This window comes from Ruditapes philippinarum, unplaced genomic scaffold, assembly GCF_026571515.1.
Source record: "Ruditapes philippinarum isolate M1 unplaced genomic scaffold, ASM2657151v2 ctg3525_1_1_1_1, whole genome shotgun sequence".
NCBI lineage: Eukaryota > Metazoa > Mollusca > Bivalvia > Venerida > Veneridae > Ruditapes > Ruditapes philippinarum.
The window spans coordinates 1,295-73,383 of record NW_026860043.1 but is presented as its reverse complement, the minus strand read 5'-3'; the positions used below and the strand labels follow the sequence as shown (position 1 = coordinate 73,383).

General features: G+C 34.1%; 6 protein-coding genes across 6 annotated transcripts; 1 reads left to right on the top strand and 5 right to left on the bottom strand.

Annotated features, from left to right (window-relative positions):
- Window positions 1-1,610: 1,610 nt before the first annotated feature.
- LOC132758693 (cell division cycle protein 20 homolog) lies at window positions 1,611-4,617 on the bottom strand. Its single transcript, XM_060750384.1, has 3 exons — window positions 4,533-4,617; window positions 4,081-4,267; window positions 1,611-2,284 (listed from the first exon to the last, which is right to left on the bottom strand). Exons 1-3 carry the CDS (start codon window positions 4,587-4,589, stop codon window positions 2,235-2,237), a joined length of 294 nt encoding a protein of 97 aa, XP_060606367.1. The 5' UTR covers window positions 4,590-4,617; the 3' UTR covers window positions 1,611-2,234.
- A 2,162-nt stretch (window positions 4,618-6,779) lies between these two features.
- On the bottom strand, window positions 6,780-10,107 carry LOC132758692 (cell division cycle protein 20 homolog). Its single transcript, XM_060750383.1, has 4 exons — window positions 9,751-10,107; window positions 7,878-8,018; window positions 7,320-7,519; window positions 6,780-6,839 (listed from the first exon to the last, which is right to left on the bottom strand). The coding sequence occupies exons 1-4, from the start codon at window positions 9,989-9,991 to the stop codon at window positions 6,810-6,812; spliced, it is 612 nt and encodes a 203-aa protein (XP_060606366.1). The 5' UTR covers window positions 9,992-10,107; the 3' UTR covers window positions 6,780-6,809.
- A 2,345-nt stretch (window positions 10,108-12,452) lies between these two features.
- On the bottom strand, window positions 12,453-14,190 carry LOC132758689 (uncharacterized). The gene is made up of 3 exons (XM_060750377.1): window positions 14,034-14,190; window positions 13,502-13,636; window positions 12,453-12,658 (listed from the first exon to the last, which is right to left on the bottom strand). Exons 1-3 carry the CDS (start codon window positions 14,098-14,100, stop codon window positions 12,510-12,512), a joined length of 351 nt encoding a protein of 116 aa, XP_060606360.1. The 5' UTR covers window positions 14,101-14,190; the 3' UTR covers window positions 12,453-12,509.
- Window positions 14,191-16,410: 2,220 nt separating this feature from the next.
- LOC132758688 (uncharacterized) lies at window positions 16,411-18,463 on the bottom strand. The gene is made up of 3 exons (XM_060750376.1): window positions 18,306-18,463; window positions 17,891-18,031; window positions 16,411-16,727 (listed from the first exon to the last, which is right to left on the bottom strand). Exons 1-3 carry the CDS (start codon window positions 18,370-18,372, stop codon window positions 16,528-16,530), a joined length of 408 nt encoding a protein of 135 aa, XP_060606359.1. The 5' UTR covers window positions 18,373-18,463; the 3' UTR covers window positions 16,411-16,527.
- Window positions 18,464-23,323: 4,860 nt separating this feature from the next.
- Window positions 23,324-35,016, bottom strand: LOC132758687 (microsomal glutathione S-transferase 1-like). The gene is made up of 3 exons (XM_060750375.1): window positions 34,829-35,016; window positions 32,386-32,465; window positions 23,324-23,719 (listed from the first exon to the last, which is right to left on the bottom strand). The coding sequence occupies exons 1-3, from the start codon at window positions 34,952-34,954 to the stop codon at window positions 23,476-23,478; spliced, it is 450 nt and encodes a 149-aa protein (XP_060606358.1). The 5' UTR covers window positions 34,955-35,016; the 3' UTR covers window positions 23,324-23,475.
- Window positions 35,017-66,775: 31,759 nt separating this feature from the next.
- LOC132758691 (CDGSH iron-sulfur domain-containing protein 3, mitochondrial-like) lies at window positions 66,776-71,255 on the top strand. Its single transcript, XM_060750381.1, has 4 exons — window positions 66,776-66,905; window positions 68,443-68,513; window positions 70,062-70,152; window positions 70,875-71,255. Exons 2-4 carry the CDS (start codon window positions 68,472-68,474, stop codon window positions 71,102-71,104), a joined length of 363 nt encoding a protein of 120 aa, XP_060606364.1. The 5' UTR covers window positions 66,776-66,905; window positions 68,443-68,471; the 3' UTR covers window positions 71,105-71,255.
- The last annotated feature ends 834 nt before the right edge of the window (window positions 71,256-72,089 follow it).

The window sequence follows — 72,089 nt, the reverse complement described above, 5'->3', positions numbered from 1 at the left end:
TTATTGTGATTTTTTTTTCCTGATAATTATGATCATGTAAGATGACAACGTTATTTATAACCATCTACATGACGGGGAAATTTATTCGTCTAAGCACTAATTAGAGATAAGATGTACACTTTTCAAAGCTATACAACACTTGCATTCAGACGGTAATTCTATACTGTAAGAATCCTCTGAGGTTTCCCCTGAAAAGGATCCCTTTACATTGATCCTTTACATACTTCACTCACTTAATACTATTTCGCCATGAGTAATGATTGAAACACCTCCATTAAAAAAAATATATATATATTTTTTTTAATGTGAAGCCTGACCGAGACTCAAACCTGGGACCCTCGGAATACCGTACTGCGGCTCTACTGACTAAGCTATGTGGCCGCCTACAAACTACCTCCCCTCCCCAAATTCATGTAATTAGAGAACAACTCAATAAGGTGACATAATCATTTTCGGAATAATTTGGGATTCGAACACAACACATTTTAACTTTGGGTCTCCTGAAGAGTTTTTCAACATCATTTTTACGCATCTTACTACTATGTTTACCTTTTAGCCCTAATTGTTCTGGAATTTCATTCATTACATCCATTATCAGGAGATAATTTGCTTATCTGTTACTTGTCATTGTGGGAGGTCTGTAAAAATCGGTACGACAAGATTTTCAAAATAGAACATGTCCTATCCCATACATCTCGACATAAGGTTTCCGAAATCAAGAAATAGTAGCCTTCACACATTAAGATTTGTCTGTACATCTTAGTTTTAATTGGTGTTGTACTTCAAAATCCTACCGTCTGTTGAGGCCTTAAGCAAGGCATTAATGGATGGATGTTGTGTTGACTTAACAACTATAGCTGTATGCGTTACAGCGCCACTGATAACAGCTATCCAGAGAGCTATACCATGCAGCATATAACAATGCTTTTTTCTTCTATCATTCCAACTTTTGTTTTGCCTTGATAGCAAAACAAACTGGTAATGGTGTTTTTCTGTTGATAGAAAACATAATAATTTAAATGGACATGTACTGGCCATTGTACAAACATACATGATATGTGAAATCTTTGCATTTTTATTCGGAAAGTGAAGTTATGCTAATGGTTTTACCATATTTACATTCATTTTAAATACAAAACAACAAGAGACAACGGTAAGAAATATGAACAATTCACTCTAATTTCTAATCTCATGTTTCATAGTCAACCATTTGTAAACAACATAAATTAACATAGTATTTTAACAAAGATTAGGCAAAAAGTGTAAATAAAGTGTAAATATAAATATTTCCATGAGATCTTTTCAGAGATACATCATTTTAAGTATAAATGTAAAGTACATGTATAATGTAAGGTACATATACAATGTAAAGTACATGTATAATGTAAGGTACATAAATAATGTAAAGTACATGTAAAGTGAAAAGTACATGTAAAGTGTAAAGTACATGTTTAATGTAAAGTACATGTATAATGTAAAGTTCGTGTACATGTATAATGTAAAGTACATGTATAATGTAAAGTACACGTATAATGTAAAGTTCATGTACAATGTAAACACATATAAAGTGTAAAGAACATGTAAAGTGTAAAGTACATGTATAATGAAAGTACATGTATAGTGAAATAATGTGCACGCAATATTGATATATAGAATCTTACCGAAGTAGTCATTTCACCTGTCCAATATTAAACGGATTTTGAAAAAATCTTGAAATTTAATTGTAAATTTATATGAAATGACACCGAATATAAGTTTTTTTATCAAATCAATTGAACGTTGGACACAGGAAATAAAGGTACAAGGAACATCATAATAAAACGACAAAAATATTTACATTTTCAAAATTCTATATTTAAGTAGCAGTAATATTTTTTCGTTAGCAACGCACAGTATTCCATTATGCAATAGATACTCGAGAAGTGTAGAAAAGAAAAAAAATCAACATAAATTGTGTGTATATTCGTGTATAATATAAAATTGACAGGAAAAAAACAAAAAAGAAAAATAAATGAAAATGTAAACTTCTAGAAAAATATATATAAAAAAATCACTGAAAATAGTATTTTACTCAGCCAGAAGCACAATAGAGAATTCCTTTTCAAATGTGACAGGTCACTTGATGTATTGTAGAAGAAACAGTATGGTATATTTAGGAAACAAATTATCTGATGTATTTAAACATGTTCAGTGGAGATTTGTCCCAGGGTGACCACTGTGGACGTCTTGAACGCCTAGGAAACGTGTTCCACAAACAAAATGCCGGGGTCAGCACCCGCGGAAGCTGAAGGTAAAGAAAAATATTACAAAATTAAACTTTATTTCTGGATAGTGAAAAACTTGTAGCAGCACCAATTATAAACATAGTAAAAAATATTATGCATTAAGGTAGTAAAGGTTACTAGCACATTTTTTTTCTATTCTGAGCATGATAAATAATTTTAGAAACACGTGAGCTAGTTTACAGCAGAAATAATCAGCGTCTGTTTGGTGTGACAAGGTACACTACTCTCTGTAACAAGAGCTGCCAGACGAGACAATCATGCTCGACTTATTAGATACTGGACGCTGTAAAGAAAGAAATCAAAGCACAGAAGGCGCTGAATTTGTTTGGGTCTCAGAATGTCACCAAGGTGAAGGTTGTGAGATTATAAAACAATTTGTTTTTGTATAGTGCCACCAATGCTTTCCAACGTTTTTATTGTAGTAGATTGGCTATAAGACTAATTGCAACACTGATATTCAATCCGATGTTTATTTGACTTAAACAATTTGAAAAAAAAAAAAAGTTGCCTTTGAACTCCAGACCTCTCGCTTCCTAAGCGAGCGCGCAAACCCCTCGGCCACGGTGAATTAATATGCTAATGGCCTCAAGAAAAGCATATTATTCTAAATTAGGGTTTGTAACGACGCTAACTGTTGTTTAACACGTGTGTAAATAATCATGGCGCTTACTATAAGCATGTATATCTACAAAGAATAAAACAATATTGGAAATCTTCGACCATTCGGGAATTATTTTGCTTGAAAATTAATGGCCTGTCATGTGACCATATTTACGCAGTGATCTCCCGTGAATTTTCGGCCTTAGTGTTACATATAAAGGGAAGTAACCGCTTCAAAAAAGCGGACTACTTTCGGCATTTGCAATTAACAGCATTAGAGTCTGAAATTTCGCTACCATTATTTGTTTGGTCTAACGACCCAATCAAATAAAAACTATGAAAAAGACAGTTATGACACAATGTATCAGTTTCAAGAAAGCACGCAAGTCTTCAACATTTTTTTTGCCGACACAACATGCACCTGACTATGTCAATAACAAACATTTCTATTCTCTTTAGGAAAAAGAAAACAATTTGAAACCTAATGTCAATCGTTTCAAAATGTGTTAATGTATAATGTAAAATGTATTATTTCTGAAAATAGAGGTTCTAGACTTATAAATTTAGTTCATATATGATGAAGGTGTTTGAAAACAAACATATATTTGCAGTTTGAAGTAAATTCCTGAAGAAATAAATAAATAAGTTACATGAGGAAAGCTATAAAAAGAGTTGAAAGGAAGATTATTTTGGAAATATTAACGCTAGAGTTATATAAACCTTGAATAAATTAATTATTATGAATATGAGGAGTTGATGTAAAACATAAATTTCGAGTTTTGACGTAAATCTTTTTTTTTTTAAATAAAGTTGATAGTAAAATAATATTTTTTTTTTTTTAAGGGGGAAATTTTTCTAAGTTAAGGTGAGATAATTCTATTAATTTTAGTGCTAAAATTATAAACCTTGTCAACTATTGTTTCATTCATCATGTTGATTATAAGGTACATATGTGTTAAGTTTGAATAGATGCTTTAAGAAATAAAGAATTTATAATAGAAATTATTTTATTGCACACAAAAACTTTATTAATAAATCTTGACGTGGACAAGAACGCCGACGCCTGGGTTAGGAGGACAGCTTTCCTAATGCTTTGTACAGTCGAGCTAAAAACTCAAATACAATATTCTAAATTGCCTAATGTAACATATATCTATACTTTTGTTGTTTAATTGTGGCAAGTTTAGAACAGTACCTATGGTTGTTTTATCCGGACTGAGTGCTATATGTAACGGACGTGCCGTATGATGACGTAGTTTAGCCAAGGCTTCGAACTCAAACTTTTTCATATTCCAGACAATAAGATCGTTCTTATCGGGACTGGAAGATCCTAGAGCAGATACCAGCTCGTTGTATTCCTCTGACCACAACAAACCACAAACCTGTAATAAAGGCGTGTATAAATAAACCGTACAAACAAATACGATTCAAAACTGACCTGAAAATAAAGTCGTCATGTATTTTCATACAAATATCTAACACTTATAGGTGTTTCTATCTCACCATCAGTACTCGGATATAACCAGAGACCACACATATACACTCCCACTATGTATGACAAGACAAGTGAGGCTCTCGGAATATTTTAACAAATCAACCTCTAAGGTCTTAAAATAATTTTCAAAATAATCTTGTTATTTCTATAACCTGTGAATTTGTGACGATTTCTCCCAATCTTTCCCTGTGTGTGCGCGCCACAAACATATGTGACCGTCTTTTAAACCCGCCTCCTGTCGCTTAAACCCCCTTGTCTCCATGGACCCCAACCCAATGCCTGGAAAAAAATATAAAAAAAAGTAACAACGGGTAAAGAACAAAAATTTTTTATACAAAACAGGGGCTCGGCTTTAAAAATCCCATGTCCCCTTAAAAATGGGGAGTGAATGACAAAAGTTTTTTAAAATTTAGGTTTTTGATTTCGAAAAAAAGATTTTTGAAACCTTTTTTAGCAAGCCAAAAGCAAAAATATGACTTTATAACACAAAAAAATAAAAGGTTAATGAACCCATTTGTTTAGAGTTTATTTTACCATCTCTGTCTTGGAAATTTAAGTGTGAAATAAACTTCCCCTAAATTGAATCGGGCCAATAAATGCGGGGGGGAAAGGTGATTAAAAATTTTTGCAATTTCGTTAAGATATAAAAAGTCCCCAACGTAATGTTAACACCCAACTGGTTTTCAAATTAAAATCAACATAACAAGTTCAATGAAGTTTAAAAGACCGATAAATTATAGCAATTAGGAAATGTGTTTATACAACTTACACTGTGTTCCAATGTTAAGTATTTAGAAAATACAGGATAAGTTGCATTAATTTCTAAACACTATTGAATAACTAGTTGACTACGTTTAAATACAAAGTCGCTTAATATGATTGGTAGCTAGTCTTATATAAGATAACTAATATAGTTAAATAAACCTTAACACATTGCTGTATGGGCTTTGATATTCTGCAGCTTTTCATCATTCGAAGATCCCAAATATTAACATGGCCGTCATCACCACCGCTTGCAAGGTAAGAGGTTCCAGGAAAGCGAGTCTCAAACCGCAAACCTCTTTTAAATGATGTCCGCTCATGCATTTCAACACGGAACTGTTCTCAGATCTATCATCGTGAAGGGTTATCTCCCCCTTCTTATTTCCACTGAAAAACGCGTTTTGAAACATAAATAAAATACTAAAATGACAAACTTTTTTAAATGGTAATCAAACAATCTTAACCATCCGGGCACGGGGCGCCCTTGCTGAATGTCTTGCAGGATGTTGTGCTAGCACGGGATTTGGTAAAGTTTTCATTGTCCTCTTGTTTGTCCTGCTTCATGTCACAGTCGGTACAATTTCAAGGCCTTGTCGAATGTCACACTGTCCTGCCAAATGTCACATTGTCCTGCCGAATGTCACCATTGTCCTGCCGAATGTCACATTGTCCTGCCAAATGTCACATTGTCCTGCCAAATGTCACATTGTCCTGCCGAATGTCACATTGTCCGCAGGACAAATGTCACATTGTCCTGCCGACTGTCACATTGTCCTGCCGAATGTCACATGTCACATTGTCCTGCCAAATGCCACATTTGTCCTGCAAAATGTCACATTGTCCTGCGAATGTCACATTGTCCGCAGGACAAATGTCACATTGTCCTGCCGACTGTCACATTGTCCTGCCGACTGTCACATTGTCCTGCCGAATGTCACACTGTCCTACCGAATGTCACATTGTCCTGCCGAATGTCACATTGTCCTGCCGAATGTCACATTGTCCTGCCAAATGTCACACTGTCCTACCGAATGTCACACTGTCCTGCCGAATGTCACACTGTCCTACCCCAAATGTCACACTGTCCTGCCAAATGTCACATTGTCCTGCCGAATGTCACATTGTCCTGCCGAATGTCACATTGTCCGCAGGACAAATGTCACATTGTCCTGCCGAATGTCACACTATCCTACCGAATGTGACACTGTCCTGCCGAATGTCACATTGTCCTGCCGAATGTCACATTGTCCTGCCGAATGCCACATTGTCCTGCCAAATGTCACACTGTTCCTACCGAATGTCACACTGTCCTACCGAATGTCACACTGTCCTACCGAATGTCACATTGTCCTGCCGAATGTCACAGTCGGTACAATTTCAAGGTCCTGCTGAATGTCTAATGTCGAACTTTGTGCAAATTCACACAAATTATTAAATGTTGATTTTGAATATGTACTGACGAACACTAAGATAATACTTCCGTTGATCTATCGCAACTATTTAAAAAATATAACAGTTAAATATTATTCGTTAATTAAATGGGCAAACTTCCCAACATAGGCATTATTAAAACATTATTATGACTTACCTTATGATTCCCATAATTTTAGTCCACTCAAGGGTACCAACCGAAACATTTTTGGTCTCAGTGGAACAAATTTTTACTCTTAGATTGGCATCTTTTCTACATCACAAATCTGACAAATTAAGAAAACATCCAAATAGTTTTATGACTGAATATCTGTTGATACATTTCAATATTTGGGATATATTAAAAAAATAAAATAATGGGATCGACATGTGTGCATTACTGAATATTCTGGGATAAAATATATTTGCAATATTCTGGATACAACTTATTAATGATAATGGATATTAAGTGTTATAATTTACATATATTGATAATATCTGGATGTGATTAATAAATGTTGAATATTTGATATATTGATAAAAGCAAGAGAATTTGAAGTCTTTTGTAAACCATTTCAGGTGAGACAAAAGTCTGAAGTAAAAAGTTGTTCAATAAAGTCGTGAGTATAGAAATGTGAATATACATTCATTTCTAGACATTTGGATCACTTAATTAGTAACGGAATTTTTTTATGATTTTAATAAGGTTAAGTTTTTTTTGTGTGTTAACATCTTTATCATTAAAACTTAATTAGTGATATATTTACCGTTATCTCGCCGTCGTTATCACAGATTGCCAATACTTGGTCTCTTGGACTCCAGGATAATGCCGGTATATAGCTGTTTGATTCGGCAAAATGTAATTCCATTCTTTCACAGTCTTTCGAGCTGGCGTTCCATATGTATACTGATTGGAACAACGCAAGGGCAATTAAATTCTTGTCGCTCCAATCTAACACATTTGTATCTGGAATATCAATAAATACTTAGTACAGAGAGAGAGACTGATTACCAAAGCATTAAAAATGTTAGTATTTGATGAAATAAATAACCAAGTACATTGGATCAGTAGAACAACTACACGTTCAATACATCCGAGACATAGAAGAGAAATATGGAACACCGGAATGTTCGTATATTGCTCAATGGTCTTGTCTTGTTTTTTTCTTTCTCAGACCAGATTCATTTAGAAAGGTTTAAAAGAGAAAATATGCCTAGCACATTAGGTTCGAGCAACACGATTATAAAAATGAACACGTTAAGACTGTCTGATTAAAATTCATAAGTATATGAGTATATCAATTATATATAATACTAAGTATTACAAAAATCGTCCCGGAGTAGTGACATGTCCATAACACATTCTGGTGATGTCGGAATTCTTCGGAGTTTTCCGATTGATGGAGAACCGTAACCTTCGTCTGGACTTGTAGGAAATAGTTGTGTCAGTCGCTTTTTGAAAGGACCTGCAATGAAAGTGTATCACGGAGTAGCACACTTTTAAAAACGAATGACTCATACGTTACAAAATGATTTCTTGACTTCTACAAGTAATGTCACATACAAATTGCGTTCTAAATTTTAGAGTTTTACAGGTAAATGTCACATGTGTTGCAACCTTAATTTAAGAGTTTCACAGGAAATGTCACATGTTTTACCATCTGAGTTGTAGGATTTGTAGTAAATGTCACATGTGTTACAACCTATTTTTTTGAGAATTTTAGCACAAAGTCTAATGTAAATAATAAAAAATATTATGTCCGTAACATCCGGAAAGTTGTAGAACCGTTTTGAATAAGGCGTGACCTGTTGTCTTTATAAGGAATATACGAAATGTTGGTTTAATCTGTGAATACATTTTACTAAGAAAATAATATGCTGAGGGTAATTTTTATTTGTTTTTAGGCAGTCAAAAAGTTCTCAAGTTATATAAACTTGTTTCAATGCTGTATTTTACAATAAAGAAGCAGAAGTAAAGCTGTCTAGTCAGGTGTGTCATTTTTTATAAGTGAAGAAATGTTGTCGTATTGTAAGTTAGGTCATTTTTCATGACCATAATAATATTTATGGAGGGCATGAGACTGCTATCTTCGGAGGTATATGATTGGTTTATAATGAACCTTCGGTGACTCCAAGACAATGGCCGGTAGGCTGTGTCGCCAGAAAAGAAGAGGAAGGAATAGAAGAGGTGTTAGAGGAAATAGATGTAGAGGATCTTGTGGTTATTGATGTCATAGGAGAGGTAGAGGAGTCCGCTGATAGCGTATTTGACAATCTCAAGATCTGTGTCGACCATGAGGGTAGTATAGTGTAGATGCACATTTTCATGTAGACCGTCTAGCTAGACAGCTTGGAGTTAGTCCTCTCATCGGTGTTTACAGTTTTATGTAAATTGGCTAACTTGTTATCCAATCGCTACAGTGAGATAATACATAGTCACTGGTTGACCTGGTTTGCACAAAAGAACACGTGCTTATGTTTGTGATACTGTTTGTGAGCAGTTGACCTAGCAATGAATGGAGAAAGGTGTGGCTAAATGTTCCGCTACGAAAAAACCGGAACGGTCCGATCAACATTGCACAGCCTAAAGGTAGTAACCTAATAGTGACAGAAGTTTGCTCTGGAGTGGATCCTGTGAGCTATTTCCTTTACAGAAGATATTGTAGCATTAAGTGCCTAGGGTTGTTTCGTGACTGTGGGGATTCATCCCACCAAAGTACCAGGTAAATGACATATATCTCATGACCTGACCTCTGGGAATGTACAGGTAAATGCCACAGTTGGTATTAACCGATCTCTAGACTTGTACAGAAAAATGACACATGTGTTAGTATACCTGATCAGAAATATGCCATATACCGCATTATCCAATCACTAGACTTGTACAGAAAAAACAACGACTCCATATCTGTTTTCACTAAGTATCTAGCCTTGAGCAGGAAAATGCCACATATTTTCGCTCTTTTTACATATTTATATATTATGAATTTGTCCAGAAAAGTATCTGACATTTATGTCCTACACAATATAAGAACGGAATCACTTATCACGGTATGATGGTATCATTTGTTGAGATCATTTTAAATTGTATCATCTTTTTATGATGTTTGCGATCGCATGAAGTAGATTTGTTTTTATGCATTAAATATTAATTATTAAATACGTAACAAATTAAAACAAATGAAATCAATGCCCTACTTGTAACCGGTGTCCTGCATATTGGCAATATTTTACCATCTCCTCCATTCATTGATTCTGAGAAAAGCCGAGTGTAATGTCTTCCGACTGGACTCTTAATCTGACCGAGTTCCTTTTCCGTACGGTCTGGTGAACGCGACATGAGTCTAGCGTTTGACTTTTCAACATCCAAGTCCGGTCGGAAGGGTATGAATCTGTCAAATGCCGACCGATGAAAACCTGGATATATTCGTTCAGCCATATTGAAATTGCTTTATATTTGACAAAATAATCCTTCACACCTTTTTACTCCATAATTTATAACTGTTTGTATAAATAAATACCGATTCACGATATGCACGGGGTTTCACACGAACTTTTCAGTAAACAGTTAAATCTATTTTTACAACATACTTCACAAAACGTGTGTATAATGCTTTTGAAAGTAAAGATATAAAATATGGCTTAAATTTAAAACGGCTTTTTATGTTAAAATTAAGTTTTTTAACGATACAGATGCTGTCCAAGTATAAAACTGTTTCGACATTATCTCATTTTGTATATTACATGCACCAATATTTCATACTGACTACAGATTTTAAATGACAAACGATTTTGCATCCATCCATTTTAGGTGTGTTTTAAATATCAGGTCTCTTACGATTTGTCTTCTACTCGGGCTCATAATAAATATGTGGTCTTCTATGTTTGTATACTGTGTACTGGTGTTGATAACATGATAGCCGACTGTCCCATGTGACACAGAGACTCACAGTAATCGCGTTGTCGAATACAGGAAACAAGAGCCCGGTTGAACCTGGCCCGGTCTGAACCTGGTTATGTTCCCCGAATAGGTTTTGACAAAGGAAAGTACACCTCTTGAAGTTTCAGAGTTGTGTCCCTGGACAAAGTTTAAAGTGCAATAATTCCAGAATAAGGCAAGGCAGAGTAACTGTTCTTTACACTGGACTTCTAATAAATGAACACATGTTTCTTGTTTGAGACCTGTTATGGTTTCCGAGTTATGTCCTTGACAAAGTTTAAAATGTAAAAACGAACAAAGGGCAAAAACTCCAAAAATAAGGCAAGACAGAGTTACGTTTCTTGTGCACTGCACATTTACCTATTGAGACCTATCTACCTACAAAGTTTCATGTTGAAATCTCTTATAATTATATAGAGTTATGTCTCGGACAAGATTTTTCTAAAAGGGGAGATAATTCAATAACAGGGATATCCAGAGTTATGATTCTTTTGCAATGCACTTCTACCCAATGAGATCTATCGACCTACAAAGTTTCTTGTTGATACCTGTTATGGTTTCCGAGTTATGTCCCTGACAAAGTTTAAAATGTAAAAATGAACAAAGGGCAATAACTCCAAAATAGGGCAAGACAGAGTTACGTTTTTATGCACTGCACATCTACTCATTAAGATCTATCTACCTACACTGTTTCATGTTGAGATCTCTTATAATTATCTAGTTATGTCTCGAACAAGATTTTTCTGAACGGGGAAATAATTTAAAAAAGAGGCTGAGTAGAGTTATGGTTCTTTGAAATGCACTTCTTAACAATGAGATCTATCTACATGTACTTACAAAGTTTCATGTTGATATCTCTTATAATTTTAGAATTATGTTCTGGGCAAAATTCAAAGTGTAAAATTGAACAAAGGACAATAACTCCAAAATTAGGCGTGGCAGAGTTACGGTTCTTGTGCACTGCACAGCTACCCATTGCGATCTATCTATCTACAAAGTTTCATATTGATATCTCTTATAGTTGTAGAGTTATGTCCCGGACAAGATTTTTCTAAAAGGGGAGATAATTCAAAAACGGGGCAAAATATCAACAGCTCCAGAAAGTCATCAGTAAAATATGAAAGTCCGTTAACATCTGTCAGCAATGATAATCTATCATGTTTTTGTAAAAAAAAACAACAAAAACAAAAAAACGTTTTTTTAGTTTAATCATATTTTATTGCTATATACATGTATATACAATACAGATACAAATTTCATAATTTCATACAAAAAAACGTTGAGGTCCCTTTAAAATATATAAAACAATCAAAACACTGATTTTAATTTTATCTTTCGGAATTCGCTGCTACGAGTAGATCTGCTTGGTTGATCTGTCAAAAGAGCATTCTTGAAGCATTTTTATTTTCAATATTTTTACCATATCAATTGAAGTTCTTAAGTCCCTGTTTGCTTTTTACTTCTCGTGTAATATTAAAGCATGAATTTCAACATTTTAAAAATAAAGTAACGTAGGCATATTCTTCTCTGATCATTATATAGGTACAACAAGAAATATCCATCCCTGTTCATAGGACCTCACATAAGGCAAGGCAGTATGAGGCAGTATATAAGTATGTACGCCTAAAGTTAGAAAATCACAAAAGGTATCTACCTACCTGCATTTACTCTGTATAGCTGTGTGATATCAATGCTAGTTTAGAAGTTGTACTCAAGACAATCATTATTACATATATCTAATTATCATAAAAGTCGGGTAATTAAAGAAAACAATAAACAAGGTAGAATTACGGCTTTCCTCACTTCATTCTCCGGACAAGCGTTATCAAGTAAAGGGAGATCATTCAAAACCTTAACTAACTAGATAAGGGAGATACATAGAAAATGAAGTAAGGTAAGAACGCTTCACTTTCCCTAAATAGTAAAGCGACTATCACAAGTAATGAATAACTAAGACAAGTTTGATAAATAAATAATTCATCATTTAATTACATTCGGATTAGTCACATAAAAATATCTAAATATCTGGACAGCAGACGGCCCAGGCGTCGGTTGGTGCCACGCGACAGATGTATGAATCCGGACACTGCATTCCTCCTCTCCCACAATGCACCGGAAACCCATTGCCGTCCATTACAGGAAGAGATCCAGCTTTACAATAATCAGCTGAAATAAATCAGAATAAATTCACTGGCCAAAACTAAACATTGTGTCGCGAAAACTTACAGTGCGATGTACACATCCAAAGACACTGCAAGGTAAAAATCCGTCTATAGGTACATGCAAACAAGCAGTTCTTCATGATGTCAAATTTAAATGAGTGGTAAGTTTGTTTTTGATGGGCCATGCACTTATTAGCACCGGGGTTATATTCTGTTTACATTTCCATGAGAAGACAAGTCACTATGACCAATGCATAGGAAAACTGAGCAATTTCCCCCTATTCGCGTCAATGTACACATCACCTTTACTACTTCTAAATTCTCTACTGTATCAATGCCTACACTATTTCATTCTAAACTTAGCGTCCAACTTCATTTGTCATCTAATGAAAACGCTTTTCTCTTAAAAATTCTGTACGTTAATTTTCATAGAAGGACAATTTCGTCGATACTATATCGATTTATGTTCATAGTCGACTTCTATTTTTCATAGTACTCCAAAGAACCGCATAGTGTCGTAATAAAGTGAATGATAATGAGGCCAAATAAAGCTTGACACTAAGTATGTTAGTATCCATCCGTAGCTGTTCTACAGAAATTAGAAACATTCTCCTGTCGCTATCGCTCCCGTCGAACTTTCTAATTTCTGATGAATTTTCTGATTCACAAGATGAATACCAGTGAAATATTTGTGAGTGTCATTGCAGTTCAGCGTGAAGGTATTTTTATGTATCAAATATTATTTTTTAACAACATGTTACTCTAATACATGCCTATATACATATAATAACTATAGATGAAACACGATTATTATATGTGAACGTGATAAAGACTTATATATACATACGACAGCAGACGGCATAAGCGTCGTTTGGCGCTATTTTACAAGAGTGATATTGAGGACAGGGATGACCACCTCGGCCGCAATAGGAACCATGCAATGGACTTCCATATGAACACGGGTTCTCTGCTGCTTCACAATCTAAAAAATAAAGAGTGATCGGTGTTAAACGTTGTATAATTAACACTGTAATAATATTCAACAATTAGCCGGTAAATGGCCTGGTAAATTGGGTCTTATACATGTAGATATATATGTTTCTATATTTTGGCACGTGTTTCGCCATCCGCAAAAAAATTAATACCAATTAATTTAAAAAAACAACTATACAACGTTGATTATTAACCAATCATGTGCGGTTTACAGATCACGTGCTCCTCCAGTCCAGTGCTCCTCCATACCGCAGCACGCAGGGAAATATTATCAATCGGATTGTTTCCAATTTTTCGGAAGTTAACAAAACAATCATTTTATGATGAAACAAACATTTAATTAGATAAAAAAAACTTTGAATTGAAATATTCGCCGTATTTCCTACCTAAATTATTTCCTAGAAGACATGCTAACATCAGGAAGAGTAAGTAGACGTGTCCATGAATATCCATCTTGTTGTATGATTTTATTGATGTAACTTTTACTACGATAAGATAAGAACTCGTGATTATTGACCTAGTTCCAGGTTCAGAACTAAATTGACCTTTAATTGATGGACACGCCTACAATAAAGTCCATTACATAGCCATCAAAGGCGCGTCCGTTCAATGCCGAGTGGTTAAGGTCGTTGACTTTAAACCACTTGCCCCTCACCGCTGTGGGTTCGAAGCCCGACAGCGACTCTGGATTCTTTCATGTGAGGAAGCTATCCAGCTAGCTAACGGAACGCCGGTGGTTCTACTAAAGTGCCTGTTCGTGTCTGAAATAATGCACGGAAGAGGTCTTCCTCCACCAGTAAAGCTGGAACATCGCCATACCTGTACTGTGCTGGTGTGACGTTAAAAAAACAAACAAAAAACACAAAAATAAACATAGTCATCATATTCAGGGGTGGTTTTACCTCGGTTTTAGAGAAAGCACTAAAGTGTGCTTATATTAATATATTCCTTATATCTGCTTTCTTGAAGCTCATCAGTGCTCGAGTGGAAGGAAGTGATTGGGAGAAATCGTGATTTAATTCTATTTCTTGGATTTGAATATGTGACCCCTGGATTAGGAGTCAGACGCACTAAATCTTTACCATTGATCTTGATTTTACTATCAGATGATAATATTGTTGCTTGTTCATATGTAAAAATGCGTGACAAATGTGATCGTTTACTAGAGAAAATAGATGTGGCAATTCTGATTCTTAACCTAAATATAAACTATACAGCAGGGCCGAAGAATGTGTTTGTGTTGTGTGAAATATGCGACCACAAATTTGAAGTCACGGTTATCACACTTGTGACACATGTGATTCTCGCTAGATTTGCTCTTTCAAGTCCAACGAATATCAATATCATTCCGATTTTTTTCTGTTTCACGGTATTTTTTGAATTGTCGTAGCCATTTTGCAGTCTGATACCTGGGTAGAAACACTGAGTCAAATTGGACGTACCAATCAGATCGCGTATATCACACAGGTATCAGAATCCAAAATGGCAGCGACGAGAAACAAACAATCGATAGAATATTGATATTCGTTGGAAGCTGTGGAATTTTAGTTCTTTTTATCGATGTTAATGAATGATGCAGCGAAATGCCGCCGGAATGCGCCTCAGTCGCCGAAACGACAATTTCCCGTGTTCCACATTGTTGGGCAAATGAACATATAGTAGGCTTTTCACCTTTCTAGGACTATAATTTTTGAAAGTGGTTTTTTTATATAATTTTATCGGTGGGGTTTTGTATTTGGTACCTTATAGTAAGCCTTAGAGTGTTGAACTATTTTATTCAGGGTTGTAGTAGGGGTCCAAAAAAAAAGATGCTCTGTCGAAGTAAATCTGGTTAACTTGCATATAGTTCTTAGTTTACCATGCAGTCATATAGAAAATTTTAATGTAAGCATAGATTGCATAAAAATAACATAATAATTTCTTTTAAGAATATTTATCTTCCAAAATGGAACACTTTAAGATGTGTGTGTTTCTAAACGAACCTGTCGTGTTTCAATTGAACTCAATTTCTAACATCAACATCTACGCAGTATTTATTTTTATAAACGCTTGATAAATATGCAAAGATATGTGACAATAATAAACATTGCACACACCAGTACAGTAATCATATAATGTATTAGACACTTATTGAACATCATAAACTAAGGGTACCTGATAAGTTCTGATATTATTCTCGTTATTTTTGAACAAAATTAAAAGTTCAGATCTTGTGAGAGCTCTTACGTAAAATAAACTGTTCACTAGAAAATGTAATGAGATATGAATGCAAGAAGTATTGTTAGATAAAACTTAAATATCTGAGCAAGTTAACTAGAAAGTTAATTAAAAAACTATGTTAAGAACTATCTTAGAATGACAAGATTTATCCTTTACATTTTATTTTAGAATGGCCAATGAGATTCCCAGATTTCATTTTGTAATTTTAAATGACCAATGAAAACTCTTCTGATATTAAGTTCTTAGTCAAACTGATTTTAGACCAGCCTTCGGCCGGAAAAGTCAAATAAGTTGAGTTATATAACTGAAGAAATGGAAAAACTATGTTAAGGACCGTTCACTTTTAAGAGCAAATAAGCAGAATTGTCAACTTAAGAAAATATAGTAATCAGACATTCACGAATTAATCGAAAATAATCGAATCGGGGTGCCTAAAATCGAAATCGGATCGAATCGTTGCATCCTTAGAAACAATCTTCCTTATAGCCGGTGTAGTGGAAAAATATATGTATAAATTAAGAAATGAACGAAAACGCAGTGACGTATTGTTTATGCTTCATAGACCTTTTGTAAACCATGCATATATAATACATATTTTATTTCCATTTATTAATTTGGTGTATAGGTCGGGAAGGAACGGGAGTTGCGTTAATTTTCATATTAGCGAGACCATAGTTTCTCAAGATTTTTCATCCATCTTGATTTTTTGGGGCAACACAGTTGGAGAGTTGGGGTAACTTCTGTGCAAATTGATCCTCGTGGACACCATTTAATTATTTTCTTTCTCTTCTGTCTTTCCTCACATTGGACTTGACTTCCATCTTCGTGTAATAAAGGCACTCCATATTGGCATGTTGTTGCTGTAAACAACAATAGTTCATAATATTTATCATCGGGCATAGGAATGTTGTTTATGTTGTCATGTTAATATTTCAAACAAAATCATTAAATGAAGCATGGTTGAATGAAAATAGCTTTGTTTGTAGTTAATGTCATATAACAATCGGTGTTCATACTGATGTCATACATGCAAACAGTGAATCAGCAAAAACTCATACGCAGTGGCCCCCCTTTTGCTGCGTTACATTATTAAGTTTTTTCCTCAAAATGTTGATAAAATGTTATAAAAATAATTATTACGTTCTGATATATTGTCTTGTACATGTTATTGAATGATGACCGTTTGCTATATAAATTGTTTAAATAGAAGTAAGAAAAATAATAAAATATACTAATATGCGGAAGCGCTCGGGCCAGTTATCCTTATGTTACATGATGGGTATGGCGAAATGTCGACTAACAGTAATATTTTGGTGAGACCTCTACGTATATGTTAGTGTTCATCCGAGCTGTTCTACAGAAATTAGAAACTTCGACGGGAGCGATAGTGACAGGAGACATCTGTGGAACAGCTAAGGATGAATACTAACATACATGTATTTAGTGTCCCTTGATTACGTCACTACGCGGTTTTATGAAACACTATGAAAAATAGAAGGCGACTATGAACGGATTTCGATAAAGTATCAACTTTTTTCTTCTATGAAAATTAACACACAAAAATTTTAATACATACAGCGTTTTCATTGGATGACAAATAAAGCTGGACACTAATAGTATTTTGAATTCACGTGCCAATTTCCCTGGTTGCGTGACATTTATCAAGGCATACATTTGAACATATCCAAACGAAGGCTTCAAGCAGTTATTTTCTCTCGCAGTAACCTGATCTGACAGTCACTTTCGGACTCCCGAAAGATGTCACGTATGGCCAAAATATATATAATTATTATCATATTTGAATTTAATAATAGGATTTATTTACCAGGATGTCAGTTTCAAGTTTTTTAATGGAATATACGTCAACATCCTAGTTCTAGAAGTCTGTATAATTATTCAATAAATCTTAATTATTTTAAACAGATTTAATCAAACATTTGTAAACGGAAAATCTCTGCTGTATCAATGCATGTATAAACAAAGTATATACTAGTAAAACTGAATGTTAAAGAAAAGAGCGTACGGCAGCACACGGGGGGATTTCCTTCGCTTGTTGGTTGGCAGTAGCTACCAATAGGACATTCTAGAAAACCTAAATCCCGATCGCAGTGCTCATCTTTTAATGGAAAAACTCCGCTAGGACAAGGATTTTCCGAGTATTTCTCTGTAAAATAATGATGATAAATAACACCAGTAAAATTAATATACAAAATGATACACGTGTCAGTCACATAAACGACCAGTCAAACGAAAGCACATTTACAGTTTACATCTTTTGTGAGATCTTCTTCTTATAAAGAAATTGTTGAATGGAAGCAGTATGCCAAGTTTGGACATTATGTATTGTCTACAAACAGCAGTGCCTTTATATAACGAAACATGCGTAAAAACATTCTTCATTTTTTTCAGTCGGAACAAAAGATATTAAAACAACTCACGAGCACTACAGATCCCAAACATGTATAATATTCCTTGGCAGAAAACTGTGAATATTTTCCTATCCATTTTAAATGTTAGCAATATTAAACTTATATTTTCTGTGGTAGAGAAGTGATTTTGAAATGATAGATAAATTACAATATTTACGGCGACATCTGTATATGTAATTATAAAAAAAATAAGATGATATATTATAAAGGTGTGATAATTCAGCTTTTGCAAGTTTACAATAACTTTACACAATTACATCCTGTCATTCATTTATTTTTTTTGCATGCACATTTGTAAATACAGGATATGATTATGTTCTTGTATGTATAATATACAGGATATGATTATGTACTTGTATGTTTAATACACAGGATATGATTATGTACTTGTATGTATAATACACAGGATATGATTATGTACTCGTATGTATAATACACAGGATATGATTATGTACTTGTATGTATAATATACAGGATATGATTATGTACTTGTATGTTTAATACACAGGATATGATTATGTACTTGTATGTATAATACACAGGATATGATTATGTACTTGTATGTATAATACACAGGATATGATTATGTACTTGTATGTATAATACACAGGATATGATTATGTACTCGTATGTATAATACACAGGATATGATTATGTACTCGTATGTATAATATACAGGATATGATTATGTACTTGTATGTTTAATACACAGGATATGATTATGTACTTGTATGTTTAATACACAGGATATGATTATGTACTCGTATGTATAATACACAGGATATGATTATGTACTCGTATGTATAATACACAGGATATGATTATGTACTTGTATGTATAATACACAGGATATGATTATGTACTTGTATGTATAATACACAGGATATGATTATGTACTCGTATGTTTAATACACAGGATATGATTATGTACTTGTATGTATAATACACATGATATGATTATGTACTTGTATGTATAATACACAGGATATGATTATGTACTTGTATGTATAATACACAGGATATGATTATGTACTTGTATGTATAATACACAGGATATGATTATGTACTCGTATGTATAATACACAGGATATGATTATGTACTCGTATGTTTAATACACAGGATATGATTATGTACTCGTATGTATAATATACTGGATATGATTATGTACTTGTATGTATAATACACAGGATATGATTATGTACTTGTATGTATAATACACAGGATATGATTATGTACTCGTATGTATAATACACAGGATATGATTATGTACTCGTATGTATAATATACTGGATATGATTATGTACTTGTATGTATAATACACAGGATATGATTATGTACTTGTATGTATAATACACAGGATATGATTATGTACTCGTATGTTTAATACACAGGATATGATTATGTACTTGTATGTTTAATACACAGGATATGATTATGTACTCGTATGTATAATATACTGGATATGATTATGTACTTGTATGTATAATACACTGGATATGATTATGTACTTGTATGTATAATACACAGGATATGATTATGTACTTGTATGTATAATACACAGGATATGATTATGTACTCGTATGCATAATATCCAGGGTATGACTATGTACTTGTATGAATAATTTATAGGATATGATTATGTACTTGTATGTATAATATACAGGATAAATGTTTAAATGATTTATTGACGGAAACCGTTACTCCCTTTCAACCACCATATTTTATAAATATAACTTGTAATTTGGAAACCTGTAAATCAATTAATCGGAATCACTGACAAAGTTGAAACGTTCTTTTTAATTATCCTTAAAGACGTTTTCGGACGTTTTCATATAGACTCATAGGCAAAATTAAAACTGTTCTATAGAATTTAAACTTTGCATGTTATTATAAGAAGAGAATATCTACAGTCAAATAATACGAAATAAATGGGTGTCATGATTTCCTTATATTCAGTAATTTCTTTTTCGGTCGAAAGCCGTCTAAAATCAGTTTTGACTTCCTGTATAATTTACAGGGAAGAACTGAATATAAGAAGAATTTTATTTGGTCATTTTAAAATTACAAAACGAAATATGGTAATCTCATTGGGCATTTTAACTAAAATGTAAAGGATAGTGGTTGCTATTATTAAATAAAATGCATGTAAAGGATAGTCTTAAATAAAATGTACAGGATAGTTCTTTAACTTTCTAGTTAAAGCCCTAGTGTTTAGTTTACATAAGAATAACGTTTATTTTACATAAGATCTTTCTGAGTTATAAAGTTTGTCCAAAAAAAACGATAATAATGTCCGAACTTATCAGGTACCCTCAGTGTTCAATAATTATAAGTGTATATTATATAACATGATCAACGGTGTGTTCAATTTATATGGTACGTGTTTATAATTTTCACATATTTTTTGCGCATTTATTAAGTATTTAGATCTATACCAAAAATTGCCTACCGACTGCATAGAAGCACGACAGGGTCAATAAGGAACAAATACTCGTACATCTTAAAGTGTTCTTTTTTTCAAGATTACTAACCGGCTACAAGAAATTATTATGTCATTGTTATTCAAGCAATGCTAACATTTCTATATGTATGGAAAACGTGGAACATACGTTTTACCTCGACCGAGTATCGAGTTTTAAACATACTACATGTTAAGTATGCATGTATGCATGCACAACATAATGGCTGACTTGAAAAAACTTTGCTTTTAGGTTCATCAATACCAGTCTATATCACACTAACTTAAAACACATCCTCTTTATACCCAAGGCAAAATCTTGACATTGCATCATCTTAGGTGACCTTGACGTCTGACCCAGTGACCTGGTTCATGTGCATGACATGAAGTATCATGCCTAAAAACTCAAGTCATGTTATTTGAAAATACCTCCCATAGGAACTCGAGAACAGGACCGCAGATTGCGGCGCATATTTTCGATCGTGTAACGGTTCTGCTACATCTAAATATCTTTTAGTATTATCCGAGTATATGGCCTCAAAAAATATGTTATCAATTGAACCCAATCTGTCTCTTTTAAAACTGGTCAAATTTTACGGTATTATAAAAAAAAGACAAGGACATCCGCTATTCGCCGCAGCGTTTTCGGCATGAGTTTTTCCCCTTTGGCTACAATTGATTACTATTTTTTCAGAATTTTGTGCCCGTTATTTTTATCAACTATCAGGTATTGTCCGGATATATAACGTTTACACGTGTTGACATGTATAGGCGGCATTATAACAGGCGTGTTCGCGTTTTGATTTGTTAATATGGAGAAAGCAGACACAGTAATAATATGGTCCAACTGATTTTGCCTAACTGAAAAAAGGAATATTAAAACATAATCCATAGATAAATATTTTAGGTACTCATCTGGTATTCATTACTAGCGAAATTAAAACAAAAATCAAACATATCAAGGGGATAACTTACGCCGAACGTTGCGGTAAATGGCGGATGTCACTCCTTTTCTTTTTTCAATATACCGTAAATTTGACTGATTTTTAAATTAGCAGATTATATTAAATTGAGATTAGATAATTAAAGACCACCCGCTCGCATAATATGAAAAGATATTCGAAGGTCGGACAAACAATATGTAAAGCCGATAAGGATTCGGATTTATGCGCCGCAATATGCGGTTCTGTTCCAGAGTTCCTATGATTCCTCCGTGCACAAAGAAGTTATGGCAAACACTGAGCAGCCATTTTGACAATTATGTCGAGCTCAGCGCAAGCGGGTTTGACAAAAATTCTCTGACCACTAAACATTATACTTTAAAGCATAAGCAAGATACAGTGCTAACAACCAAATTTTATATTTTATTTGACCTTTGACCTCTTGACCTTCATTTTGCGCGAGACAACTCAACTCAACATTGAAAGCATCGGTGCTATGTTATATTAAAATCCATCTATGTATTTAGAAGTTATACTCGCAAATGAATGTTTTATTTTGTTATTTGACGTTTGACCCCCTAAGTGACATAAGTTTGACCTTAACCTTTACCGCAGGGAACTGAATTTTTCTCGCAACAATCATCCCCACTATGGAGAACTTTGTCCTGAATTATATTAAAATCCCTCGATGCATGTGAAAGTTACGCTCCGTATACAGGTTTAGCGCGGACCCCCAAGTATGACCTTGACCTTTGGGTGACGGACCTGGGTTTTGTGTGCGACACAACATCCCATCATGGATAACATTTGTACCAAATTTTAGAATGAGCAAGATATAGACCGGAAATATCCGGACGCACGAACAGACGGACGTACGGACGCACATTCACCGAACTTTACATCAAAATGGGGACTAAGTCGTGCTCACCGCAAGCAGGCTGACAAAAATAATGTTTTTGATACAAATGCCTCATTACAGCATTGAAGATTCATCGACGTCATCATTCACTGGCTTATCTGTCTGCTTTAATAACATCCGGTTGCATGCATATTGCTTTAAGGACAAATAAAAAAGTACAAATAGGCTTGTTATCTGTAACTAGTACATAATATTTCACTTTTGAATTACCAAAATCGAATTTGAGAAAAATTTATGAATCTTGTAAATACCCTTAATAATAAAGCCTTACATATTTATCAGTATTGACTTTAAATATATTTTAAGAACAGCTGAAGTTTACCTAATACATGTATCAAATATGAACAAACTGACTAGGGGGTAAATAATGTTAATCATAACCTGCATTTAATAATATAAAAAATAAGGAAAATATTGACGGGCAAATATCTATGAATAACCTTTCGGAAAAGCTATGACTATCACTTTAAAGATGTTTTCAAGTTAATTTCGTTGATTAAGAAATATAACCATTTGTTAAATTTTGTACATTAAAACTAATCTTCAAAGAAATAGGTGGACTAAAACACAATAACGTATTTTCGCAAAATAAAATTTAAAATGGTGTCAGTATTAAATTAAAAGGGGATGTACCAATGGCCAATCCTTGATGGAATGTTTTGTCTTTAGTGCAATTTTTTAACCGGTAAATGTATAAAAGAAAACAAAAACATTTAGTGCTTTTTTATTACCGATGTAACATCAAACAAGATGACCGTGTTATTATTCCATATGTTGTTTTAAAGACTAACGTTCATGGTATTCGGAATTGTTACAGATCGGACTATTTACTTAGAATAAACAATTTTTATATGACAATGTCAAAACATGCCAGCCCTAATCACAGTGATAGCCATCGAAATGTTCACTCCAAATCCGACAAAAAACGCAATAGCACGTGATGGTTGAGGAAGGATAAACATATAGGCAATTGTGTGAAACAAACGGAATCCTGCAAACAACCGGAAGTGTAAGGTGGCGCTTGCAACAGTCGGACCAGTCAAAACGTAGAGTAGACCTATCAGAACGAAGGGCAATACGTTCTCAATGTCGTTGAGATGGCATCTGAAAATGAGAAGAAAGAAATCAATGATAGACGCTCAATATTGTACCTTAATTGTAAATACTGAATAGTTGTATACAATAATTAAAGAGAATCTGGTCTCATAACCTCCTTGTATCTGGTCTCATAACCTCCTTGTGAATTAATTGTAAGTTCATGCTCAGCAAAGCACATTGGCATTAAAATATCAAAAATTCTAATACCCATTCTTAGTAAAATCAAACTCTCGCGCCGGTTACGTTGTGCTTGTACTAGTCAAAGTAAGTAACCGTTCCTAAGATTTGCTACATTACTTATAACTTTAAGTTAGTCGGGAACACTGTTCAACTTTGAGTACGTTACTTCATTACTTATGGGTACAATGTTCAACTTTGAATTACTTGCTACTTTAGTACAACTGTGAGTTAGTTGCTTCATAACTTATGGATACTATGTTCAACTTTGAGTTCAGTTGCTACATTACTTATGGATACAATGTTCAACTTTGAGTTAGTTGCTACATTACTTATGAATACAATGTACAACTTTGTTTTAGGTGCTACATTACTTATGGGTACAATGTTCAACTTTGAGTTAGCTGCTACATTACTTATGGGTACAATGTTCAACTTTGTGTTAGGTGCTACATTACTTATGGGTACAATGTTCAACTTTGAGTAAGTTGCTACATTACTTATGGGTACTATGTTCAACTTTGAGTTAGTTGCTACATTACTTATGGATACAATGTTCAACTTTGTGTTAGTTGCTACATTACTTATGGGTACAATGTTCAACTTTGAGTTAGTTGCTACATTACTTATAGGTACAATGTTCAACTTTGAGTTAGTTACTACATTACTTATGGGTACAATGTTCAACTTTGAGTTAGTTGCTACATTACTTATGGGTACAATGTTCTACTTTGAGTCAGTTGCTACATTACTTATGGGTACAATGTTCAACTTTGTTTTAGGTGCTACATTACTTATGGATACAATGTTTAACTTTGAGTACGTTACTACATTACTTATGGGAACAATGTTCAACTTTGATTTAGTAAGTACATTTTTACAACTTTATGCTTTGTGTAAGGTATAATTTAAACTTTAAGTCAGCAAATATTGTTTCCGTTTATGTACAATGTTTAACTGCGAGTTCATTAATTTATACCTTGTTCGTACAATTCTAAGTCACTACATGAGGGATACAATGTTCAACTTTGTGTTAGCCGTTTTATTTTTATGGACTTTGATTTAATATAATGTACTTTATTGTACCGGTATTTATTTTATTTTATTAATAAAAACACAGGAAGCATGCATGGTGAATATGAACAACATAAACACGCCCGTTTAATTCACAAAGAGTGAAAAATGTCCATCGGTTAAAATGTTGTGAGCAACTTCCGTTCCTCGTTGTGAGCACCCGTCTAGGACGTTTGACACGATAAACAAGGTGAGTTTTTCATATTTTTTGTAAAAATATCGGAATGCAGTTAGCTAGCGATGTGTTTTCCGAGTATGCACATGTAAAGATATTGCCTATTGGTCGACAATTTGATGGAAATACTGTGCGACGCAGTCACTTGGGGTAGCTGTAAAACTGGAGACAACTTCTCTCCGGACCAAATTTAACATTGAAAACGTCGATTTTGGTGAAGTTTTGTGCATTCTAACCTTAAACAGATGCCTACAAGTCTTCAGCGTAAATTATTACATGAAATTCTTCATAGAAACGAAGATATACCCTTATTTGCTTTAATCCTCGTTGTGAGCACCATAGCCTCGTTGTGAGCAAGACAAGCGCAGTGCGTGTCTGGTTTTAATATGTTATTCAGATGGTGAAAAAGGGGGCGTCCGTGCCTGAGTGGTTAAGGTCGTTTACTTCAAACCACTTGCCCCTCACCTCTTTGGGTTCGAATCCCGACAGGGACTTTGGATTCTTTCATGTGAGGAAGCTATCGAGCTAACTTACGGAACGTCGGTGGTTCTACTAAGGTACCCGTTCGTGCCTAAAATAATGAGCGGAAGGGCACCTAAGGTCTTCCTCCACCAGTAAAGCTGGAACGTCGCCATATGACTTATACTGTGTCGATGTGACGTAAAACCCAAAACAAACAAAAGATGGTGAAAATATAATTTTCAATCTACCAAAGCAAATAAAACGTTTTTGAACAGCAGCATTTCTTTGCAAGACGTTGTGTATATCCCGAAGGGAGGCATATTAGTTTTGAACTGTCCGTCCGTCAATCCGTCCGAAAACTTTAACATTGGCCATAACTTCCTCATTAATAAACGGATTTGATTCATATTTAAACACAACATCCCTTAGCACAAGACCTTCCTACGGGCCTGTTTTTATTTTCCTTGATCCCTGAATGGCCTTTACCTGGAAGGTCAATTTGTCATAAAACATTTAAGATTGGCCATAATGTCCTTATTAGTAAATCAATTTAATTCATATTTAGGCACAACACCTCTTTGGACAAGGCCTTCCAACTGCAGTACTATTCTTTTCAGTGATTGGACATGGGGTCGTTCAAGGAGAGACCGAAGCGAGGCATCAAGTTTGTACTTGCCCTGGTCTGAAAAAGATTTGAACTACTAGAAAAACTGTCAGTGATGCATAAAAATCAAAAGAAAAGTTTTGGTCATGTCTCTTGCAAAAACATTCTTTTCAGTTAAACACACTGTAAAATTAGCAAACCCAAAATTGTACCAGTGGTGAAACACCTAAGAAGTCAAGAAGATTTCTTAAAATGCCACTATTTCATGATGAAAAAGCTATTTAAATGTCAAACACAGATTGTCATGAGCTTTCTAGGAAAGACAGTGCAACTAAAATCATGAAAAATGCTCGTGCACAAGAGCAAACAAACGCTGAGAACTATTTGAATCTGTTATTATGTATGCGACTATCGTTTTTCGCGGAGGATTACTTATTTTGTGTATTGTAACTTTTAACACTTCACTAGTATATTCTTAGCTTAATATATAATGGTAAACAAAAACAAACTACTTATACCTACAATTTTGCTGATGTTTTGCTGTTTGTGCAAATGGTGGTGAACTAATAAGGGGAGGTAAATTATGTATTTAATTGCATATACTTCGTGTTGCCAGAGTTAAAGGGGCTACACTGAGGTCTGACAGGTAATTTGGTGTCCAAAAAAAATGTAAACAAATTTCCTCACAAATCACAATATTATGACTAAAATAACAATAACTTACACTTTAACCAACCCTCTAACAACAATTATGCTAGAAAATGCATTTTCACATTAGTTTTTGATGCAAAAATGAAAGTTGGTTTTCCCAGACATGTACAGAAGTTACCCACAATTCATCGGGTATAACTAAAATATGCAACGGACATTTTTGGAACAACAGAGTAAACGGGGGGTAAAAAAGTCTATTGATTTTTTCTCAACACTCTAACCTATCATGTTTATATAACGAAGAAAAACTGTATAAAAGATAATCAAGGTAGCAATTTCGATGTCTTGAAAAATCAAACGCCAGCGAAGCGGACATTTTTAGACAAAACGGAAAGATATTATATACATGTACAATAATTTTCATTGACTTTTCAGTTTCAATTTGAATATTCTAAGGCAAACATAATGCATCGGTGATATTTATACTATAACGAGCACAGTGTAATCACACTAATAAAAGTATTTAACGCTATCTATAACGTATTTAAATCAAATACAGTTAATGACATGTCTCATTTGATTTGATTTGATTGTTTGTTTTTGGGATGGAGTGGGGGTTTCGTCACACAAAACTGTGTAGGTCATTTTGGCGACTCTTCAGTTTTACTGGTGGAGTAAGAACTCAGATGCCCCCTTTGCAAAATTGTTTCTGGCACAAACGGGCATCTGTGTATGTAATGAGTGACGTTTCGTAGGCTATCTTGATAGGATCGTACATACACGTTCCACACACAATTACATCATGTTCATACCATAGGCAAAATTAAATGCACGTTCCCTGTTGTAACAATATGAAAACCCATAAAAAACCTATGAACCAGCTTCTGAATATGGCATTTCTATCGTTATTCCACAAAAAGCACCCCCCCCCCCCAAAAAAAAAAAAAAAAAAAAAGAATGAGAACATCAATGACCATGCTCTGGAGTGTTGGGAACTATTACCTGCACTCCAGTTACGCACTGTGCATGTATATGAATTCGATTTAAATAGGACACGTTTTCAACAGAAAAGTCTTCAAACTATGATACAATAAATGTTTATGATTCTATTAGAAACTTGTTTAGAATTTAATGATTTTTCGGTGAAAACGATATACCGTAGTTTACTTGTACTACAGATAAGATCAAAGTGCTGAAGGCACTGAAGAAAAAACCGGATAAACTAACACATTTTCACTCCAGTTTCACAGGTAAATTAATTTTATATGTCGCGGTTTACATCTTAATATCAGGTAACCTTTGCTTTTTGTGACTTTTGTTTTTGAATATAATCTATACGAGTAAAATAAACCCTCTTTTATTGGCAAATAATTTAATAAGTAGCATCCCCGATTTCTCTTTCATAAATTGGCTTTAGCAAATTCTTTTCTATTCAAATATTAAGAACATTCTGTCAGTGACGTGTCTTCTACTTGAAATCTTCCTGGTGTGTATTTTTCGGTAACAGGAAGAAAATGACAATCTGTTCGTATCTTTCGGTAACAGGAAGAAAATGACAGTCTGTTCATTTGATCATGACTGTGAAAAATTATGTTTTCTGAACCAATTTATCCTGCCGATAAAGATTTTGCAAGCAATCTGGTGGTTTATGTTCTAGTGCTTACCCTTAGTATTTAATTCCAAAGAACATTTCCTAGAAGACCTTTAACGTTTGATTACGGTATAATCACTATAACCAAAATACTTAGGCCTGTTACTGTGAAATTTTTCGTTCATGTGTTTAAAATACTTCAGTAGCTCTATAAATTTTCAAAACGATATCCAGTATTTCCGAAACAATTTACAAAGGCTTTTAATACACAATCTTATAAATCTTAAAGTATTACGAGAACCACCCACCTAATCTCCAGAACATACATACGAAAAACAAGATAAATCAAAAGGCTGCAAGCTCTGTGGTATTTTCTGATCTTTGCAATCTAAATCGCACTGTATAACTGTATTATTTTCCTGTATAAGTTTATTTTTATGTACTATAATTCTTCTTGCTTGGTACCAGAGTTTGATACATATGGAATTTTGCATGACTAGAGTTGCATCAAAAATCATTTATGTTCATTTTCATGACAGCCACACTTTATCCTTGCATATCGTGGCTGTTTCCATAACAAAGAAACTTTATAAAAAATAATTGCATTGAATTGGATTTGAACCCCAGACACACTAAACGAGCGCGTTACCCTTGCACCACGGAGAAGATATACGAACAATGCCTGAATAAAATCAAGTGATACTAAATTTAGATTTTCCATTGCATTTCGGGCTAATTTCGAGGTTTTTTGTTCAAGATAAACCTGTTGTTTAACATTGATGTTAATAATTTAACAAAACTCTTCTCGCCAAAACAGTCCGACATGTATATATTCCACTACTCGCCAGTCAGATTTATTTATGAAATACGCTCTCGACATCGCTTAAAATAGCATTTTCATCCACATGACCAAGCAACACAGGACCACGGCTAAAGTATCAATGAAAAATTTAATTTCAGGCTTTCAAGTGGTAAATAAAAAGACTAAAAAAAAAGGAAAAAAAGGAAGAAAGAAGAGACAAAAGTAGAGAAAAGTAAAGGTTTTAGTGCTATAAAGCAAGAAAAGCAGGGTTCTCTTCCTAACTTTTTTATGCAATGAAATGCATCCGATCAATATTTAGCCGTTGCAGTTTTTGAAACAAGTCACTCGTGTTTTCAAAATCGTCGGGAAATGAACCTGACCTTTTTTATCAAAATATTTACAAAACTATTAACAATGAGTATGCCATGATAAACAGGCTATAAGGAGTAAAAACAATGGTTAAGATATGCATTGCCCTTTCCCAAGTTTGTATACCGTCTAGGAGTTGGAAGTAATTATAGAATATAGTTTCAGCAATGGTTGTTGTATGAGGTGAGGTTAATAATTAATATCTTACTGAATTCTTAAAGTTACTTTTACTTACCTGCCCTTCACAATTGTCTTGCAAGTATCATGATTTTGTTTGTTTCGTTAAATTTGAAAGAAAGTTAGGGTTTAAAAAAGAACAACTATATAATCAGTTTTAAGTTTATTTCACTAGTCCCGACAATAACCCTGCTGTGGAAGCTTGACTGTGTCGGGGGCTGCGTCCTGTGAACGTTGGCGTCGCCTTGATTGTCTTTATTCCAGTTTTCCTTTTTTACTCTTATAACGCTCTCAATTTCTTTTCCACCGAGAAGCTTCAATATATTGTTAACATTAAAGCACAGCTCAATTGACCCATCACTGGTACGGATGCCTTCCAATAAGAAAGAAATTTATCAGGATATCTGCTAAATCAATAATGATAATAATAATATTAATAGAGCCAGATTGTAACTCTTTTCCGACCTTCTTGATAATGTTTACCATGTGCATGAAACAGGTTTCAATTACCTATAGTTTTGAATGTCTAGATCAAAACGTAGTAATCATCTCATCAACAAAGTTTACATCCAATGCGGATAAATATGCAAATATGTATGTAAAATGATAAATATTAAATTTCAGATCTATCTAGCAAAGAAGATCGATTTTTTTTTCTTATAGAATTTTAATTTTATGCACTAGACATACATAAGAATTATTAACTAATAAAGTTGAAGCCTAAATGTCCTATAATGAGACTGGATTCATTCTCTATTTAGCCTGTGCTTTCAGTGCTTTGATCAGAGTTAAAGAGAAATATCTGGAATAACATTCTGTGTGTGCGTGTGATTTTTTATGCTTACAATACTCAAGTTCATGTTCGTTGTATAAAAGGTATTACAAGTTTTTTTTTCCTGAACGGGTGTCAGATAAACCAAAGTGACCTTTGAAATAGGACCCATTACACTGATTGACAAAGTAAATTTTCTAAGCCTAGATATCATGATATTTTAACCATTACAAAGTTAATACATACTATTTAACAATTACACGAAAGCCCTCAAATAAACATAGAATATTGGTAAAATTTGTGTTATACTATGTCAGTTTTCAACTCCGTACGTTTAGCTAAATTCATCATTGTAATGGAGAAAAAAACATGATTACAACAATGTAATGCTTTAAATATATTGAAATTGCTTTTGAAAGATTTTTCTCACAAGAACATATGTGAACAACAAGAAATTTAACAAACAAACCCATAATTTGCTTTAAAATTTATGGATTGTTGGTATATTCCACTTTCGCACTTTCGTTGCTGCCGATACACAAAAAATTCTCCGTTTCGCTTTTTAGTCATCCCGATAATCATCACGTGACCGTTGTTTTTATTCAGATTTGCAAGCTGAAAGGTGTTTAAACGCTTTTCCCAAAAATTGGAGAAAATATGTATTTCAAACGACTTGCCAATCCAAAGAACACATATCAATGTATCACTGATTCTGTTTGAATGTCCCTAACACGCAGGTAACAAAAAATTATCGGTTCGTGAAATTTTACTTTTTTTTGTGACATTCGGCCGTACCTCAGTGGAGTACCTTTAACATAGAGGGCAGTCTGTGTAATATAAACATGCATGTATTTATCCTGAGTTTTATTCATGTTAGACTGGCCAAGTTATGTAGACAAAGAAGAACTATTGCAAAGAGAAACTATTGTGCAAAAACGTTTTGATTGCTTTTGGTAGACTGAAAATTGTATTCTCCCCACTTGAATTGTACATATTAAAACCAGACACGCACTGCGCTTGTCTTGCTCACAACGAGGTTATGGTGCTCACAACGAGGATTAAAGCAAAAAAGGGTATATCTTCGTTTCTATGAAGACTTTCGTGTAATAATTTACGCTGAAGACTTGTGGGCATCTGTTTTAGGTTAGAATGCACAAAACGTCACCAGAATCGACGTTTTTCAATGTTAAATTTGGTCCGGAGAGAAGTTGACTCCAGTTTTCCAGCTACCCCAAGTGACTGCGTCGCACGGTATTTCCATCAAATTGTCGACCAACAGCCAATATCTTTACATGTGCATAATCGGAAAACACATCGCTAGCTAACTGCATTCCGATATTTTTACATAAATGTCTGTAATCTTTAAAAATTATGAAAAACTCACCTTGTTTATCGTGTCACACGTCCTAGATGGGTGCTCACAACGAGGAACGGAAGTTGCTCACAACATTTTTACCGATGGACATTTTTCACTCGTGAGTTAAACGGGCGTGATAAAACTTCAATATCATATTGTAATCAAGTATCATAGTGTAATCACGTATACTACATACAGTAACTATATATCCTGGAACCCTTCATAAAGTATTGCGATTTATGTGTATATATGTACAAATATGAGTGGCACATGACAATTCTGTAACAGTTACAAGTTTTCAATTTGCTAATACATCTCCATAAACTTTCAATATACATTTGATATCAAAATATTGATTTCTATATAAAAGAAAACACAGTCTATTTTTTGTTCTGTATATACAAAATGAGTGTTCATAAATCAGTATTCTTATTATTTCATATAAAATAGACAATGCTAACCTTCTTGTTCTTTCAACATCTTCGTCAATTTTCATTGTTTGTCCGGATCTTCCCACATAATCTTCAGAGGAGATAAATACCTACAGTAATGTAAACAATTCTATCCTAGAGTAATGTACAAGTCTTCAAGGAAGTAACAGAAATTTATTCCTACTTATTATATCACAAATATTACAATATTAAAGGCACATTATGCCTCAGAAACGACTTTCTTTATTTTAGGGTCAAACATGAATTTTATAACATGTAAAATATGGCTTTAGTATGTTAGATGCTTCGAACATTAAGTAGCCCTAAATATGAAATAATTTGTAAAAATTGACATTACGCCAGAGAAGAGATTGCTCCGCCCACTGATTCACGTGACCCGGTCATTCAGAACCTTAGACAAAACACGGTACCGACGTTTACAGGAAACTATTGTGCCACTAATAAGTTACTAATGAATTTTCCTTATATAATTTGGTATAAAAGTTTAATACTTTTCCTGAATAGTTCAATGTATAATGGTATTAAAAAAGTAACAAATAACTTCATTCATGCATTAATTGTGAATAAAGCGTTTGGCAAAGATCTTGTTATATTTCTCGTTGAATTCGAGGAAGATATTACTGACAAAATATCATTTTAGTTTACAAATTCAAAGATAGTTAAAATTTAAGTAGCGGAACATATAAATAGTAAAATTATATTAAAACACAGTAACATTTACAAATGTTTTTAGGGTTTTATGTGCGAAATCATTTATATATAATGCATTTGTGCATAAATTGTTAAAATTGAATGAGAAAATTGCCCTTGCGTAACCTTGTAGTATGATATATGATTATATGTATATGTGTACATTAGATATGTTTCGTGATAAAACGCAATATTATTCACTTCAAAATAAGTTTCGCATACACCAGACGGTGAGACCTTGGTTTTAAAATAAAACCGTGATTAGGTATGATGTTACTGAAGTAGATGTATCGAAATATTTAATCTTAATGCATTGAGCTTTGATAGAAATATTTAGGTAGGATAATTTCACATAAAATATTCATAGCATATTCTCGCATTTTATTTTTCTACTGCAGCATTTTACTGACACTATGTTAAGAACGAACAAAAATGTCATATCAGACCTTATAATAATATTTTATATGTCAGGATAGTTGGTAACTTTGATATACCGATTAAATAGCTTTAGATTGACCAAAAATCAAAATAATTTCAGTATAAATACTGCTGCACCACTGTCTTCTACAAATACTAGTAGTTTGTCTAAGGAAAATGGCGGATTTTGCAGACATCTTAGCGTGAAACTGATAACGATCGCCGATTTGCTTATCTGTAAGACCCCTGTCAGCTTGATTGACAGGCGGCGTAATGTCAATTGTAGCAAAATCTAAACAAATAGAATTTTGACTTTCATACAATAAAAAATACTAAACCACTTTAAATTTACTAATTACCAAAAAGCAACAGAAGAAAAACATGGTTCAAGTAAATGACATATGAGTAGCTTTTTGTGGTGCATTGAGGGTCTTTAACAATTTAAAAATATGTATAAGTAGATGTACATATGGAAAATATCGAATGAATAAATTATGCAACTAAGTACATCAAAGATTGGCGAGCAAACTTCCTTTTTTAAGGGTTTGTATTTGTATTGTGTTCTGAAAAAAAAAGAAATTTAATGACACTAATAAATGTCACGTGAACAAGATTAGGAAAATGTTTAGGTGGTTTTCAAGTATGAACATGCTAACTAAGTATAAAGGTTATATGTTTACTTTATTTTAGCTACAGCTTTATCAGATTAAATATATGAATATTAAGGGAGAGAAAATGCAAGTTTTAAACTTCCTTATTTATTGATATCTTCCATGTATCTTAAATGAAGTAACTGTTGTGTCAGGGATAATTATGATGGCTAGTTTTTTATGATTCTAGAATGGTAACATTTAGTTATCATTGTCTCTCAAAATCCCCGCTCAATCGTTTAAACTATAGCTTATAGCCTGCTAGTCATAATCAGAATTGATTGTTAAGCAGTATGATGTAGATTATAACTGTTTTTTAAATTCATTGTCTTTTTTGTTTGTTTGTTTTGGGTTTTACGTCACACCGACACAGTATAGGTCATATGGCGACGTTCCAGCTTTACTGGTAGAGGAAGACCTCAGGTGCCCTCCTGTACATTATTTCAGGCACGAACGCTCACCTGAGTAGAACCACCGACGTTCCGTAAGCTAGCTGGATAGCTTCCTCACCCGAAAAATTCATTGTCTTAAAATGAATTAAAGATAGAAAAAGAAATAAAGTATGAGTTATAATTCTAGCCATGACACTGGCCATCCTCAGCTTAACATACCAGAAAAGGAAACAATAGCTGGCTTGAACAACAAGATAATATAAACATGCAAAGTTGAAAACTGAGAAATAAGAAAACATTTACCCCTCTTGGCAGACGATATCTCGCAGTCCATCCACTCATAATAACTGTCTTTAACAAAACTACTCCGGCATAAAAAGCAAATTTCGCAAAAACTTCATTTTCGAAACTAAGCGTTGGTGCAACCATATTTGCGTTCTTGTGTGTAACTTGCAGTATAATGAAACACCGTGTGACAATAAGTGTACCTAATATTAGGTAATCACTTTCTGACATCCCTTTCCTGGAGGAGGCGGAGTTTCGAAGTCACATGCTTATGACATCACAGAAAAACAAGATGGAGGCTTCCAAAACAGAGGCGCGGGAAATAGTCCAGAAAAAATACCATTTTTCTGGTTCAAACTCCCTTCAAAAATTGGAAGACATCATCTTTCAACACGAGAAACAAACCAACTCTCTTTTCGTGTAAGTAAAGACCCATAAATAAGCTTAAGATACCCTGTATGTTTAATTCTATTATTGTCAATTTTGTTAGAAATTATACCGAAAAGCGAACAGAACAAATACGCGGAAAGTGTTACTGGACACACAGGGACCCCTCGTGACCTCCCCACTCACAGGCACTAGACACAATTATTTTACCCATACACGCTCATAATATTATATATAAAGAATATTCTTTATATATAGTATAATGAACGTATATCAGTGTTTATTCTAGGAGGGGGATTCACCCCTATTTTTGAGAATTCACTCCTATTTTTTTCAGAAGCAGGGAAAAAAATTTACATAGAGAAAGAAGGAAAAAGACAAACAAGATGTAATAAATTCTCAATTTTCGATAAGAATCCCCCCTTGTTTTTCGAATCCTAGAATAGACCCTGGTATATGGGTAAAATAATTGTGTCTAGTGCCTGTGTCCCCACTGGCACTGTAGAGAACTGTCTGTATTTGTGCAATATTTTGCAGACAGTTTCTCCCCATTTTATTTTTTAAAAAGATCGATTTTTTCTTAGTTGTGTGGTAAGGTATGGTAGTGTAACCGTAATTCACTTTAGTTGATATAAATGGGTTGACGTAGCCTACAGAGCCCCCTCTTGACTAGATCTACCGGGTTAAGACAACTCGGCCCTATACCAGCTCGGCACGGGTCAACTTGGCCAACTAAAAAAAAAAAACATTAATTTTTTTCTGATTACTTGCATGTTATCAAGACCATCTAATGTATTATAAATGAAAAATAAGAGATATCTGCAGATCAGGTATACTCCTATATTATTGTATCCCTGTTTCTCGTATTATCGTGGTTTCTCGTATTTTCGTGGAATTATTAAAACAGATGGAAGCGACACTCGCGACTTCTGTCGATATCCGAAAACATGTCTATTTAGCAGAGCTGTTTTGTCTCTGGCAAAAATAACGAAAGAAATGTGACAAAAACAGATAAAAAAACAAAATAACTGTGGAAATTATTGCAAAGTCCAGAGGAAAACATTAAATTAATCAGTTTTTTCTCCAAGATCATCAATTTTTAAGTTTTTCCCATGTTGCAGAAACCTGTATCAGGTCTCTAACACAAGGCGCTTTAAATGACGGTTTCACACTACTATATGTACAATACAGCTCAAAGCATTTGTTCCACAAATAGATAATATACAAATCATATGAACTCCAATTAAAAACCAATAATGAAACATTATTTATCCTTAATATCAATTTTTAGTTTTGACAACAAAACAATAAAACATATGACTACAGTACAATGAAAAACTGTAGTATTCATTGCTAAATGCTTATATAACCAATAAGTAAACATAAACATAAAATATTTTAGAGGGATAATGTAAACAACAACACATAATTGAGTTCAAACTATTTTTAGAACAAACCAAATCATGTGGTACCAAAAAGGCGTCGATATGATCCTAAAAGTTTGATAATGGCCTACCAAGCTTTTATTAAAACACAAAAAATTACAAAGCTAAGCTATTTAACACTTAATTAGGAGTTGCACTAATGATTTGAACTGGTGTGTAGAATAAAATCATCACAGAGCGACCAGCCTTAACAACCAATCAAATTCCACGATAATATGAGAAAGCACCTGTTTCACATAAAGGGTGAAGGTCAGCATATACAAGCGGAAATAACTTAAGTTTTGCTTTCGGTTACGATCTTTCTTCATTTATATTGTCTTAAAAGGGCATTTTTCTGTGTATCAGACTAATAAATACTGTACCAAAATGTTTAATAAAAATTATCCAACCAAGTTTAGGCCTTAGCCCCACTATAATACGAGAAAACAGGATACATAGGATGGTCCCCTATAGAGGTGCGCGGTTTAACCGGTATACCGGTTAACCACGGTCCGAGACATCTGCGGTACGTACCTCGGTACACACCTGGAAAACCGTTACTTTTAGCTCTAATTTAAAGCAATTACAGATCCGTAAAATGTACTAAATTAAAAAACCTTTTTCTGTTGTATATGTTAATGTTTCTTTGAGTTAACCTTTTTTGCAAACATCTTTCGCCGACTATTATCATTCTTCGATAGTTTTAGCGAAAATTGAAAGCTTTATCGATTACCGCATGTAAGCCAGAATTGCCGACTTGCATGATTTCAGTTGAAGAAGCAAGAATTGTCGACTTACATTTACTTGTCCAAATATCGCTTATTTGATACGAAAACTAATCGTAAAGATTGATAATTCATGAGGGCATTCCTTGCATAAAATTAGGGTGTTACTATTTTAAGTATTTATATAAATAGCGACCAATCAGGCTAGGGGTTTTCCTTACGTCAATGCGCATGGCAATTAACTAATTATAGAACGGCGTAGAAACTGGATTAAAAGTAATGTTCGTTCAACTAATGAATATTAATTAAGCAGTAACATGTTCAGCTGTTTTCTATGTGATAATTTTAATTTGCTTTTGGGGTACATGTTTGTTTTGGTTTTTGACACAGATTAATTAAATACTTAGCCCTTGCCAATAGCAGCTGGGACTCTGTTATAAAATTAACCGACAAATAAATATTTGTCATCGGCTAACGTGCATTTGACCTATTATTTTATTAATCAATAAGCAATAAAAACATTTTATTTTTCCATTTTAACTATGCAATTTATATAACAGTTGTTAAATGTTGAAAGAGACCAATATGTAATTTAAAAAAACAACAAGAACTGATCCATGACCCAATTAATTTATGATTGTCAACATGCGAAAGTACCTGATATGATGCTTTGATTAATCTGTATTTTATAGATCTGCTTAAATTTAATATTTGAAATTCTATGCCAGCCTACCTTGATACTTATTTTAGGGATAAAAATTAACCTATAGCATACAATGAAAATCCGTGGTATACCGCGGTTTATACCGTGGTTTTTAGGAAAAAACCGTGGTATACCGTGGTATTTTCTTTCTGGCGGTACCCAACTCTAGTCCCCTATGGTACCAGTGTTCTTATTATTTCCAGCAAATTGTGCAAATAAAAAGAACTTGTATTTACTATTTTATTGAATTGTGTTTTGTTGTCGCATCTTGACATTAAAATACACATGTCATTGATAAAATAACTCCATGATTTAAATTAGAAACATCTATAGTCAGTCAGCCATGTTTTGAATGGGAGCTTAAATGGATATCACTATGGTACCGTTTTATGTTAATTGATGGCCCTTTTTTAATTCAGTATAATTTTTTGTAACAGAATATGATGTCACTAGAGTTTCAGCAGACGACCTTCACTTGTCGGAACATGAAATTATAAGTTTAAATGTTAAATATGGGGTAAAATAAAGAAGTATTTTTAACACACACCGGCAGCTTTGGATTTTCCTATCAATGACAGAATTTATTTGAAATGAAAAAAATTCTATCCAAATTCACAAAAATCAGCACTTCCACTTTCACTTTAATGAATAAATTAGATGGAAACAGTATTTGGTGGCATTCAATGTGTAAAGAAACAAATTTTCTAATTACATCGGAATGGGCAAGGACGCGGTACCTGCGGGGAGTACTATACTACATTGTATCTAATCTCATGCAAACTAGTTAAATCCGCCCAAAGTCAGATCGGCCCCAAGTCAAATCGGCTCAAAATCAGTCAAATCGGCCTCAAAATTAGTCAAATCGGCCACACAACAATTTTTAAAAGTCAAATCGGCCCCAAAACTAGTCAAATCGATTCCAAAACTAGTCAAATTGGCCCCAAAACTAGCAGAATGGGCATCAAAACTAGTCAAATTGGCCTTCAAGTTATTTGTTGGTTATTGAAATGACTGATTACTGTATAGACTGTGGAAGTGTTGTGAGGAAACGGCAGGAGGCAGTCACTTGTGATGCTTGTGACAGATGACAACATAGGAAGTGTAATACCGGTGAGTTACTTTAATTGACAAAACTTCAGGAGTAAAAATATTGCCATTACATTTGAAAATATATCATCATGAGATTGACTAACAGGTTTAAATACTTAAAAATAATTATGCATTAATTGCCCTAGCAAAATAATTTAAAAAAAAACAAAACATATCTATATCTAAATTCAATTTTTAAAGAGCAATTCTTACCTTGACTTTTTTTTTTTTGAAAAAAAAAGTAGAGGTATTGCTATACTAGTCTTATTAGTCCCCTACCGGTTTACCGGAGGGGACTTTAGGTTTACCCTCTGTCCGTCTGTCTGTCCGTCAGTCCGTCCGTCTGTCTGTCCGTCAGTCCGTCCACAAAACTGGATCCCGCGATAACGCAAAAAGTACTGAAAATATTTTAATGAAACTTGATATATGGATAGATGGCAGTATGGAGATTATGCACGTCTTTTTCTTTTCTTCCTATGTTAAAAATTCTGGTTGCTATGGCAACAAATAGACTGAAAATATGGCAAATTTTACACATAACCTGGATCCCGCGATAACGCAAAAAGTACTGAAAATATTTTTATGAAACTTGATATATGGATAGATGGCAGTATGGAGATTATGCACGTCTTTTTCCTTCCTTCCTATGTTGAAAATTCTGGTTGCTATGGCAACAAATAGACTGAAATTATGGCAGATTTTACACATAACCTGGATCCAGTGATAACACAAAAAGTACTGAAAATATGTTTATGAAACTTGACATATGGGTAGATGGCAGTATAGAAATTATGCACATTCTTTTCTTATCTTCCTATGTTGAAAATTCTGGTTGCTATGGCAACAAATAGACTGAATTTCAAGATTTCTGATTCTAGTTTTTAAGTTTTTTCACTATAAGTTCTTTATTTCTTAAGGTATTTTCTTCAAACTTTAAGTATAAATTGCTTGTCATCAACCACATCATATGTGACAAGGTTTACAACTCTAGCACAAAATTTATCAGAATTACCTCCCTTGAACTTAAAATTTTCATGAAAAAAAACATTGTTTTTTTAATAACTTCTTTTTCTGAATGTATCTACTTCAAACTTCATATAAATGTTTCTTATTATCACTCAACATTTGTGAGTGTTCAATACTCTAGCAAGACTATTTCCAGAATTATGCCCCTTTTGAACTTAGACTTTTTTTTGAGAAATTGGTAATTTTTACTCCAACTTCTTCAATTATGATAGGATTTTAAAAATGTTATATTTTGATAACAGGGATGTTTAAAAAATAACTTTAGATGTGTCCTTCAGTCCGTCTGTCTGTACATAAAAACTGTTTCGTGTGATCACTTTTAAAGAAATTTTTCAACACTTAACATAGGAACCTAAGTGAATGGCCAATGGCCCTTCAGAATGTTGCTTGGGCTCTTACCGGTAGGGGACTTATGGATTGCTTGCAATACTATGATAATTGCTTGTTTCTTGGTGTATTGTCTTCATACTTGGCCACAACAACCCTTGGGACAAGACCTTTCAGTAGACCACACTAACCTTGACCTTCATCCATAAATGACTTTGACCTTCAAGGTTAAAAGTCCAAATTTTGCTTGTTCATGCTGTTATTTACTGTAACTTTGTTATTTTTGAATGGATTGTCTTCAAACTTGAACATAATAATCTTCAAGGATATCCCTTAAAAATAACTTGACAGACCTTGACCTTCACTCATAAATGACCTTGACTTTGAAGGTCAAATTATTGAATTTTAATTTTTTTGGCTATTATTGGCTGTAACATTGTTATTTTTGAATGGATTGTCTTCAAACTTGAACATAATAATCTTCTAGGATAACACTTAAAAATAATCAGACAGACCTTGACCTTCACTCATTAATGACCTTGACCGTTTCATTGTTTTTGCTGTAACTGGCTGTAACTTTGCTATTATTGAAGGGATCAACTTATATTATAACAAAACATACTTAAGACAAGACCTTGTCACCACCATGTGACACCACCAGCACATGACTTCACCACATGTCACCACCTTGTGACACCACCACATGACTCCACACAATCCACCACATGACTCCACCACATGTCACCATAACATGACACCACTATGTGACACCACCATGTGACTCCACATGTCACCACAACATGACACCACATGACCACACAACATGACACCACCATGTGACACCAGTGTCACCACCATCGACTTCACATGTCACCACCACGTGACACCACATGCACCAGCCAGATCACCACCACGTATCACCACACATGACACAATGTGACACCACCATGTGATACCACATGTCACAACCACATGTCAACACCACATATGTGCGTGTTTCTATTTATAGAATTGCGTGTTTCTGTTTATAAATATATATATAAATTAGTATATTCAAAGATTTTGTTCAAACATTCCTTTGTTTGCTTTTAGAGAAAATTAAAAGTCGAGCGTTGCCCCCGTCTGGCGGTGGCTCTTGTTTCCTTGTTGCCATGACAACCAGAATTCTGCTTATAATTTAATTCTTTGAACAATTTTTAAAGTTGACTACCAAAGGAACATTCCTGTGAAGTTTAGATGGAATTGGCTTAGCGGTTTAAGAGGAGATGTTGTTTAAAGTAAAAGTTTATGGACAGACGGCTGGACAGGTGAGCTAACAAGCAAAAACTTGATTGTCCTGCAAGAATAATTATCAAGTCAATAGTTTGATTTCCAGTTTATATGTAATGCAACTCTTAATTCAGGGTTCCCACGGTCAGGGAAAAGTCAGGGAATATTGAAATTGGTCAGGGTAACTTGAAAAATAACCAAAAGTCAGGGAATTTTGTAGAAAAATTTTTTTGTCAAACAGCAAGAAGCAAAATCAGTAAAAGCTAAGGCAGTTTCTTCCATTATTTTGGGTATCTTTATTGTTATTTTTGATTATGAGCTTCTGTTTTATTTTTATGCCACCGCAGCATCTGCGATGCGGTGGCATATAGCGATTCACCTGTGTGTGTGTGTGTTTGTGTGTGTGTTTGTGCGTGTGTTATATAGATTATATAGTGAACTTAAAAAATCTTCTTGTGAAAAACCACTGGTCCAATTTCAACCAAACTTGGCAGGATTGTTCCTTGGGTGAAGGGCTTCCAAAGTTGTTCAAAGAATTTAATTCCATGCAGAAATCTGGTTGCCATGGCAACCAAAAGGAATTATAAGAATAAATTTAAAAAATCTTCTTGTAAAGACCAAAAAGGCCTAGAGCTTAGATATTTTGCATAAGGCATTGTCTGGTAGACCTCTAACAAGATTGTTCAAATTATAGCCCTGGGGTCAAAATTGGCCCCGCCCCGAGGGTCATTGATTTTCACTATGTACATATAGTAAAAACTTAAAATACCTTCTTGTAAAAACCCAAAAGGCCTAGAGCTTAGATATTTTGCATAAGGCATCTTCTGGTAGACCCTTACCATGATTGTTCAAATTATAGCCCTTGGGTCAAAATCGGCCCCGCCCCGGGGTCATTGATTTTCACTATATGTACATATAGTAAAAACTTAAAACACCTTCTTGTAAAGACCCAAAAGGCCTAGAGCTTACATATTTCGCATAAGGCATTGTCTGGTAGACCTCTACCCAGATTGTTCAAATTATAGCCCTGGGGTCAAAATTGGCCCCGCCCCGGGGGTCATTGGTTTTCCTTATATGTATATTGTAAAAAATTATAGTAAAAACTTCAAAAAAAATTCTTCTAGCAATTGACAAATGCTAGAGGTTAGATATTTTGCATGAAACATTGTGTAGTAAACCTCTAGCAAGATTGTTCAAATTATAGCCCTGGGGTCAAAATTGCCCCCGCCCTTGGGGTCATTGATTTCAATATATACATATAGTAAAAAATAAATAAATCTTATTGTCTGAAGGTACAAGGCATAGAGCTTTGATGTTTGATATATAATATCATTTATAGGTACTCTACAAAAGTTATTCAAAGTTTTGCCTCTTGTGTCAAAATTAGCCCCGCCCCCTGGTGGCCATAGTTTTCCTTATATGTATATAGTACAAACTTAAAAAATCATCTTCTCTAAATTTACAAAGGCTAGAGTTAAGATATTTTGCATGAAACATTGTGTAGTGAACCTCTGGCAAGATTGTTCAAATTATAGCCCTGGGGTCAAAATTGGTTCCGCCCCGGGGGTCATTGATTTTCATTATGTACATATAGTGAAAAAATAAAAAATATTTTTGTCTGAAGGTACAAGGCATAGAGCTTTGATGTTTGATATATAATATCATTTATAGGTACTCTACAAAAGTTATTCAAAGTTTTGCCTCTTGTGTCAAATTAGCCCCGCCCCCTGGTGGCCATAGTTTTCCTTATATGTATATAGTACAAACTTAAAAAATCATCTTCTCTAAATTTACAAAGGCTAGAGTTAAGATATTTTGCATGAAACATTGTGTAGTGAACCTCTGGCAAGATTGTTCAAATTATAGCCCTGGGTCAAAATTGGTTCCGCCCGGGGGTCATTGATTTTTATTATGTACATATAGTGAAAAAATAAAAAATATTTTTGTCTGAAGGTACAAGGCATAGAGCTTTGATGTTTGATATATAATATCATTTATAGGTCGTCTACCAAAGTTGTTCAAAATTTTCCCCTGGTGTCAAAATTGGCCCTGCCCGGGGGCAGTGATTCTCATTATGTACACATAGTAAAAACAGAAAATAAAACAAATGTTTTCTGAATGGGAGAAAGCTATAGCTTAGATATTTGACTTGAAATGTTGTTTGGTGGACCTGTATCAAAATTGTTTTGAATTAAACCCTTGGGTCAAAATTATACCTTGCCCAAGGGGACAGTGACCTACTTTCTTGTCCTTTGATGTACAGCAATGACATTTTGACCATGTGCACAATTTTAGTTGTAAAATTGAACTTTGATATCAGGTGACCTAGATTTTGATGATGTGACCTACTTTCTTGTCCTTTGGTGTACAGCTATGAAATTTGAACCATGCGGTGGCATAGCATTTTTCTCAAATGCAATCTTGTTATATTCTTTTACTCTTAAAAATAATTATGCTTCTGCCTGAAGATTTTGGAAATTTTTGTCTTTAACAGTAACTAACTTATTATGCCCCCACTTCGAAGAAGAGGGGGTATATTGCTTTGCACTTGTCTGTCCGTCGGTCCGTAGACCAAATGGTTTCTGAGTGATAACTAAAACACCCTTAGGTATAGGAACTTCAAACTTGGTATGGTGATTTGTCATGACCAGTAGATGACCCCTATTGATTTTGGGGTCAAGGGGTCAAAGGTCAAGGTCACATTGACCTTGTAAGCAAAAACGGTTTCCGATCAATAACTAAGAACCCTTAGGCCTAGGAACTTCAAACTTGATATGGTGATTGGTCATGATCAGTAGATGACCCCTATTGATTTTGGGGTCAAGGGGTCAAAGGTCAAGGTCACATTGACTTCTTAGGTAAAAACAGTTTCCGATCAATAACTAAAGAACCCTTAGGCCTAGGAACTTCAAACTTGGTATAGTGATTGTTCATGACCAGCAGATGACCCCTATTGATTTTGGGGTTAAGGGGTCAAGGTCACATTGACCTTGTAGGTAAAAACACTTCCGATCAATTACTAAAGAACGCTTAGGCCTAGAAACTTCGAACTTGGAATGATGATTGGTCATGACCAGCAGATGACTCCTATTGATTTTTGGGTCAAAGGTCAAGGTCACATTGACCTTGTAGGTAAAAACGGTTTCCAATCAATAACTAAAGAAAGCTTAGGCCTAGAAACTTCAAACTTGGTATGATGATTGGCAGGGCTCACGCTGTCGGTCGCCATAGTCGCCATTTGCGATTATTTTATAAGATTGGCGATTATTTTTGCATTTTGGCTACAAAATCTGGCGATTATTTTTTACTTCCAACAGTGTTTATATAAGGTGTAAAAATCAATAAAGAATGCAGTAGACCTAATTAACACCAGCGGGTTGCATTTAATCGAGTGTCAACTTTTTACTGGTCACGTTCTGCTTACTATATTGCCCGAGGTGATAAAATACATGCGAGATGTATAATTGTACTTTAAAGATATTGTCCAGCATTTATAATAGCCATCAAATATCCGTTAATTAGCCACAAAAATCGTTTTAAAATTGATAAACTGGATATTGACCTACCCAAAATTTACCGTGAATTGCAGTAATTGCAAATTTTGATTTTTTTTTGTTTTTAGCTACTTGACTAAATCGCCAGTGGAAAACAATGGTAAAATATTTAAAAAGTATTAACTTCCAAACAACTATTTGCACAACAACCAAAATTGTGAATATTTCTTCAGAAAACAGGAAAAATCCGATTGTCACATATTTTCGCGACACCGATAATTTTGATATATATTTAAAGGTGAAATATTAAAGCTATGTTCTGTTTAAAAATCTTTACAACTTTGGCAGAAAATTTGTATTACATTGGTGATGATGATATTTTTCAGTAAATTATTCAGAAAAAAGGCTGCATTCTGTGAATGAGTTTGCAAACTTGTGTTATTTCTATAGGCTAATATGACCTAGATCTACTCCAGTTCTGTGTGAAATGTGGAAATTGACAGTGGTTATAGCTGACAATTTGATTAGAACAAACAAAAGAAGTTGTCTGATAACAGCATTATGTAAAGTTATAATGAATCTTTAATATTATTGTTATACAGTAATTATACTAATTATAACATTTTTATTCTGTTCTATAATAAAAATTAAAGTTGTGGTTCTATTTTAAAAAAGGTAGTTATCAATAAACACAAATGTATCAGTTTATTTGAGAATCCTTATAAAACTGAAAAAGTGTCATATAAATGTAATGTTTATTTAATCAACTGCTTATGTTGTTAATCGCTAATTCGTGAATATTCCGCTGAACTTTTGGCTATTATTTTTTTAAGTTGAAAATATTGGCTATTATTTCATTTGAGCCAGTGTGAGCCCTGATTGGTCATTGCCAGCAGATGACCCCTATTGATTTTGGGATCAAGGGGTCCAAGGTCAAGGTCACATTGACCTTGTAGGTAAAAACAGTTTCCGATCAATAACTAACGAACGCTTAGGCCTAGTAACTTCAAACTTTGTATGATGATTGGTCATGACCAGTAGATGACCCATATTGATTTTGGGGTCAAGGGGTCAATGTCATATTGACCTTGTACTTAATGATGGTTTCTGACCAATAACTCAACAACTCAAGTTGCCTTGGTTGAATGATATTTTTATATTAAACTAAAAATGCTTTTGGTATACACATTTGAAGGTCTTATGTAATATAACAACTTGGCTGTCATTAATTAGGCTTACATGATTCATAAAATTTATGCATATATTATTTGGTAAGATTTGTAATAACTTAAATTGCTGCACACAACCTATGGGGTCACAATAATTATTACCTTGTGACTAGCCATGACCGGTAGATACTAGATAACCCTTATTAATTGTTTGTTCACTGGGTCAGAAGTCATGCATAATAACCTGATCACATGACTAATTGGCTGCCGATAGGGGGCATACATGTTTTACAAACATATCTTGTTAAGAAAGAAGCTAAAAGGAGTTTAAGCATCCATTGCCTCCTGAGCTATTTATGGTTTGTTCTTGTGAAAGAGGCTGATCATCTGCTCAGGAGGCTGAAAAAAGATGAAAATGGACTTGCTTTTGAAGTCAAATGCCAAGTGCAATGCCTTCATGGTCAAGGTGAAAGAAAAGTATTAAAAGAGTCCAGTAAAGATATTGAGAAACTTGAGAAACACTTTGTGGACTTCAATTAAGTGCCATGTTGTGTTTTTGCACACATGCATTAAACCATAACTTTGAGATACTAACTGCCATAGCTAGTTTTATTATGCTCCCCGAAAAATTTCGGGGGAGCATATAGTCGTCAGTCGTCCCGAATTCGTGTCCGGCCCATAACTTTGTTATTTGAAGTCGAATTTTAAAATTATTTCACAGAAATGACCACCATATTGAGACGACGTGTTGGGCGCAACATTTGGGTCGCTACCTTGAAGGTCAAGGTCACAGCATGACCTTACAGCAAAATCGTGTCCGGTCCATAACTTCATTATTTGAATTCGGATTTTAAAAATATTTCACAGAAATGATCACCATATTGAGACGACATGTCATCCGCAACATTTGGGTCGCTACCTTGAAGGTCAAGGTCACAGCATGACCTTGCAGCAAAATCGTGTTCGGTCCAAAACTTTGTTATTTGAACTTGGATTTTAAAAATATTTCACAGAAATGATCACCATATTGAGACGACCTGTCGTGCGCAACATTTGGGTCGCTACCTTGAACGTCAAGGTCACAGCATGACCTTGCAGCAAAATCGTGTCCGGTCCATAACTTTGTTATTTGAAGTTGGATTTAAAAAATATTCCACAGAAATGATCACCATATTGAGACGATGTGTAGTGCGCAACATGTGGGTCGCTTCCTTGAAGGTTAAGGTCACAGCATGACCTTGCAGGAAAATTGTGTCCAGCCCATAACTTAGCTATTTGAAGTTGGATTTAGAAAGTATTTCACAGAAATGATCATCATATTAAGATGACGTGTCACGAACAACATTTAATTAGCTACCTTGAAGGTCAAGGTCACAGCATGACCTTGCAGCAAAATCGTGTCCGGCCCATAACTTCCTTATTTGAAGTCAGATTTTTAAACTATTTCACAGAAATGATCACCATATTAAAATGGTGTGTAGTGCGCAACATTTGGCTTGCTACCTTGAAGGTCAAGGTCACAGCATGACCTTGCAGCAAAATTGTGTCCGGCACATAACTTCATTATTTGAAGTCGGATTTTACAACTATTCCACAGAAATGATCACCACAATGAGACATTGTGTCGCGCGCAACATTTGGGTCGCTACCTTGAAGGTCAAGGTCACGGTATGACCTTGCAGCAAAATAATGTCAGGCGCATAACTTCGTTATTTGAAGTCAGATTTTACAACTATTTCACAAAAAATGATCACCATATTGAGACAATGTGTCGTGCACAATATTTTGGTTGTTTTTACACTTTGAACTTTGTCTGTGACATAACTCTGACACAACAAGAGGTATACCTTCCTGTGTCCAAAACCTATTAGGGGAGCATCACCCGGTTCAACCAGCTCTTGTTAGTAGCATTATTAGCTCTTACTGCATTCTGCTTTTTATGTAGCCACTTCATTACCTGTCTTATTGTTTCTTGTCCAACACCAGTTTTCCATTGATTAATATCATATATTTTATTAAAATGCAGGCCTGTTTTAGTCAATCCTACAATGATTTACACTGCTTTGTATTTTTAAAGAGAATGAAACATCTTTGTATTATCAAATACTTTACATTTTGGATAAATGTACTCATACTTGTTGAAAGTAAACAAGACTAGTAGCTTATGACAATTGCTCACTAATATTCATTTTTTTTATCTTGGGGTCAAAATTGCCCCGCCCTGGGGGTCATTGATTTCAATATATACATATAGTAAAAATTGAAAAAAATCTTATTGTGTGAAGGAACAAGGCTTAGAGCTCTTAATATTTGTTAAATAATATCATCTAAAGGTACTCTACCAAAGTTGTTCAAATTTTGCCTCTTGTGTCAAAATTAGCCCCGCCCCTGGGAGCCATTGGTTTAACTTATATGTATATAGTTAAAACTTAAAAAATCATCTTCTCTAAATTTACAAAGGATAGAGTTAAGATATTTTGCATGAAACATTGTGTAGTGAACCTCTAGCAAGATTGTTCAAATTATAGCCCTGGGGTCAAAATTGGTTCCGCCCCGGGGGTAATTGATTTTCATTATGTACATATAGTGAAAAAAAATATTTTTTTGTCTGAAGGTTCAAGGCATAGAGCTTTGATGTTTGATATTTAATATCATCTATAGGTCCTCTACCAAAGTTGTTCAAATGTCAAAAATTGGCCCTGCCCCGGGGCAGTGATTCTCATTATGTACATGTAGTAAAAACAGAAAATAAAACAAATGTTTTCTGAATGGGAGAAAGCTATAGCTTAGATATTTGACTTGAAATGTTGTTTGGTGGACCTGTATCAAGATTTTTAGTAAACCCTTGGGTCAAAATAATGCCTTGCCCAAGGGGACAGTGACTAACTTTCTTGTCCTTTGATGTACAGCAATGGCATTTTGACCATGTGCACAGTTTTAGTTGTAAAATTGAACTTTGACCTAGATTTTGATAATGTGACCTACTTTCTTGTCCTTTGATGTACAGCTATGAATTTTTTTTTTGAACCATGCGGTGGCATAGCATTTTTCTCAAATGCAATCTTGTTTCCATAGTTATAGGTTGAGTTGAAAATTTTCTTCAGCCCACTTATTTTTTTCAAAAAGTCAAAGTTATGCATACTCTATTTTTCAGATTGATTGTATAACACATAATGCGGATAAAAGAGTGATAAAAAAAAACATTCTCTTCAGTCTTGTTGATGATGGCGTAAGAGATATCAGCGAAATAAATCGACATGTAAAGTCTTTTTCTAAAGCCCATTTTCCTTGTGTGCCTGATTTTGGTAACCATTTTTTTTTTTGAATATCAAGAAATGCCTTCAAAATCATATGTATAGTGCTTTGACACTGTCACAGTATGTATTTCAAATTTTCAATGCTATACCTTATTGAACTGTATTACAATATTCACATTTCATTACTAAAAATATTTTATATATATACTATATAAAAACTGTTTCATTTATTAGAATATTATTCAAAGAGTCTTGTACATAAATAGAATATAAAACTTGATAGATATGCACTTTTATTTACTTTAACCCTTAATCTGCTAAATTTCTTAAATGGACTTGTCTTGCTCCAAATTATGCTGGGATAAAAATGTTTTGTAAGTCAGCCAATAGCTTGGTCAGACGCCACACATATGCAGACTTGTCAGATTCTATATCCCTGGTTCCAGCAAGCTAAGGGTTAAAACATGTATAAACAGGTTTTCAACTGAAGATCAGGAAAATCTACAACAGAATGTTTATGCCTGGAAGAGAGAAAGGCCGGATGATTATGTCTACTACCAAGGTAATACATAAAATTATTAATTTTCAGCTCGACTTTTTTTTGAAAAAAAAGTAGAGGTATTGTTATAGTCTGGTCGGCGTAGCCGTTGCCGTTTCCGGCCGCAAACTTGTACCTGGATCATAACTTTTTTATTTCTTGGTGTATTGTCTTCATACTTGACCAAAACAACCCTTGGGACAAGACCTTTCAGTAGACCACACTAACCTTGACCTTCATCCATAAATGACCTTGACCTTCAAGGTTAAAAGTCCAATTTTTGCTTGTTCATGCTGTTATTGGCTGTAACTTTGTTATTTTTGAATGGATTGTCTTCAAACTTGAACATAATAATCTTCAAGGATATCCCTTAAAAATAAACAGCCAGACCTTGACCTTCACTCATAAATGACCATGACTTTTAAGGTCAAATTATTGAAATTTTCATTTTTTTGGCTATTATTGGCTGTAACTTTGTTATTTTTGAATGGATTGTCTTCAAACTTGAACATAATTATCTTCAGGGATATCCCTTAAAAATAACTAGACAGACCTTGACCATTCACTCATAAATGACCTTGACTTTGAAGGTCAAATTATTGAAATATTCATTTTTGTGCCCCCACATTAGTGGCGGGCATTTAGATTTACCCTTGTCCGTCCGTCCGTCTGTCCGTTCATTTTTGTGTCGCACGTAACTCAAAAAGTATTTGACCTAGAGTCCTGAAACTTTACAGGAATGTTGATCAGCATGTGTAGTTGTGCACCTGGGTATTTTCGTCTTGATATTTTGAGTATTTTCAGAGTTATTGCCCTTGACTTAGTAAAAGTTTGCAATTTTCAACTTGTGTCGCATGTAACTCAAAAAGTATTTGACCTAGAGTCATGAAACTTTACAGGAATGTTGATCAGAATGTGTTGTTGTGCACCTGGGTATTTTTGTGTGGATATTTTTAGTATTTTCAGAGTTATTGCCCTTGACTTAGTAAAATTTTGCAATTTTCAACTTGTGTCGCACGTAACTCAAAAAATATTTGACCTAGAGTCATGAAACTTTGCAGGAATGTTGATCAGCATGTGTAGTTGTGCACCTGGGTCTTTTCGTGTGGATTTTTTTTTAGTATTTTCAGAGTTATTGCCCTTGACTTAGTAAATTTTTGCAATTTTCAACTTGTGTCGCACGTAACTCAAAAAGTATTTGACCTAGAGTCATGAAACTTTACAGGAATGTTGATCAGCATGTGTAGTTGTGCACCTGGGTATTTTCGTGTGGATTTTTTTTTAGTATTTTCAGAGTTATTGCCCTTGACTTAGTAAATTTTTGCAATTTTCAACTTGTGTCGCACGTAACTCAAAAAGTATTTGACCTAGAGTCATGAAACTTTACAGGAATGTTGATCAGCATGTGTAGTTGTGCACCTGGGTATTTTCGTGTGGATATTTATAGTATTTTCAGAGTTATTGCCCTTGACTTAGTAAAATTTTGCCATTTTCAACTTGTGTCACATGTAACTCAAAAAGTATTTGACCTAGAGTCATGAAACTTTACAGGAATGTTGATCAGCATGTGTAGTTGTGCACCTGGGTATTTTCGTCTTGATATTTTTAGTATTTTCAGAGTTATTGCCCTTGACTTAGTAAAAGTTTGCAATTTTCAACTTGTGTCGCATGTAACTCAAAAAGTATTTGACCTAGAGTCATGAAACTTTACAGGAATGTTGATCAGAATGTGTTGTTGTGCACCTGGGTATTTTTGTGTGGATATTTTTAGTATTTTCAGAGTTATTGCCCTTGACTTAGTAAAATTTTGCAATTTTCAACTTGTGTCGCACGTAACTCAAAAAGTATTTGACCTAGAGTCATGAAACTTTATAGGAATGTTGATCAGCATGTGTAGTTGTGCACCTGGGTCTTTTCGTGTGGATTTTTTTTAGTATTTTCAGAGTTATTGCCCTTGACTTAGTAAATTTTTGCAATTTTCAACTTGTGTCGCACGTAACTCAAAAAGTATTTGACCTAGAGTCATGAAACTTTACAGGAATGTTGATCAGCATGTGTAGTTGTGCACCTGGGTATTTTCGTGTGGATATTTGTAGTATTTTCAGAGTTATTGCCCTTGACTTAGTAAAATTTTGCCATTTTCAACTTGTGTCGCATGTAACTCAAAAAGTATTTGACCTAGAGTCATGAAACTTTACAGGAATGTTGATCAGCATGTGTAGTTGTGCACCTGGGTATTTTCGTCTTGATATTTTTAGTATTTTCAGAGTTATTGCCCTTGACTTAGTAAAATTTTGCAATTTTCAACTTGTGTCGCACGTAACTCAAAAAGTATTTGACCTAGAGTCATGAAACTTTACAGGAATGTTGATCAGCATGTGTTGTTGTGCACCTGGGTATTTTTGTGTGGATATTTTTAGTATTTTCAGAGTTATTGCCCTTGACTTAGTAAAATTTTGCAATTTTCAACATGTGTCGCATGTAACTCAAAAAGTATTTGACCTAGAGTCATGTAACTTTACAGGAATATTGATCAGCATGTGCAGTTGTGCACCAGGTATTTTCGTCTGGATTTATTTAGTATTTTTAGAGTTATTGCCCTTCACTTAGAAAATTTTTGCACTTTTCAACTTGTGTCGCAAGTTACTCAAAAAGGATTTGACATAGTCATTAAACCTTATGGGCAGGTTGCTAAGCATATTTAGATTTGCACCTGGGGTTTCGCTTGTGGATTTATCCAGTATTTGTAGAGTTATTTCCCTTGACTTAGTAAAAAGATTGACAGAACAGTGGCGCGGTGGGGGCACCCGTGTCCTATGGACACATTTCTAGTTTTGGCTATTATTGGCTGTAACTTTGTTATTTTTGAATGGATTGTCTTGAAACTTGAACATAATAATCTTCAAAGATAACTGTTAAAAATATACCGAAAGACCTTGACCTTCACTCATTAATGACATTGTCTTTGAAGGTCAAATTATTGAAATTTTCATTGTTTTGGCGGTAACTGATTTGATGCTATTATTGAAGGAATCAACTTCATATTATAACAGAACATTCTTAAGGACCAGACCTTGTTGTTTATCAAACCCAAATTTGCTTGGGCTCTTTAATGACCTTGACCTTGAAGGTTAAATGACTGAATTTTCTCAGATTTGTGCATTAAATGACCATAATTATATATTTATTGGTGTGTGTGTGTATATATAGAAAATATAAATATATATATACAGTACTGGACACGCGAAACCCGCACAATTCGCGTATTCGCGGCGAACTCTCATGCTTTATAACGCGAGCGAATTCGCGGCAACTTGAGACAATCGCCGCGAATTCAACTCGCGGCGATTTTGCCGTGAACATTTGCCGCGATTCGCGGGGAATAATACATGTTCATTTGTATAATAAATGTAGATCTATTTATAAGTGTAGTCTGTGAACTTGAAACCAGATATACATGTACAAGTACGAAAATTAATTAGTAGATCTACATGAAGTTGTATCAAGAAAATCTTGTAATTTGCTAAAATGCCCTTTCTCTATTTATATTTGAAGCCAACAGCAAATATAAATAACCACGGCGAAATCAAATAACACCGTTAAAAACTTTCCGTGAATGGCGGAATCATGACCTCAATGTATAAATGCGACGCAGTACAAGTATGCGGCTCCATCTGCAGGTAAATAGTGTGCATGTACACGTGTAAAACTATTTTTAGGGGGGGGGGTACATATTGAGTTTAAAGTAGAGATATAAATATAATATATGTGTAAAAAGATATTTAGTTACATAAAAAGATACATAATTGATACGACATTAACTTGTTCATTTCTAAATGTAGTGGATCACCGGGACATTTCGTTCTCTCGGGTGATCATTACTCAATTTATTACACGTTTGTAAAAAATAACAAGATTTGTCTGCTATAATTTCTGAATGGCGGATATTTGCACCCCTGTTTTAAAAATGTTAAAATATTTAATTGTTAGTTACCGAAAATTATCGCCGATTGTTGAAATTCCATAGCGCTAAAAGACACAAAAACACTCGCGCAAAAAGAAGCATCCATAAATAAAAGGAATATAATGTTTCCATTGTTAAATAATAAATACAAAATTTACACACGAAATGACCTCTGACAAATTACTGGTCGGCTCTTCTGAAGAATCTGTGAATCTTTGATGTTTACACACCTGTAGTTGTTGCCGAATCATCAAAGAAATGCCGACACTCGATTGACTTTCACCTCTTTTTTATACATCAGAAAAAAACTGTCATTTTTTTGTCAAGGAATGATTACACATGTTTAATTATTGCTCAAGTAAAAAAAAATGTTGGATATTGATTGTGTCAATTATTGACATATTATTAATCGTAAGTGCATTTTGATTGTGATATTTTATTTACATTTTAATGATCTTGAAGATATTGTGCAATACTTGTGTCTGCTATCAAAACAATAATGCATATGAAAGGATATTTTTTTCGGTCAATTTTATGACCACGCTTCTACCAGAAATGTTTTATTGCATGGGCTTATAGTATTTAATCAGTGTCGTCAGTCATAAACAAACGAACATGTACCCCAAAGCACATTAAAATTACCACATGGTAAACTAGTGACCATATAAATGCTTTACAAATATTCATTAATTTGAAAAAAAAAATTTAATCCCGTTTCCACACCTTAATTTGATACGTGCTTTTATAAGTTAATTCAACTTAATTGCCGCGCGCATGCAGTACTGCGTGACGTAAGGAAAATATCCTTCCCTGGTTGGTCGCTATTTATGTAAATACTTTAAATAGTAACACCCTAATTTTATGCACAGAATGCCCTCATGAATGATCACTCGTTACTTTACATATTAAATGTGTGATTTAACTCCGATTTTATTTTTGTTTTCGAGGGAATTTTTTGGTCAAATGCCCTGGCTGATTTGGGCGGGAATAAAAAAAAATCTGATTTGCATCTTGCTACTCATCACCTACTCATGCACCTGGCATTTTTCACTCGTGAAATTGAAGGTAAAGAATGTCAATTTAAGTGATAAAACTTTTACAATTTTCAACAATCATAATTAGCGTATTAGACGTAATAATTAGTTACACCTGTGAATCGGTGCTAAATGTCGCTTTGCATTGTTCTAAAAATAGAATATGTGCGAAAGTAAACAATGGATTTTAATTACATTTGTATTATTATCAAAATAACAATTGGACAATTTGTTATCGTGCGTTATTTGATGTAGTACCAATTACCTTTTGTAATTTCAATCTCGTTTTATTGTTAACTAATTTTCACCAGAAACCTGATTGCTTTTTTTTAAAATATCAAAATGTATCGTTTGTCATTTTCAAAAGCTAAATATTTTAAATATAAAAAGACGTTTAAAGGTTTTTTTAAATTTTTCAAAAAAAAAAGGGGGCCCAGGGGAAATTTAAGGAAAAAGTGTACTTTCTAATAAAATTAAATTGCTGAAGTTTTGGGCCGGGAAAATTTTAAGGCGATACTCGCGGCGTTTTTTTCGTGACCCCCACGAAATTGGGCAAAACTTGCACGGGGGCGATGTTTTACCGCAAAGTTCCGTCGCAAACATAGACTACACTCCCCGGAAATTAACGCCCCCTTTTTCCCGGGTTTCGCGGGGTTCCAGAATGTTTTTATATATACATATCAAATCTGTTTCACCCATCATCATATCAAAAACAACAACAAACAAATTTTTCTATTTTAGAAAGGGCGTAAGGGTTTTTTTTTTAAATAAAATTTTGTAAGTTCTATTTTAGAAACTGCGTAATGTTTTATTTATAGAAATTGCGTAATGTTTCTATTGATAGAAATTGCATTCTATTTATAGAAATTGCGTAATGTTTCTATTTATAGAAATTGCATTCTATTTATAGAAATAATGTTTCTATTTATAGAAATTGCATTCTATTTATAGAAATTGGGTAATGTTTCTATTTTTAGAAATTGCATTCTATTTATAGAAATTGCGTAATGTTTCTATTTATAGAAATTGTGTAATGTTTGTAATTTTAGAAATTGCGTAATGTTTCTATTTATAGAAATTGCGTAATGTTTCTATTTATAGAAATTGCGTAATGTTTCTATTTATAGAATTGCGTGTTTCTATTCATATATATATACAAAATAGATAAACAAAACTAATGTGACAAGACAGACCAACTAAATTTATAAAAAGGAAACGTTAAGATATGTTCAAACCTTTCTATGTTTGCGTTTAGAAAAAGTAAAAAGTCGAGCGTTGCCCCCGCCCGGCGGTGGCTCTTGTTTACATTTGCATCCATTTAGATTATCGGAGCGTACTTATTATTCAACATGTATATAAAAACGAAGTTGAAAAAACATTCCCACCGCATAAGAAAGCTGTCATTTATAAATTTTGACTTTTATATCATGCTGACTGTCTTAAGAGACCGTTTCATTTAGCGACCGTTTTGGGTGTTTCCTCGCTTAATACACGTTTGACTGTATAACATAGTGATTGGTCATAACTATTAGATGACCCCTATTGATTTTTGGGTCACTAGGTTAAAGATCAAGGTCATAGGGGCCTTAAATGTCAGAATGGTTTCTGCTGATTATCTTGAAAACTATACATCACAAAATCTATATTTCACATAGTGAATGGTCATATATAATAGATGACCCTATTGATTTTTGGGTCACTAGGTCAAAGGTCAATGTCACAGTTGCCTTAAATGTCAGAATGGTTTCAGCTCATTATCTTGAAAATTATTTATTACAAAGTCTTCATTATTTTCCTTTTTTCCATAATTGAACACTTCCATGTACCCATTTTATGGCGAGTTTATATAATAAAATAGCCAATAATGTGAGTCAAGGGCTAGGAAGGGGGGCATATGTGTCATTCGACATTTCCTGTTTCCCTGTATTTTACAGTGGAATAAAGGCTGTTTCCCCCTAGCCCATAATATATCAGCTAGAAGACAGAAAGCTGTCCCTTTAGATAGCCTCTGCTAGTACCATGCATGCTAAATTGAATTAAAAATTGAAATTTTTATAAAATGTATGGGTAAATTCCATTCTCAGTGGTTGGACTTTTATTTTCCCCTTTTGTGATTTATCATGCTATATTTTCCCCTTTAGGAAATTGAAAAAAAAATCACTGGTATAAATATAATTGCTGCTGGTGTTCACGAGTGAAAATATATTTCAATCTTACATGCAAAACATACAAATTTCCTATATATTTTATGCTATTTTAGTGATTTTAAGTCATCTTTTCTTGTTTTGCTGCGTAACGTCATGAGTTCTTCATGATGTCAGAACATCACTGTATACTGAATTTATTCCTGTTGATAATTCCATTTAGTTATGAAATATTATTTTCATCCGCATTCAAATATACTAGTCCGGCTACAGTGAAAATTATCAATTATAATTTCACTGTGAAAATTATCAAATATAAATTCATTTTCCACAGCAAAAAATGTAAGAAATTTCGTTCTTACATGTAAAAATGAAAATAAACACTTGTGAAAATGTTGAAAATCTGATGGTCACTTTTGAAATAAACTTTCTATCACACACTGAAAAAAAGATCCTGTTTAAACTTATAATATTACAGTGTAAGACAAAAACATCAACTAGTCATCCAGATAGTTCAGTGATTAGAATATCTGTTTCTTTTAGCAGAAGACCTGGGTTTCAAGTCCCAGTCTGGATAGCTGTTGTTTTGTTTTGAAAACTGTTATTTCATTTAACCTAAAATATTAATCTGATAAGATTATTTTAATATTTTTTTTTAGGATAATAGATTTTGTTATTAATTTTATAGTAATAATAGCATACATAATTTTAAAGAAGTTTAAAGGCAATTTAAGAATTTAGAAATACAGTGTTGCAAAAAATGGTGATGTGTTACAATGATGGCTTTAAATTATTTTTTTCAGTATTTTACAATTTACTTGGCTTAATATTTATTGGATAACTTTAAAAAGAATGAAACAATAATTTATATCTGTACAGGTAACTAGAGTCGCGTAACTAAGCCCCTGTCCTTGTTTTAGTTTGTCGTTCCTTATCATAGATCAGATACTCTGTGCCATCGGCCTCATCCAAACACAGTTGAAAATCTTCCCAGCAAAGATTCTGACATTCCGAAATATTGAGTGCAAATAAGGCTCTTTGGTTACTCGTACCTAAGGTTTTTGAGTCATACATTTTGTTTAATGTAGAATCATCAAGGATTTCTGCTTCCTTTGGCTTGTTCCCCAAACCAATTTTTTTTTAGCTGTTGCATTATTTTTTGTCAACACACTGCCCTAGCTTTGGAGAATTTTGTCTACAAACATCATCATCTTGATCTTTTTGATTATTTTTTCCATTTTGTCAAATAAATCATCAGATACTAGCCTGAAACAATAATATTCTTCTGCAATATTCTGTTTTAAGTGTAGCAGACACCCTTTTATTATTATTTGTTGTTGTTGTGTTCACATGCATGTCTATTGTTGGGAAATAACTGTGTTTCTTTGTAATTGGGGTGCAATGAGGGGAAAAAAGTAGTCCGGCTACGGTGAAAATTATATTTTTAGCTCATCTTTTGTGATCACTTTTCGTCCAGCGCCGTCCGGCGTCCATCCGTCATAAACTTTTAATTTAAATGACATCTCCTCATAAATGGTTAACACCAACTAAGCCAATTTCATCCAAACTTCACAGGAATGTTCCTTTGGTGGTCACCTTTAAAATTTGTTCAAAGAATTTAATTCCATACAGAACTCTGGTTGCCATGGCAACCGAAAGAAAAAAATTTAAATATCTTCTTTTTAAAAAAAAAACCCAAAGAGCTAGAGCTTAGATATTTGGGCATTAAACATCTTCTAGTGAGTGTCTTCCAAGTTTTTTCAAAAAAAAACCAAGAGGTTTAAACTGGCAACCGCCCTGGGACCTATGTACAGATGAGCGACTTCAGGGCCATCATGGCCCTCTTGTTTAAATTTCACTAGTGGTTTATCAGAATATAATCATCTAATATATTATAGTAAAACACTGTAAAGCATGAAATAAGTTGTTTTTGTTCCATGTCGCGCGCTTTGAGGGTACCTATGTGTTAAAAAATGAGAGGGTACTTGTAATATAAAAATTCAAATGAAGACAGGTAGCCCGTGCCGCTGCAAAACCGAAAGTAGGGTGTTTTTATGAATTTTTCATTTATTTTTGACAATAATTATAATTATATACTGCCATTTGTCGGAAGATGATATGAATATGAACATATAAATATGTATGATGCATATATAATCAAGCCACAGGTTCATTTCAGCCCGAACAATACATGTCGATTTTTTGTAGCTTATTGTGAAGTTGTGAACATGAAAATCGGGCACATGACAAATCAGCACATAATTAAAACATTCTAGTGTTCCGTGGTATACATCTTTTCTACATGTCATACCTCCTTTCCTTATTACATATGAAATTTTACTGGATTGTTATCCATCGCTGGTTTGTTTTTAGCAAGAGAATGACCTGTGTATGTTCAGAGAGGGTACTGTTTTGAGCAGATTTCGCAAATGGGGTTACAGATATGGATATGCAAACCGTGATGTTTGTTTTTAAACTTTTCCAGACAACGAGCAATGCTTAATGAAGAAACTCAATGATTTTAAAGCACCGTTTTATATGAAGATGAACAAGCGGTAAAAAACACCTCCATCATGGAGCTAAAATCTATGCCTCCATATATTGGTTGTCGTGAGTTCTTGACAACCATCTTTTTTGTAAGAATTCTGGCCACGTTCTTTGTTAATTGAGTATTGGTGAAAGAGGCATTTAAGACATAAGCCGATTTTAGGCAGTACAAGTGAATGCACTTTATTCAAGCACTAAAGCAGCTGACCACCAAACATTGGTTGTAGTCTTGTTTTACAAAAAAAAAAAAAAAAAAAAACATACATAATACACATACTGTAATACATATATTGTTTTTCAGACCCATATTCAACCAAAATTTTTCAAAAAAAAACCCAGGAATTTGATGTTTTATACATATGTCATTGATGTTTCAAGCAACATAGTTCATGTCTTACATTGATATCAATTTTAAACGTTTTTTTTTTCCAGTTTTCATCTTCCTCCCGTTTTAAGTCGTACATATGTATACATTTTAGGAAAATCAGACATCTAGATGCGGTTTGTCACCAAAGCCTTTGGGCAATACAATTATTTTGAAGTTTTTTTTTCTACGGATAAACCATTGCTTCTATCAAACCGGATTTCAATTATATTACACGGTATATTATTTCATTTTTTAGAAAAGGAAGTTGACGTCCAATATATTGTTTGCCGTTTAAGGTAGTATAACACTAATACCTTGGCAGGTACATCAAAAAGCATTCAAAACAATTTAGGCAGTATAAAGGGATAACCTAAATTATTGTTTTATTAAATATGACAACACGTTCAGCACTTTATTCAGAGACTTTTGTTCAGGCAAGTGAAGCAAGTTGACCTCCTTACATGGGTTATCGTTATTGTGTGGATTTACCCAAGCAAATTTAATATTTATTGTATTTGACTGGATACATTTATACCTGCTAACATTTGTATTAATGTAGTTGCAATGTCATAAAAAATGCTTCCAAGTAAATGTTAGGAGATAATAATTATTGTCGTCATTCATAAACCCTAATCAGTTCCTAACTTATTATTTTACATTCATGTTTATTAACGCATTCAAACGAGATTCAAGCAGGTTTAAATATGGCAGTGTAAGTTATAACCTCTAATGCTGTACGTATATTATCGCCTTCAGTCGGGCACCGAAGGGAGGTGACCTCCAAAAGTGGGTTGTGTTCAAAATAATATAATTTGGTTGTTGTATATGATTGGATCTTTACAAACGTGTCCCTTTTAGTAATCTTATTTCTAAAGCAACATATATACAAGAAGATTTTATATACAAAAACACAAACCATACAATCCATTTTGCTTTGGTTGTCACTGTTTCATATGAAACTTTCCTAGTAATTTAAAAAATCTCTATGGTCTACAATTGGACGTATTTAAATTCATTGAAAGTAAAAAACGATAATCCCCACACAACACCGCAACAGGCTGGTGTACACACCAACACAACGCACACACGAACGCGCGCACACACGCCACACACACCCATGTCGACATTGCTGATGAAAACCAACATAGTTCAAGTATGTATATTGATTTAGATTTTTTTTAAACGGTATTTTCCAGTTTTCTTCTTTTTCCGTCTTAAAGAAGTACACATTAAGGGGGAAAAATTTAGAACCCTTAAAAAGCCCCGGGATAAACACTTGTCTATGGTAAAAATGGGTTCAATCCACAAAATTTTCCCCCTTTATTTCCCCCCCCCCCCCAACCCCCCTTAAAGCTTATTACCGATTCAAAACCCCCTTCAAAACCAAAATTTAAAGCAGTGGGTTTGTTGTAATAAACACCCCTTTTTCCCAAAACAAGTACGGGAAAGTAAGTTATGTTAAACTTCAGTCGGCATCGAAGGGAAGGTTTTCCTCCAAAAGGGGGTTTTCCTTTACCCAAAATTTTTTTCCCCAACCCCATTTTTAAAGAATTAAAATTTGCTAAATTTTAAAAACCCTTTCCCCTTTTTTTGCATTATTATAAAAAAATGGCTAAACACGTAATAGAATAAATAAAATGAATATTCATGAAACATAAAATTTCTCCACTCCCAGAAAACTGGGGCAAAAATTGCTTTTTAAAAATTTCATTTTCCAGTGATACTCAATCAGTTTTTCAAGTTTACCCGCCGGTAGGCCCTATACCCCTTGGAAAAAGGGCCCTTTTGGGTTGGCCCGGGGAATCCCCCCGATCCCGGGACAGCCCCGGACGGGTCCAGGGGAGACCCCAAAAACTAGAACAAAGGGGGGATTGAAAAAAGCGCGAAGGGAAAATGATTTCATAATTTTAAAATTTATCAATAATGTTTTTTTTTAATATAAAAACAGTAATGCATTATGATTTTTTGAAAAAAACCCTTAAGGGAAAAACCCGGATGAAAGGAAAAAGGGAAGGGTAAACAAAAAAGTGCAATCATCCCCAAAATTTTCGTGGTTTTTTTGGGAAACAAAAAGGGCTTTATCGGGGCTCTACCGGGAAACAAACCCTTTGCTCCATCGTCATCCTTTCCCGGGGGTCTGACCCGCATTTTCCGAGGGGTCATTCTCCGGGGGTTTTGCAGCCTTTAAAGGGCCTTTTTGGGAGAGTTAGGGTTTCTACCCCGGATAATACCCGGTTTTTTTGGGCGGGCTTTGGGGGGTTTTGAAACCCCGGGGGGTTTTCCCGGGAGGGCAAATTAAGCTATACCCCCCCCCGGGGGTTTTTCACGGGACCACCCCGGTGATAAATTTAAATTTTTTTTTATTTCCCGGGGGGATGCCCAGTGTTTTTCCCAAACCTTTTGGGACGTTTTTTGGCAGAGTTTTTTGGGGTGTATTCCCCGGGGGTTCCCCGATCATCTTTGGGCGGTTTCCGGGGGGTTTTCCGGGATGTAAGGGACCTTTTAGCTTTAAATTATGGGACTGACTTCAGTCAGGGCATCGGGCAGTTACCCAAAAGCGGGGTTTCCCTTTTACCCAAAAATTTTCATTTTTCTTAACGGGTCTTTTGCCTTATTTTTTTACTGTTAAAACCCGAAGATTTTAAGTAAAAGTATATAAAAAGTTTTGATTTTAAAAAATTTTTAAACCCCCGACCTTACATCCCTTTTTGGGGGTTAAACCCCTAATTGTCAAATTAAATTTTTTATAACCTCTTTTAATTGTTTTTAAAAGGTTTACTATTCCCCAAACCCCTTTTTTTTTATTTGTAAAAAGAAAGGTTTTAATAATGGCTATACACGTAATAGAATAAAAAGAAGTTAAAATAAAGTAAAATACATTTATTTTAAATTTAGAATTAAAATTGTCTAATCCCGATTCCTGGGTTTTTCAGAATTAGGGATTTTTTAAAAATGCCTTTTTTAGGGAACATTCGTTTTCAGTCTAAAACCCCGGGGAGGTATACCCCCTTTATATGTCGTAAAAAAGGGGGATAAAAAAAATAACCCCATATATTTGGGTTTCGTCATTGATATATAATATACTCTATCAGATTATGGGCGAACTGTTTTTCATGTTTAATTAATTACAGGTAACAATGCGTTAGGGGTGGTAATTGGATTACTACAATTACTTATTTTTGGTTGATACATTCGGAAGCATGTACATCTTCAAGTTTAGATGGCACACTTTATTTAGGTACTTATGGCAGGTGACCACCATACACGGGTTGTCGTCTTTATTTTTTACCAAAGACCAACTATTTTTGGTGTAATTGATTGAAACCCTTTAACAAAATTAGGTTGCCTTCACCTCAAATTGACGACATTTATGTAAATTCACTTTAATGAATATATATAATCATAACATAATGTGTTTTTTGCAAGGTGCATATAAATATACAAAGCAACTAAAGTATAAAACATTTCACAATTATTAAAGGCGTTATAATTATACAGTAGAGACACGCACATATAGTTTTCGGTTGGTATGCTATAAGTTGCTTTGAAAAATAACTTTCATTCAACGTAGAATCTAATATTGCGATATAATTAGTTTTCTTTTATTAAAATAAAAAGACTGATGGAGAAATAAAAGTAACATTTCGCATATTTACGGTCCCTTTCCATTCACTATAGCAGCGTTCACTCAGACGCTCTTTAACATTCGCGCTAAAAAAACGCTTATAATAGTAACTCCGCCTTACTCCAGGAAGGGATGTCCGATAAGCCTCCACCCCCTAATATTAAACCCAGGTTTTCATTTACAGTCCCGGATTATAACACAGTAATGCACTTGTTCAAATACATTGATAACATAGACAAGTATGGTGTTCCTATAAAGTTCATTATCACTTATAAATCGTATGTAGCCATATTATATAAATATAATCTTTTTTTTTTTTTTTTTTTTTTCAATTTTTTTACACAATACATTTAAGCATATACACAGTACAATATATGAGATAAACGTATAAGGAGGAATAAGAGATTACTTTTTAGAATCAACAAAGTTTATAAATATAATAAAGGTAATAATTCAATAGTATTTTAACAGAGTTGACAAATTTTTAATACCAAACTATATAAAAATATAATCTATTTAACCCATTACTTCATATACACGCCTTTTAACGCCTTTATCACCCCCCCCCCTTTTGTTGTCTCAAATGATGAAAAAATGCCTTATTTAGGGCCCCAAACACTTGTTTTTGTTTGAGAAATGTGGTTAAAAAAAGTGCCCTCTTTTTCGGCGCGGCCCCCCAACCAAAAGATACATCAGGGGGTTGCCAGAAGGGGGATGTGCCCCCTTCTGTTTGGGGGGTTTGAAGGGGGGCGGAGTCCCCCTCATCGCCAAGAAAATTTTGGACTTGTGAGAGGCTGTAAATGACCCCAGATTGATCATAAGGTAACGTGTAACCAACGCTGAAAAGCATTTGACTCTATCTCAATCCATTGAAAAGTTACAGCACTTTGAAATCAATTTTGATGGAAAAAATCAACGCAAAATAGTGATTTTTGGCAATTTTGAGATGTCCCCTCGTTGCTATGGTAACAGAAAAAATTTAAGCCTGAGCATGTTGTTGCAAGGGCAATGGTCCAGTCAACATTTGTGCCAAGTTTGATTAGTGTTGAAGCAGTTTTTATAGTATTATAGCAATTTGAACTTGTAACGGGAGACTTTTCAATGAAAACAGCCATTTTTCACAAAATGCTCATGAAGTAATGGGTTAAGTTTGAATTTGAAGTCGTGGATAAATGCAAGCTTTTCGATAGTCTTGTTAAATCTATTCTTAATAACCGCATGGTTTAGAACTTTTTCTTTGTACTTACTAACCCATTAGACTCAGTACACCTTCAACGAGCATTTGAAAACTGTACTGTATTGATATATAGCAGTACAGTTTTTTTCATTGATCCATATAGGAAAAAAACTCGACTGCTATATAGCAGTTGAGTTTTTTTCGCACCTTGTATATATCAGTGTAATTATTTTCACTGAGGCTCCAATGAGGAAGCGGTAACGAACATTCCCAGTAGGAAAAAAAATAAGAAGAAAGAAAGAAAATTGATATGAAATGAATTTATTCTCATATAATTATGCAACTGCTGAAATCAAAAGGTACCTCCGCTGAATTGATTAATTAATTATTATCTCCACAAACTATATCAGTTTACAATCCGTCTCTAACATTGAGCTGTACGGTAGCTAACGACATCAGTAGCTGGTATTGGTTCATTTTCTCTGGGAGTGAAATACACGTGTTTTTTTTCTGATTTCTATTACAAAAAAAAATGAAAATGCGATAAAACAGTTCAAGTATATGCAACTCGTTAGTTTAATACGGGGGTATAACACTGGCTGGGCGACATCTTGGGGTGTTTCTGCAAAAAAAATGTCTAAGTGACTGAGTCTGTATATTCTTATCAACTTGCTTAGAAATAATTTCCTAATGGTGACAACTAACACAGTGAATTAACCACTTTTTGGTAAGATGGTTGTCCCAATTTATCATATGTCAATAACCTTGGTGCCACTTGCTGCCTTACTGATCTCCACATGACTGGTGTCGGATTTGTTTTCTCACTGCACTTCTCTGTTGATTTAGAAAGAGTTTTGTGTGACTTTTCATTTACTTTACATTCTGGTATCTTACTTTCAAGATCAGTGAGTCGTCTTCCTCTTCTTGAAAAATTGATTCTGTCATCTCTGTCGCAAAATTCAACTTCTCGATCTTCATTTGTGAATTTCTTTCTTGCATGAAGAAGTCTTACTAAAGTTGTCAGTTCTATAGGATCAAGGCCAACATTTTTTCTCTTCAGCTGCACCACTTGAAAGAAAACATGCCATTATTATAATCCCGGACGAGCCCCCACATGTTAGCCGGGTCAAATTGCAGATATATATGACACGGGAGTCTAAAAAGAAAATAATATGTTGTTAATGCATTGCCTTTATTCTTTCTCATTAAAAACATGGCGGAGACTGCGCCAAATTACCACAAAGAATAACTAACGCAAAGAACGCTCAACATTTTTATAGGGGTGCCTTCATCACCCACACATTTACTTATTGTGACGACAAAGACAGGGATAGCGACAGAAATATCATATTCATTGTTTATTTTTTCTTGGGTTTCATATTTGCCTATGATACAAAAGAGAAAGAACTCTTCCTATTACTTTGACCATCATGCATACACAACGATATGTCCTGCTCCGCGTGCACTTTATATTATTCGAACAAAATGTACAAAATGTAATAAAGGGAATTGAAAATAAGAAAAAAAACATGCATGATTTACTCAATTGTTTATCTATTTAATATTTATCAATTCAAACACATAATTCATTTCAATTTACAATTCACACTACGACAACTTCTTACCACATGTCCCCTCGCCCCTCCCCTGCCCCTCTGTCCTACTCTTTTTAAATAAGGGAAGCTACTCCAACGCTTAAAAATGTAATTGGCTAAATTAGTGCCTCCCTTGTGTCGAAAGAATCAAGGTCATAGTTGATTTACATGTGCATTATTTATATATTTTTAATTTATTGAAGGAAGATAAAGTTTTAACTGTGGTAAATCAAGGTAAGTAAATTTTAAGCTAAACACATTGTAAATTGTCTACTAAAGCTTCTGGTTAAAGCGTTTAAAATTTCTATTTTCAATTTTGATACATGGGCGTAGCACGATGTACAGTGCTACGAGTGTTTTAGTTCTTATTTAGATCTATGTAACTGACGTGATCACTGGTCAGGTCTAGGTATAGGGTGTAAATATAATATAAATTGATAAGACTGACCTTTTATCATTTAGGGCCGACTGCATAATTCTTAATTGGATTTAAACCCGCGAATTTAATCTCGTGTTTATCCCTTTATAAAAAAATAGTCTATCTTGGCCCAGATAAGTCTTAAACTGGAATGAATTGCAAGTGTAATTTAGTTTAACATTATCATTGTTATATTAAACGAACCTAGGGACCACCTTAAGGTGAAGTTTTAAAAAGTATAAACTTAATCTTAATCGCCGCAAAAACAAAACATCTCGTACATGACCTTGTTTGAAATGAAAATAAACTTGGCTCATTAAAGTCGTGATCTTCAGCACTTCACTGTTAAAGAACCAGGGGAGTCGGGTTAAAGTGGTTTAAGCCCCCCCCCCCCGCCCTGGATTGTTCATTTTTTTCTGTCAAACATAAAGAGTAAATTATCAGTAAAAATAGCTTTAAGATAAATGTAGGACTCGTTGGATCCTGGACCCCTGCTCAGCTTCCTGTCAGACAAAGCACTGCAGTTTGCCGACATATTTATGTTACTGTTAGTGTTTATTAAGTGAAATTTAAACAGTTATGAATCCAGAGGGAGCGACCGTTGGTTCTCAAATGTGTTTGAGCATATACTCAGTGGTCATGCAGGCGCTTTCAGTAGATTACTCTTGGTAAATGTAGACAATGCAGAGAAGCGTATGCAAGCTACTGGATAAATGAATAAGTCTAAGGAAAGAGTCCCTAAGTAGATCTTAGTGATGATTACTATAACGATATATGTATTTAGCTTGTGACGTTAATTTTTGAACCCTTTTTATTTACATAAAAATAGGACTACAGAAGCATATATGATGTAATAATTTGAACCAATAAGCATTTCAAACTCATCTTTATATCATACATAATCAAGGTTTCCCTTCTAAAAGCCTTTTTTTCTTCCACTTTTGGAAAAATACCATGTTATTTTTCCCAAATTTAAGAGACGGGCCTCTTCCTCTGAGCCTCGTTACCGCCGTAAACAGTTACCCTCGAGTTAGATTTTTCCGTTTGTACCGGCAGCCGGTGTAAGATCCTTATAATCTCTTTCCACTAAAATTTTTTTGGTATTCCTAAAAAGGGCAATATTACTCACTCTTTTCTTTAAAAGGGAAATATAAAGTATTCTTTATATTGTCACAGAGTATAAAAAAATAGGGCCCCCTCTAAGGTCCACTTTTTCCTTTTGTTCAAAAAAAAGCACACTAATTTTTTAGTAAAAAAATAAAGTTTAACACACTGAATCTAAACATTCTGTTTCTTGTAATAAACATGTGTTTGATGACAAAACAAATTTAAATTTAATCCACTATGTTTCAGGATCGTTGCTGAAAGTTCTTACGTCAGTCATGGATGAAAAAAATACTGAACTGCACGGGGCTGTTGCAATGGTAATTTTTTGTTACCAATCACGTACATGTAACTTTTGTGAAATAATTCAGTAACGAAGATATATTGTTATTTAAGGGCACACTATGTCTTAGAAACGAATGAATTCTTCAAATAAACACGTTTTTCTGATGTCAAAGTAAGAAAAAGGTACTCCATTGAAAAGTGCGTCATATATGTCAAGTTAAATCCACCAAAATGACATCAATGCTATCGGCCCGCCATACTGCGTTGCAATAGAATCCACCTCCATCTGCGTTGTAATCAATTTATAAAGAAAGGCAATACTAATTTTCAAAAGTTTTAAAATTTGAATGTTTTGTGCAAATATTACACATACAATGTGATGCCGGTGTATTAAGGGGTCGTTTTGCTCATAGGAACTCTTGAACAGGACCGCATATTGCGGCGCATAAATCCGAATCCGTACCGGCTTTACATATTGTTTGTCCGACCTTTGAATATCTTTTCATATTATGCGAGCGGGTGGTCTTTAATTATCTAATCTCAATTTAATATAATCTGATAATTTCAAAATCAGTCAAATTTACGGTATATTGAAAAAAGAAAAGGAGTGACATCCGCCAGTTCGGCGTAAGTTATCCCCCTTGATATGTTTGATTTTTGTTTTAAGTTTTCTAGTAATGAATACCAGATGAGTGCCTAAAATATTTATCTATGGCACATGTTTTAATATTCCTTTTTCAGTTAGGCAAAATCAGTTGATCCATATTATTAAAGTGTCTGTTTTCTCCATGTTAACAAATCAAAACACGAATACGCCCGTTATAATGCCGCCTATATATGTCAACACGTGTAAACAATAAACCGTTAACGCTATATCCGGACAATACCTGATAGTTGACAAAAATAACGGGAACAAAATTCTGAAAAAATAGTAATCAATTGTAGCCAAAGGGGAAAACTCATGCCGAAAACGTTGCGGCGAATGGCGGATGTCACTCCTTGTCTTTTTGGCTTGCAGTTTTGAGTCCATACACTCGGATAATACTAAAAGATATTTAGATGTAGCAGAAACGTTATTAAAACCGTTACACGATCGAAAATTTGCGCCGCAATCTGCGGTCCCGTTCTCGAGTTCCTATGGTTTTGCTTACATTTAAACGTGTTTTAACCAAAATAAGGCAAAAGTGGCGTCCCCTCGTCAAACTGTACAGAAGTGTTTGCATAAGTGGCTATAAATTACCACGTGTGCGTTTTATAAGTTGGAAGGGTACATATATATGGGCTTCAGTCTCACTAGGTGTTTCCAGTAAAACATAAAATAAAATTCAGTCATAAACTTACCGACAACAGCAAACGAGCATATTTTATCCACCGCTTTCTCCACCGTCGCTGCTATGGATCTACCGCTTCTGCAAAAGCTATGACCAGTGTGATAGTGACACATGTCAGAAATTAATCTTATAAATTATTGTAAAACACAAAAATTTCATTTCATACTGATAATATTTTCATCCGTTATTATTTCGAATATTTTCTATTGATTTGTTTTGTATTCTAAACGTATGCAATAATATATTTTACAGTATGGACCATGCACTGTGAGAGATTTAAAAGTGGGAGAAACGAAATATTGGTGTAGATGCGGCCTCAGTAAGAATCAACCTTGGTGTGATGGTAAATAATATTTACTGTGTACTGCCATATTCTTTCCCCTTCATCTGCGCATTTATTATGACAATGTTAATGAAACATTAATGTACCCGTTGTCCAAGTTACGGGTGTCTTGCCGGAACACGTATGAGAAGTTGATGTGTACATATGTATTTACTTTTTTGTTTTCTTGACATCTATTAACCTATTTGTCCAAGCAGAGTACAAATACTGTCCGAACGGAATTGTACGTTACGTAGATAAAATAAGTATAAATAGTAGAATAATAATATGAAATTAGGCAAAGCCTATGAACGGGGAAGTCGCTAAAAAGGCGGCGGCCAAGTAGAACTGACACTGAAAATTTCATTGATAGGTATAGCGTTCTATATATTTTTTAATTGTTTTTTATTTCATTTTCTTTTAAATAAACACGTGTAGTCAAGCCAAAGCCTTGTGGGCCCTGTCTATGACTTCCCCGTATAAATGAATGTACAGATTCAGATGTACATGTATGTTTTAACTTACTAAATTAACATCAAATATATATCAGTGCATTACAATTGTGAACCCAGGCTTTTGTGATAGACTGTCACAGCTTTAGTTTAAGAATTTCAGATCATCATTAACAATTTATATTTAGTCATATTCTCTAGTAAGATATTAAATAAAAACTACTTGTTTATTTGGTTACCAAATCGAATATTGAAAATAGTTGTCTACAACGCAGTTATTTATATCTACAGGATCTCATAAGGACACTGGTATAAAACCCTTAAAATGGACAGTTGACAAAAGTCAAACACTGTTCTTTATTTGTGCATGTAAACAAACTAAAAGTCCGCCATATTGTGACGGTAATCATGTGAATGCGCCAGCGGAAGTGGAAAACCGGAAGAAGAATTGCTCACGTGTCGACAATCATGTGGAACAGTGTAAACTATGTACGAACTGCGGATGGGTGCCAGATTTTTAACGTTTTGTATAGACTATGAGTTTTGTGATGTAGACCTATGAGCCCTGATTATATGTCGATCTTGTGTTATTTTGTTCGTATATATTGTGTGAAATAAATTGTATAATTATTGCGGTAACCAAGTCAAATATTCTATGTTATCATATCTGAATCAATAGTTTAAATTTTTTACTTAAATATTCAGAGAGTGTTTTTGTCCGATTCTGGTATGTTTTTATCAATTTTTATCACATAAACCGCGGCGCAGGAGTTTAATAAAGCCATTTAATAAAAACGATATTACACTAGTGTAATAACACTTTGACGTGACGTCATTTGCGCTATATATAGAAACATAGCGTTAAAGCGCGCTAGTGTTGGCGTTACACTATAGGCGCGTCATTGAAAAATTACTCATTTTAACAGTTTACTGTTCTTATTTAATATATGTGATAAATAGAATATTATATTCGTGTAGATTCAATACTAAATTTATTGAACTCGTTGAATAAAACAATATTATGCTCGCCAGAAGCTCGCATAATATGATTTTATTCAACTCGTTCAATAAATTTAGTATTAAACTACACTCATTCAATATCCTCTATATTACATGCTTTTCGGTGGTTTATAGAAATATATCAGTAAAATAAAAACTTATAATTTCACTGTTTTAAACAGTGAAATTATCAATTTGATAATTTCAGTTTTGAATATTTGAGCCCGTTACGTTGTTTCAGTGAAATACAAGCGTTCACAGTACTGGAAACCAACTTAATGACGTGACGTCGTAAATGACGTCACGTTGTATTATTATTTGGCGCCCTTTTCATTTAGTACTAGGTTAAAATGTCTTTTTAAACGTTTCTTTGCATATAATAAAAAATAAAATTTGTTTAGTTTAATGTAAGATCGAAATATATTTCACCTCGTGAACACCAAAAATTCATATTTCACTCGTGGCTGCGCCACTCGTGAAATATACCTTTTGGTGCTCACGTCGGTG

What these genes read in the sequence shown, in the direction of transcription:
- LOC132758693 (XM_060750384.1), bottom strand. Translation starts at nt 4,589, where the DNA reads ATGTTTGTGGCGCGCACACACAGGGAAAGATTGGGAGAAATCGTCACA. An exon ending in AAATCGTCACAAATTCACAG is followed by an intron (nt 4,268 to 4,532) that starts GTTATAGAAATA and finishes CCTTTATTACAG; the next exon opens with GTTTGTGGTTTGTTGTGGTC. An exon ending in TCCGGATAAAACAACCATAG is followed by an intron (nt 2,285 to 4,080) that starts GTACTGTTCTAA and finishes CTTTACCTTCAG; the next exon opens with CTTCCGCGGGTGCTGACCCC.
- LOC132758692 (XM_060750383.1), bottom strand. Translation starts at nt 9,991, where the DNA reads ATGGCTGAACGAATATATCCAGGTTTTCATCGGTCGGCATTTGACAGA. An exon ending in ATGCAGGACACCGGTTACAA is followed by an intron (nt 8,019 to 9,750) that starts GTAGGGCATTGA and finishes CTTTCATTGCAG; the next exon opens with GTCCTTTCAAAAAGCGACTG. An exon ending in ATAACGACGGCGAGATAACG is followed by an intron (nt 6,840 to 7,319) that starts GTAAATATATCA and finishes TTAATTTGTCAG; the next exon opens with ATTTGTGATGTAGAAAAGAT.
- LOC132758689 (XM_060750377.1), bottom strand. Translation starts at nt 14,100, where the DNA reads ATGGATATTCATGGACACGTCTACTTACTCTTCCTGATGTTAGCATGT. An exon ending in TCTTCTAGGAAATAATTTAG is followed by an intron (nt 13,637 to 14,033) that starts GTAGGAAATACG and finishes TTTATTTTTTAG; the next exon opens with ATTGTGAAGCAGCAGAGAAC. An exon ending in CGCTTATGCCGTCTGCTGTC is followed by an intron (nt 12,659 to 13,501) that starts GTATGTATATAT and finishes GATTTATTTCAG; the next exon opens with CTGATTATTGTAAAGCTGGA.
- LOC132758688 (XM_060750376.1), bottom strand. Translation starts at nt 18,372, where the DNA reads ATGGATAGGAAAATATTCACAGTTTTCTGCCAAGGAATATTATACATG. An exon ending in GTTTGGGATCTGTAGTGCTC is followed by an intron (nt 18,032 to 18,305) that starts GTGAGTTGTTTT and finishes ATTATTTTACAG; the next exon opens with AGAAATACTCGGAAAATCCT. An exon ending in AAATCCCCCCGTGTGCTGCC is followed by an intron (nt 16,728 to 17,890) that starts GTACGCTCTTTT and finishes TGTTGTTTACAG; the next exon opens with CAACAACATGCCAATATGGA.
- LOC132758687 (XM_060750375.1), bottom strand. Translation starts at nt 34,954, where the DNA reads ATGGTTGCACCAACGCTTAGTTTCGAAAATGAAGTTTTTGCGAAATTT. An exon ending in GATATCGTCTGCCAAGAGGG is followed by an intron (nt 32,466 to 34,828) that starts GTAAATGTTTTC and finishes ACATTACTGTAG; the next exon opens with GTATTTATCTCCTCTGAAGA. An exon ending in GATGTTGAAAGAACAAGAAG is followed by an intron (nt 23,720 to 32,385) that starts GTTAGCATTGTC and finishes TCTCATTTTCAG; the next exon opens with ATGCCATCTCAACGACATTG.
- LOC132758691 (XM_060750381.1), top strand. Translation starts at nt 68,472, where the DNA reads ATGGATGAAAAAAATACTGAACTGCACGGGGCTGTTGCAATG. An exon ending in TGCACGGGGCTGTTGCAATG is followed by an intron (nt 68,514 to 70,061) that starts GTAATTTTTTGT and finishes TATATTTTACAG; the next exon opens with TATGGACCATGCACTGTGAG. An exon ending in GAATCAACCTTGGTGTGATG is followed by an intron (nt 70,153 to 70,874) that starts GTAAATAATATT and finishes TTATATCTACAG; the next exon opens with GATCTCATAAGGACACTGGT.